The sequence below is a fragment of the Primulina tabacum genome, chromosome 4, assembly GCF_025594145.1.
Source record: "Primulina tabacum isolate GXHZ01 chromosome 4, ASM2559414v2, whole genome shotgun sequence".
Classification (NCBI taxonomy): Eukaryota; Viridiplantae; Streptophyta; class Magnoliopsida; order Lamiales; family Gesneriaceae; genus Primulina; species Primulina tabacum.
In genome coordinates this window covers 1170496-1231443 of record NC_134553.1, presented here as the reverse complement: position 1 = coordinate 1231443, position 60948 = coordinate 1170496, and the positions used below count along the sequence as shown (strand labels likewise).

General features: G+C 35.5%; 8 protein-coding genes, 1 long non-coding RNA gene and 1 pseudogene across 13 annotated transcripts; 4 read left to right on the top strand and 6 right to left on the bottom strand.

Moving 5' to 3' along the window:
* The first annotated feature begins 3105 nt into the window (after positions 1 to 3105).
* LOC142542201 (putative pectate lyase 8) lies at positions 3106 to 7814 on the top strand. Of its 2 annotated transcripts, none has more exons than XM_075648701.1 (7): positions 3106 to 3336; positions 3663 to 3719; positions 4634 to 4711; positions 5894 to 6536; positions 6614 to 6717; positions 6831 to 6969; positions 7054 to 7814. In XM_075648701.1, exons 1-7 carry the CDS (start codon positions 3227 to 3229, stop codon positions 7273 to 7275), a joined length of 1353 nt encoding a protein of 450 aa, XP_075504816.1. In that variant the 5' UTR covers positions 3106 to 3226; the 3' UTR covers positions 7276 to 7814. The 2 variants fall into 2 exon arrangements, with proteins under 2 accessions (XP_075504816.1, XP_075504817.1); XM_075648702.1 differs by having other exon boundaries at positions 3107 to 3336; positions 3666 to 3719.
* A 4072-nt stretch (positions 7815 to 11886) lies between these two features.
* On the top strand, positions 11887 to 16715 carry LOC142542200 (uncharacterized). Of its 2 annotated transcripts, XM_075648698.1 has the most exons (7): positions 11887 to 12029; positions 12714 to 12806; positions 12978 to 13112; positions 13227 to 13316; positions 13400 to 13549; positions 13874 to 15465; positions 15576 to 16715. In XM_075648698.1, the coding sequence occupies exons 1-7, from the start codon at positions 11967 to 11969 to the stop codon at positions 16474 to 16476; spliced, it is 3024 nt and encodes a 1007-aa protein (XP_075504813.1). In that variant the 5' UTR covers positions 11887 to 11966; the 3' UTR covers positions 16477 to 16715. The 2 variants fall into 2 exon arrangements, with proteins under 2 accessions (XP_075504813.1, XP_075504815.1); XM_075648700.1 differs by lacking the exon at positions 11887 to 12029 and having other exon boundaries at positions 12742 to 12765; positions 13017 to 13112.
* A 1815-nt stretch (positions 16716 to 18530) lies between these two features.
* On the bottom strand, positions 18531 to 20269 carry LOC142542199 (GATA transcription factor 1-like). The gene is made up of 2 exons (XM_075648697.1): positions 20004 to 20269; positions 18531 to 19223 (listed from the first exon to the last, which is right to left on the bottom strand). Exons 1-2 carry the CDS (start codon positions 20166 to 20168, stop codon positions 18699 to 18701), a joined length of 690 nt encoding a protein of 229 aa, XP_075504812.1. The 5' UTR covers positions 20169 to 20269; the 3' UTR covers positions 18531 to 18698.
* An 899-nt stretch (positions 20270 to 21168) lies between these two features.
* Positions 21169 to 30236, top strand: LOC142542198 (protein BLISTER-like). 2 transcript variants are annotated; one of them, XM_075648696.1, is made up of 14 exons: positions 21169 to 21359; positions 21576 to 21641; positions 22592 to 23300; positions 23465 to 23952; positions 24731 to 24850; positions 25650 to 25715; positions 26059 to 26169; positions 26547 to 26623; positions 26708 to 26775; positions 28099 to 28212; positions 28631 to 28797; positions 28917 to 28985; positions 29544 to 29699; positions 29809 to 30236. In XM_075648696.1, the coding sequence occupies exons 2-14, from the start codon at positions 21585 to 21587 to the stop codon at positions 29887 to 29889; spliced, it is 2283 nt and encodes a 760-aa protein (XP_075504811.1). In that variant the 5' UTR covers positions 21169 to 21359; positions 21576 to 21584; the 3' UTR covers positions 29890 to 30236. The 2 variants fall into 2 exon arrangements, with proteins under 2 accessions (XP_075504811.1, XP_075504810.1); XM_075648695.1 differs by having other exon boundaries at positions 21169 to 21641; positions 29809 to 29921; positions 30001 to 30236.
* Positions 30237 to 33676: 3440 nt separating this feature from the next.
* On the top strand, positions 33677 to 34928 carry LOC142541383 (uncharacterized). The gene is made up of 2 exons (XM_075647920.1): positions 33677 to 34115; positions 34560 to 34928. The coding sequence occupies exons 1-2, from the start codon at positions 33737 to 33739 to the stop codon at positions 34778 to 34780; spliced, it is 600 nt and encodes a 199-aa protein (XP_075504035.1). The 5' UTR covers positions 33677 to 33736; the 3' UTR covers positions 34781 to 34928.
* Positions 34929 to 40765: 5837 nt separating this feature from the next.
* On the bottom strand, positions 40766 to 42579 carry LOC142541382 (uncharacterized). The gene is made up of 4 exons (XR_012819325.1): positions 42329 to 42579; positions 42104 to 42186; positions 41763 to 41888; positions 40766 to 41570 (listed from the first exon to the last, which is right to left on the bottom strand). It is a non-coding gene; the product is annotated as an uncharacterized LOC142541382 (long non-coding RNA).
* A 323-nt stretch (positions 42580 to 42902) lies between these two features.
* On the bottom strand, positions 42903 to 44010 carry LOC142541381 (uncharacterized; annotated as a pseudogene).
* Positions 44011 to 44596: 586 nt separating this feature from the next.
* On the bottom strand, positions 44597 to 45702 carry LOC142541380 (uncharacterized). The gene is made up of 3 exons (XM_075647918.1): positions 45491 to 45702; positions 44999 to 45133; positions 44597 to 44904 (listed from the first exon to the last, which is right to left on the bottom strand). Exons 1-3 carry the CDS (start codon positions 45536 to 45538, stop codon positions 44824 to 44826), a joined length of 264 nt encoding a protein of 87 aa, XP_075504033.1. The 5' UTR covers positions 45539 to 45702; the 3' UTR covers positions 44597 to 44823.
* Positions 45703 to 46460: 758 nt separating this feature from the next.
* Positions 46461 to 48288, bottom strand: LOC142542196 (ammonium transporter 1 member 1-like). Its single transcript, XM_075648693.1, has one exon. It carries the CDS (start codon positions 48158 to 48160, stop codon positions 46664 to 46666), a length of 1497 nt encoding a protein of 498 aa, XP_075504808.1. The 5' UTR covers positions 48161 to 48288; the 3' UTR covers positions 46461 to 46663.
* A 575-nt stretch (positions 48289 to 48863) lies between these two features.
* Positions 48864 to 57148, bottom strand: LOC142542195 (DEAD-box ATP-dependent RNA helicase 13-like). Of its 2 annotated transcripts, none has more exons than XM_075648692.1 (15): positions 56918 to 57148; positions 56188 to 56499; positions 55621 to 55793; positions 55341 to 55535; positions 55068 to 55244; positions 54135 to 54514; positions 53683 to 53863; positions 52671 to 52793; positions 52475 to 52591; positions 51162 to 51266; positions 50615 to 50755; positions 50417 to 50482; positions 49557 to 49712; positions 49212 to 49293; positions 48864 to 49087 (listed from the first exon to the last, which is right to left on the bottom strand). In XM_075648692.1, exons 1-12 carry the CDS (start codon positions 57129 to 57131, stop codon positions 50423 to 50425), a joined length of 2178 nt encoding a protein of 725 aa, XP_075504807.1. In that variant the 5' UTR covers positions 57132 to 57148; the 3' UTR covers positions 48864 to 49087; positions 49212 to 49293; positions 49557 to 49712; positions 50417 to 50422. The 2 variants fall into 2 exon arrangements, with proteins under 2 accessions (XP_075504807.1, XP_075504806.1); XM_075648691.1 differs by having other exon boundaries at positions 50427 to 50482.
* Positions 57149 to 60948: the final 3800 nt, after the last annotated feature.

The following is a 60948-nucleotide window of genomic DNA, read 5'->3' as shown; positions in this document are numbered from 1 at the left end:
CTTCTCTTTTTCTTTTATTTCTTCTTCTTCTTTTTTAGAAAAACGGAAATAAAAAAGGTTAATGGGCGGGTTACCATAAACCCGCCAAAAATTCGAGTGATAAATATGCCCTACAAAATCTACCTTTCACTTTTAATTATGTAAAAAAAAAAATAATGTTAAATTGAGTGAAAAGTTAATTAATAAAATAAAAGCAATCTTGCAAACCATACCCCTCTAACTTCCCATACCAACATGTCCCATTGCTTGTAGGTCAAGCTAAATTACAAATTAAAGGGGATTGATAAATTTGTGGGATTGGGACCATCTCTCTCTCTCTCTACATATATATATATATATATATATATATATATATTAATAATTAATTTACATTGTAAGAACAAACTATAACTTTTGTAGAGATCCTCCAACATATTCACATCTTCCGCTTGCATACCTGACGTGTGTATCTTAGTGTCTATTTTATTGTAGATCATTTTATATATTAAAATTTCGGTGTTTGATGTTATTATCTCCTGGGGATGTCCAACGTATTTGTATCCTGAACTTTTTACCTTCTTGATGAAATTCACGTTTTATTTTTTTTAAAAAAATTAATGATCACAAAACAACTCACATTTTTTCTCTAATTTTTTTCCTCCCGTTTGTATATCACATGTAAATTTTTTAAGTTGTTTCTTGAATATATATTTTCAAAATTTGTGTGTTCGTCTTTCAAGCGGACACATTTTTTAACGTGATGCTATTCGCTAAATAAATAGATGGATACATGTTTTTTCTATAAAAAAAAATCGGGGAACGAGTATATAAACATTTTTCTTTCAAGAACACAATTTAGATTATTGTGTTTCTAACAACAATGATTCTCTCTTGTTAATCACCAGGTGACATGCACTTATACGATACTCTTCGTTTGAGTTGTGTTTTTAATAAGAACAACATAAAAATGTAAAATCTACGAATTAAAACATAAATTGAGGTTCCTAACCAATCAAATAAAAGTTTTCAAAGATTGTGTATATATATATATTAAAAATGTTGGGAACACTGTTCTTTTGTGTTTTACACGCGTGACGTGGTTATGATGGGAGCCACTCGGAGAACATAATAATGCCCCCAAATGTGCAACACTTTCTAGGCTAAAAATGCTGGGTAAATAATAATAGACAAAAATTTGTCTGAAATTGTCTCACGGATCGTATTTTGTGAGACAAATATCTTATTTGGATCATCCATGAAAAATATTAATTTTTATTTTAACAGTATTAATTTTTATTGTGAATATCGATAGGGTTAATCTGTCTCACAGATAAATATTTGTGAGACCGTCTCACAAGAGACCTACTCATAATAATATTCAAGAAAGAGAGGTCGGTAAATAAATAATGAAACTGTATTCTGAGCAGTAAAATTTTAATTTCTGGTTGCGTCGCAAAGTTACCCTAATGAAATTTTAGGGTATTTTTTTAAAAAAAAGTTATTTTAAAATTTTAATTAATTGGGAAAAAACGCATCGAATAACTCTATATTGGGCTCTTTACATGTGTATTCATCGTCCTAAATAATGCTGCTGGGAAAATGAATTCCAATAATGAAATTTCTCATAATTTTGGATTCGAAACTAAGCATAAGTAAATCATGTACGCGCATGCATGTAACATAGAAAGCCTCCAACTCGTACGTTTCATGATAATGGTCCATATACTAAATTATTTTACATATGTCTAAAAAAAATTAGACTGCAAGGCCCTCCTGATAATATCCGTAAATGATTTTTTTTTTTTTGTAATGGATAAACATTACCATATGTAAATTCGGGTACATGATACACATCTATACTTCAGCGCACATCTTTTTCTCGTTGATCTCATATGTAGCAATAATATTCGATCAATGGATGCAATATCAGGATACGAATAGATGTTATTAAACAAATAAAATCCAAATACTCGGCAGACGGAAGTAGGAAAACATGACTATATATATCTTAAACAAGACTCTTGAAAGTTCTTAATTGATGCAACGATTTAAGCTAATCCCATTCCCATTTTTACTAATCAAGCATGCACAAGTCCAGCCTGGGTTTCTCTCTTCAATGAACCCCGCCGAAACACCCGGACAAATCTTCCCAACCCAAATGGCCCAAAAAGATAAATTTATCTTTGGGTTTAAACATCACTCTCTGGGAAATGATGAAAAGTGAATCTTGATGTTTAAAATAAATTATATGATTTTATTTTTATGTTGGCAATCCAAACTTGACTTTCTAACGCGACTCGTACAAATTACATGATCCAACAATTGAGATCATTAATTGTTTAACGTACATTTAATCTACAAACCAAACTGTCCAAACACCATATAATTTCTGACATTAAACATTTTTTTTTCACTTTAACGTATGTTTTCACCACATGTCGAAATATCCCTCTAAATTATATATCCGAGTCCTAAATATAATCCAAAATCCCCCCAAAAAAAGTGGGTAGTATTATCCGATCAATTGCACTAATATTTTAATCACAAAAAATTCCATTCGATTGGTAATCCAAGTCCATTGATTCTGCCACTTGCTTGAATCATGTTTGGTACCGTACGGCGTTACAGTTGTTACTTTCTAAAATTCATTTCATTTACATGTTAGGATAGAATCAAGGTCCCAAATTTAGCCACACATATATGAGATCCATTAATTTTTTTAAAATTATATATGTGTGTGAATCTTGTCCATCCAAACCATGTGGAGGCAGTGCTCTCACATATTGCATCGAATCTACCATTTTTTTGTATGAGTATTAGTATTTTCAATTTTAACGTGATTGGTTAGATTCATATTATCAATAAGGTAATATTACAATTATGGGTTAATTTTGTATTAACTATAAAGATGTACATGAAACCAAATTTTGTGAACAGTGACATTTGGATTATTTTAAGTATTTTCATTTATAATATGGTTAAATATTAATCATTAGATAATAATATATATGTCGATTTTTATAAAATATAAGAGATTTTTATGATTTAATAATATTTAAAATAAAAATATTTTCGATGTAATATAGATTACATGTCACATGGTATTCACAGTCTATAAAACGAGCAAAGCCGTTACATTGGGAGTAGTGCTTCATGCTCTGCTTTGCTTGTCTCCATTTCTCTTCCGAATTCTTCGCTCCATTTTCGCATATTCGTGGGGGAGGAGGAAAGAAAGCCTGTGTCGTCAATGGCAATGGCGGATTCGAAGAAATGGATTTCTCTGTTAGGTCTGCTGCTGCTCGTGGTTCTAGTTGGAGTTGTGGCCACCGTTCAGAAAGATGGAACTCTTCATCTCAGGTTTTTCTTCTTCAGATTCTTAAATTTTTCGAAATGCTGCGTGTTTTTTTCATGTTCGGTGTCGTCTTGAAATATTGCGCATTTGGTTTTTGCTGGATTTCATCGAAAAAAGCTCTGCAGTTTTTGTGATTTACTCTGCATTTTGAAAAGCACCATGGTTTTCAGTTAAATGTCTCCCATTCTCAGATTATTTCGACTTTTTTGTTTTATTTGTCAGAATGTGGGTTCTGTACTTCTGCATTTTCTTCTCCCATTTGATTTTTTTGAGAATTACATGCATTTTCTGTTCAAAAATTACATTATTGTTAATTGATTTTCATGTTCAGCAGCGCTGTGAAGAAAGAGCAGCTGCCGAGCTCTTCAAACTCTACAGTGGAGGAAAGGTGAGAGGAAACTCTTTATTACCGAGTCAACTCGGTGTCACCTAATCTCACATTGCATTTAAATCGAATCTCAGCCGTCTACTTTCCCTCTTTCGTACACATCAAACCTCCTCCGTCGGATCCTCACTGTCTACCCAATCTCTTTGTTCGTGTTCAGTTACGAATGAATCTCAACCGTTTAGATCCATCCCTTATTCGTATCACATCTCAACCGTTTAATTTATTCTGTTTTACCCTATTCTCCTCGGATTCCTCTGCCGCTTGAACAGAAACGGAACCACCCACGACGCCCTTTTTTTTATCGTCCCGAAATTACCCTCGCTTTTTTATTAACCGTGATCACTTATTGCATGGTGAAGCTTTTTCCAAGGTTAAATTGGTATTTTCAGTCACACATTCCAATTTGCACCACCCAAAAAAGCAGTTATTATTAGTTGATTATTTTCTAACGATGTTGGATTCAGTATGTATTACTTTTGAAATCACATTCTACAGTTGATATTCGTCTCACATCATAATATATATATATATATATATATGTATGTATGTATATGTGTGTGTGTGAATTAGATGAAGAATGGTAATGTGAATGATGGTGTTGTGTGTCGGTGGCAGCTGAACAACCCACGTGAAATAATTACTACGGCATCTTCCTTCATTTATTGTTACTCTTAGTAATTTTGGTTAAATTTTACCTCAAATGGGTTATCTGAAAACGAGATGAGGTTACTTTGGTCTGGCTTTAATAGTAAATTCATGGTCAAAATCTGGGATTGCTGAATAGGATTTAAATTCTTGAAATTTGAAAGTCATGTGAATGTAATGCTGCATGTATACACAACAGAAGAATATAGAAAAAAATAAACTTACATGTGAATGTAATAAATATTGACTGGTTTTTGTTTGTTGTTCAGATTGATAAAAATTGATGAGGATGCGCTGAATGAACATGAGGTGGATGATCCAGAAGAGGTTGCAAGGATGGTTGAAATGTAGGTGATCTTTTATGACATTTTACCTTAAAATTCCCTGTTTTATAAAACTTGAAAATTGGCTTTTCCTAGCTCAAGGTGGTGCAGCTCGATTTTTTTCTCATGGATACGTAATACTTCCTATCAAAATCAAAAGCATGCAACTATTTTTTTTAGAGAATTTTAACGGCAAATTTCTAATCTCATTATTGTCCTTTGAGCATTAACTGTCGTTGCGTCGTGCCAAGAAATTAGAAGAGGGACGGCTTCGTATTTTGAGGATTAAAACTTTTATTTATTAACTGTCATTTCACTTGTGGTTCTCTTAATTGAATGCCACCGTGTTTTATTTCGAGCAGACCTACTTAACCGACGTGTGGTCTATGTTAATCACAAATAATGTTTTTTTTTTTTTTTGACAATTTCATCTGTTACTGTAACAAATGGGTCAATTGGTGTCTCTTTCCTAAATCCGTTTCTCACATGCTCATTTTTGGTCGTTCGTTCACGTTCTTGATTCGGTGGTTGTCTTGTTTTCAATGGGTTTTTATTTTTTATTTCCTCCACATGCAACCATTGTATGGTTAGATTCCTGTTTGCCTCTACTTTAATTCCTTTATTTGTTTAGTCATAAACATATCAATAATTATATAAAGTAATATATATCTTTGTTTGGGTGACTTTGGGTGGGCTATATTGTCCATGGCTGTTAACACTATGCTTTGAAATTTTTACTGCACTTTTATCACTTTACTTCTGCTGTCACATTCCGTAAAGGAGTCAATTGATTCTAGTCATGTGTACGTAACTGTGTGACAGTACATGTGCATGCCAATAAAGTGACAAGAAGCGTAAGAACACTTGGTTGTGACTATAAGTGGATTGATTACATTTGAATCATAATATATGTACATAATATCTATAAGTGATTTACATTATTCAACCTTAAATAATGCTCCAGTTGTATATTATGAAGCGTCACATAATCAACTATGTCCAATAATGAATGAGTTAGAAGCGAATCAGGAGATGAGGCTGGGTTGATCTTATATGTTTGAGAAATTAAGTCCGAATTATCAATAAAGACTCGACGTAATGTTGCGACCCGACCCATTTGTGGGATCTAACTTAGGACCTGTAATCTTGATGAAATAACCAGGGTGATGACTGTAATTTTGTGTTGATAAATCTTTGAATTGACAGGGCCACTAGAAACAGCACAGAGAGGAGAAAGCTTGGATTTTTCTCATGTGGAACTGGTAATCCTATTGATGACTGCTGGCGTTGCGACCCCAACTGGCAAAAAAACCGCAAGAGACTAGCCGACTGTGGGATTGGTTTTGGGCGCAATGCCATCGGCGGCCGTGATGGCAGATTCTACATTGTCACCGATTCTGGAGATGACGATCCAGTTAACCCCAGGCCTGGCACCCTACGCCACGCTGTTATCCAAAATCAGCCTCTCTGGATTGTGTTCAAACGTGACATGGTCATAACATTGAAGCAAGAACTCATCATGAACAGCTTCAAGACCATTGATGGCCGTGGCGTCAACGTCCACATCGCTAACGGGGCGTGCCTCACAATCCAATTCGTGACCAATGTCATAATCCATGGCCTTCATATCCATGACTGCAAACCAACGGGAAATGCCATGGTGAGAAGCTCACCTTCTCATTATGGTTGGAGGACTATGGCTGATGGAGATGCCATTTCAATCTTTGGTTCGAGTCATATCTGGGTCGATCACAACTCGCTCTCTAACTGTGCTGATGGCCTTGTGGATGCTGTCATGGGGTCTACTGCTATTACCATTTCTAACAACTATTTCACCCATCACAACGAGGTTTGCCTGTAACTATCAAATGCTTTTTTGTTACTACAAACATTACTGCAGTTTAAGTTATGATTCTTTAAATACAGGTTATGCTGTTGGGTCATAGTGATTCTTATGTTAGAGACAAACAAATGCAAGTGACTATTGCCTATAATCACTTTGGAGAAGGCCTCATTCAAAGAATGCCTAGGTAATTCATAGTCGAATTTAAGATTCAGACATATGTTTACTTATCCATTTGTACTAATCTTGATATTTTTTTTCAAAACACAATCTGATTACACCTGTATTTTGTAATCACAGGTGCAGACACGGATATTTCCACGTCGTGAATAATGACTATACTCATTGGGAGATGTATGCTATCGGTGGAAGTGCTAACCCAACAATCAACAGCCAGGGCAACAGATATCTTGCGCCAGTTAATCCTTTTGCCAAAGAGGTTAAAAAACTTCCGACTTTTTCAATGTCCCCAAACGATATACACCTCTATTCAAAACAAGGTTAACGTTCCGATTTTTATCAGGTGACTAAGAGGGTTGAAACAGCAGAAAGCCAATGGAAGGGTTGGAACTGGAGATCAGAAGGCGACCTCATGTTAAATGGAGCTTATTTTACTCCATCTGGAGCTGGAGCTTCAGCTAGCTACGCTAGAGCTTCAAGCTTGGGTGCTAAGTCTTCCTCCATGATTGGACCGATTACTTCTGGTGCAGGTGTCCTTAACTGCCGCCGCGGCCACCAGTGCTAATGCACAGTCTTACACTTGCCGCATAAATATTGAAAGGGAGTCTTTTATTCTTCGTTTTCACCACTTCTTTTCCACTCTTTTTACTGTCACAGTCCATTTTTACGGCTTCAAAAAACAACCATTCATCCGTTTTTCTGCAATTGTTTACTCCATCATTTGGAAGTGTTCATTTTTTACACATGTCCAACAAAACCATTACTGTGCAACCTCGGCCTGCTTTAGTCTAAAGAAGAAAAACCCAGTATTCTGGTAGTAAGCGCCGAAGCGTTGTTCGAGTATTCTTCAAGATTTCTCAGGTTCATCCATTTCCTAACGAGAACGATTTACCTTGCCTCTTCTCTTTACATATATATATAGATGTCTGCAATTAGTCTTGTTGTTCAGTTTACATAATTGTGTTGGCATTTGGTCTTTTATAGTTACGAAATGATATATAGCGTGTAATATTTTCTCGCTTCTTTTAGTTTCTTTGAGTCATACAAGCTCTATAGCGTGAATGTTATAATTACTAATTTATGAAAAACAAGAAACTTTTGTAACAGATGTCTTTCTTTCAGTTTGTCTTTGTCTATGAAAGCAATCTTGCTGTTTTTGTACGCTAATATTATACCAGGCATTGCCGTTCACAAAAATTACTTGGTTAAAATCATTGTCTCACAATTTGTAGTATTGATGCTAGCCACTCAATCAAAAGATGGAGATGGATGAAAGATTTGGGATAAGTAATGAGGAACTTTAACAAATTAAATTAGTAAAATATCCTCAAAGAATCAAAGCTCAAATGCCAATTTCATCTAGATATTCTAACCAGAAGTGAAGTTAACAGGTCTTGAATTATATAGATATACATAGTAGATACAAAATAATGTTATTTTGACTCAAATAACCACATGAAAAAAGAATACATTTAAAATAGAGTAAGTATGTTGTGAAATAGTCTTACGGACGGGTCGACTCGGTCCATATCTATTACGAAAAGTAATATTTTCGAGATTAAAAATAATATTTTTTATGAGTCAATTATAAATGAGATATGTCTCATAAAATTGACATGTGAGTGAGTCTAATAATAGTTTTTCTGTTTAAAATATAGGTGAGTGAGAAATCAGACAATATCTAAAATAATACTAGAGTTTTGCTTTACCCTGGTGAAAAGGTGTGATTATTACATCATGTTAGCACAATTATGTTATTAACTTTAATTATTGCTGTTAGAGAACACTACACAACTACCACAGAGCGATAGAACAGTTCAGACAACTAAGTTAATTAAAATTAAAATTTTAATTTTATACACAACTTAATTTTAATTTTATACACAACTTCTCACATTTATCACTTATTTTTTCTACACATCATTTTTCTGATGTTTATGAAAATTATTAGCAATATAGGCTGCAAAGCTAGTACAATTTTCTTATCGCAACTTACCTACGACGCATAATTGTCAACAGTTTAATTTAAAGACAATTAAATTGTTACATTTATCAAGTAGACAAATTAGTGTAAGGGAGTAGCACGGAAGTCAATAAAGTAAAATTTAGGTCCATCTATTATGTACTATTTGCGGTGTACCTTTAATAAACAGAATTGCCCCACAACATTTATATATGTTTGGTGCATTCATGGCAAATTTTAAGTTTATCTTTGAAAATAACAAACGGGACGTAAATAATATTAACGTAAATAGTAGATTTTTTGTGAGACGTTCTCACGGATCTTTATATATGAAATGGGTCAACTCTACCGATATTCACAATAAAAAGTAATACTCTTAGCATTAAAAGTAATAGTTTTTCATGGATGACCCAAATAAAATGTATGTCTCATAAAATACGATCCGTGCGATCGTGTCACACAAGTTTTTGTCTAATTAAAATGGTGTTTCACCTTACATTTAGCAAGTATGGATGAATGAGAAGCAACAAAGTAGTGCAGAGCAGACAATTAAATGATCCCTTCTGAAATTTGTACTTTAAATATAACATAAAGATATGTTTTATTTCCAGTAATTTTTTTTATCCAAATTTATCAGAGAAGATGAAAAATTATAGCACACATTGGAATTGGAATACTCATCACGTGGGCATATCAATAAAACACAAAGCTTTACAGGTGAATATTTTGGGTCCATAGCAGTTTTCATTTACTCACCAACTAGCCAGCCCACATGGATTGTGGCCATATCTTAATGGGACTTTCCTCTCTTTTCAGTAATTTTATACATATTAAGATTCAATCAAAGCCCTTGATTAGAGGGTTCGATATCGTTTGGTTCATGGTGTGAGATATATAGTATGGAGATAAGTAATATTTTGTAATAATAAAATAAATAGAAAATGATAGTTAATATAGTGTTGATTTAATTGATTTGATTGATTAAATTTGAGATAATATGATATTACCATTTTGTCATTATTGAAAATATTAATAGAATATTAATAATATTATTTATTAAGGGTAATATCGTAATTTTATATTATTGATTTGATTGATGTGAGATAAATTATTACGAATTTGATTGATGTGAAATAAATAATTAATAATTTGATTGATCGAAATAAGTAATACTTGTACAAAACAAGTGATATGATATGACTATTTATATCAGTACTTACAAGTATTTGAACCAAACGATACCTTAAAGTATTCTAGATCTCAGACAAGAATGATCAGTTGCAAAAGAAATTATACCAGGAAGATATTAATTCTATATATATACTGAAAAGGAATTAAGTTTATTTTGAAAGATAAAAATTCTCGTTTTTTAAGACTTTCGATCAATCATGAAAAATTATTGTATTAGTTTCTGAAATATTGCTCGGCTGTAAAATTTTAAAGTTAATGTCGTACGCAGTAAAATTATATTTGCGAAATTATTAGTACAAAAAACACAAACATAAAAGAACTATAGAGAATGGAAGTTGTACCAACTCATAGCAGCCAACACTTTTTCTGGTAAAGATGACTGAACTTTTGACATCAAAAGACCAACTTCCTGTATTTCTTACTTCATGAGCATAATAATATACCAATTTTTTAATTTCCAATCAACAATATATTAAGCATTATCCGAGATTTTTAAAAGACTTCACTATGAAATATAAATCGCGTAAATCTTGCGCTTCTAAGTTTCAATCTGAAAAATATATCCAGCCTCTGTAAAGTGCGATTTCACAGGTGCAAATGGTCTGGAACGGCGAGAAATCTTGTTTTTCTCTTCCTTTGGCATTTCAGCATACTCCTCTTGCCCTAGCTAAGCTAGCTTAACAACACAATAATCGTGAATGCCCTCTTCTTAACAACCCTTCTCAATTTATCCCCTTTCCCGACTCAGCTCTTCCACTTATTGTGAGATAAGGGCTTGGGCCTCCTTTTCGGGCTTCCGTCTCTCTTCCCAGGTTGGGCTTAACAACATTTCTCGCAGTAATAGAAATCTTACGATTCCAAAAAAAGCTCCCCTTAACACAAAAAATACATTTTATTTTATTCCGTCACATCATTTTCCTTGCTCTCAGAAGAAATAAAGGGCGGTTGAAAATGGTTGATGTGCTTGAATAAGACGGCCATCACAAGTGATGGATGATTAGAATTTTTTTAAATAATCAAACGTAAAATTTCAAAAAATTCTCTAATTTGCTAGCTTCCAATGTTCAACTTTATCGTGATTCTTGAGGTTTCATCCATAAAAGATCCAAGATTGGAGATTCTTCACGGAAAAAGTCTAGATTTCATTCAAAGAGTAGGAAGTATGTTTAATTCTTGACTCATTTCTTAGGAACATTAATTTGTACATCACCAAGGCACTCATTGTCCATATAGATCAGCATCGTCTATATATCTTTAAACACAAATCAAGGTGTACGGTATATGAAAAATGGAATATAAAAACCCATCAGATCTAATAAGATTACCCAGCAACTGATCCTTTGACAAAAAAATGGGTGGTTATAAGCAAGTCTGAATGTATTTTCACAATAAATAATCAAATTGAGAGTTTATAGATAATTGAACTCTCACAAGAAATATCCTCCGCATTACAGACATAAGTATGGATTAGAACAGGAAGAGCATAACCAAGCATATCTAAGCTAGCAATTAAGCTCAAACCAGTAAGGCTTAGGAGAAAAACTATGTGAGCTAGAGTTTTTTTTTTTTTAAATTTCATTCATGTCTGACTTGAGGCTGATCCTGGATTTAATTCTTTTGATGCTGATGTATATTTACATTCGAGTATGAGGGAACGAAATGGAATAGAGTTTCCGAGGATCTCACGGAATTTTTCAAGCTTTTTCACGTTGTCCGTCACAAAAGTCACCGGCTGCGACATCACAACGGCCCTCTGTGTCGCCGCCGCCATTTTCCGGCGTATATTGCGCTCGAAAGTAATAAAATTAGGTCGGGACTAAAGACAGAGAGAAATTATTTCAACATTAATGTCTTATAATTCAATTTATGTATGAATTATAATATTTTGCCTTTTTGTAAAACTATTTAATGATATAATGTTTTATATTAAAATAATAAATAGTAGTTTTAAAAATTATATTCATATATTAGTTTTTGGTTGCTTGAGAACAAAACGCGATCAAAATTCGCTTGGCGGGAAAATAGATTTACCATTACAAATAGACAATTTTACATAAAACATCGCTTTATAATCCGAAAACCTAGCAAATTTTGGGCAAAAAATGAAGAACTCAAGCTCAGGTGGACATCTGCTGAAGCTACTCGAAACCATTAAATCTTCCGAGGCAAGCTTTTTTATGACTGAATTGCAATGCATGTTTTCATATTTTGATTTTTCCTTCTGCTATTTTTCAAGGATTTGTAGTTACTTTTTGTGGGCTTTGGAGGTTTAGCTTCATAATATAGGGATTTATCTGTCAGATTTAGGTAATCCGATCAATGTAGGTGTAATAGGATAACGGTGTACATTTTGAACCTAAATTGCCACCTTGTTCTTTCTGTTCTACTCTTCCGTCATTACGAATGTGGAAAATGAGGTGAGGCATTGTTAAAGACTAATTTACTGAATCCATCTTCAAAATGCAATTTCGTGGAGATTCAATTCCGTGCTTTGAAGCCAGCAGCAAAAGAAAGAAGATGGAACATTGAGAATCAATTAAGCAAACTGAGTCATATACTGACTAATGAATCAAGAATACATTTTCATCTACAAGTTCGAACTGTACGACTGTAACTAACCAACCTTCAGAGAGATAAAGAGGGAACTACGTTTGAATGGGCACTTGTTTTTTGAGCCTATTATTTAACAGACAACCGACACTCTGTTTTATTACTGCCTTTTTAGAAAGTATAATCACAGACACTCTGTTTTTATTACTACTTTTGAATGAACACTTGTTTTAATTTAAGTTTTTTCCCCTGTTTCTGATGTTTTTAATTGGATTATCATGTGGAATTTAATTTTTCAGGTTGTTGAGAATCGAATTCAACTGCTTAAGGAGTTGGAGGAAGTAGATTTAAGTGAGAATACGGCAGTGAATTCTGTTGTTGAGTATTTAATAGTATCCTAAACACTGACAAAATTATTTTATTCTGCACCATTTTGTTGTATGCATAAATTGTTTTGATGTCATGATTTAACACATATAGTTTTGTTTAGTACCATGGATTTTCAAAATGTTGTGGACGTCCGAAAACACCCTTTGCTCTCACTTTTTACCTTAACTGTTTAGCTATTTTGGGAAGACTTCACTTGTTTGGATGTATCTCAGTGCACATTGAACAAAACGGTTTTACATGTGGCTGCTAAATGCTTAGAGCTGGATATATCCGGATGCCTAGTACAATTTCTTGTCCTAGGGATAAAAGTAAGCTTTTTGTCTCCAATTGCTAATATTTGGACTGGCAGATATTTTTCATTGCATGCAACTTAATTTTTTTGATCTGAACTCATTAAAGACATGGGAATATACCATTCTTAGGCCAACGCGTGGTGCAGAAAGCATCTTAAAATGACACTAATGTCGACCGAGGATTCTCCAGAAGAAGACCACTCTGGCCTCTTTTTTCAGGTAAACTCTAGAATTTTCTGCACAAGTGTCAAATTTCCAATCACGTGTTTGTGTTTTTATGACGTCTGTCAACTCTTCTTCAGTTGCTTTTGGATTTGCTCAGCTACTCTGCTGCTAGTTATTCAGCGTTGGCTAGATATCCTGTTTCCATTAGTAAGGACTTGACACTCAGCATTGATAATTTCATTTCAGAACAGTTATTTCTAACCAAGGATTTGGCATCTGAAATTAAGGTATTGTCCACTTGCAGTGTTCAGTCACTACACTAGATTTCCAATGCTCGTATTTGGGACTTAGCTAACATCAATGGAGCTTCATGAACATCATTTTTTTCACTCATTCTCTCTTTTTTCTTTTTTAATTTATGTACTTTGTTCATGTTTATTCGACATTTTCCTTAAGTTGTTGGTTCTTCTAGACAACTTACTTCCCGTTAATGCATATACTGCTATCCTTTTCCGTTTTTCTTTGGGTCTGAAATAGGCTAGTTGGTTAGTTGAAGAATTTTCTGAAGCTTAACGCTCATTAGATATTTGACTCCCATGATTTCTATTCAGAGAATTCACACTTTAGGGACGGAATTACTGAAGGCAGCATTGGTGGCCATTGATGGGGTGACTCGATTATGCAGGGTATATTGTGATGGTGTAAACTGGGATACATGCCTTGCAAAAACAGAGGATAATAATGTAAGAGATTGCAAAGAGGCTGAAAATGGAGATCATATAATCCAAATAACGAGTTGCACGGTTGAAAAACTATGTGAACTTGGCGTTGTTGCAGCTAATGATGGTGGCAGTCTTGTGAGCCTGTTAAATATGTCGTGGAAAGGGGTAGTTACACTCCTTCAGTTTGGCAAGGGTGCTTTAGCTGTCAAGGTGAATGTAACTAGCGTTATCATGACCTTAATTTCACTTGCCAGGGAGTCGTTTAGATGTGCTGCTCAGACTCTGTCATTTTTGGAGAAGGAAAAAGACTCCGAAGCTGAAGCCAAAAGGATATTCCGTCTGGTCAAGTTTTACTTGATCAATGCTGTAAGAATTAGCTCACACTACCCATTGCAAGCCTTTCTTGCTTACAAAGAGATCGCACTTTGTGTTGTCTTGATATTAACCATCAGAATCTCACTCAGCCAGGTAAAAAATTTAAAATCTGCAAGTGAAATATTATCAGAAATTGTGGAGCCAACATCATTTCACTTGATCAACTCTCTATTAAATTCAACTCAACTGAAACAAGAAGACAAGTTTGAAATCTTGGACTGGCTATTTAGTTGTAGCAGTAATGTGAGTTCGGTGGCTGATGTTGTAAGCAGTGATAACGGTCACATTTCAGTAGATGAAATATTTTCAGTGAGTTGTGATGCTATGAACAAGGATAAAATGCTTTCTCTTGGTCGGGTGTTCTTATTTCTTAATCTCGTGAAAGCTGATCTAGAGGAAGATGTCCGGCTTGGTCTCTCCAGAAAGCTAGGATGGCTTTTGGACATACTTGTAGTTGAAGATGTTTATTCTTTAATTCTTGTTATGCGAATTCCTGTTGTTTGTGGTTCTAGTGAAAAGCATGAACTGGCTTACCGGCCTGTGTTTTGTGCTGTTGTTCATGATCTGAAGACTTTCCTGATCATGGCAATCGATTCTAGTGCGACATGGAGTGAAATAGAATCATTCCTGATCGAAAATCTTTTCCACCCTCACTTTTTATGTTGGGAAATTGTTGTTGAACTTTGGTGTTTTGTCTTACGTCATTCCGGGCCTGATATGATGAATGACATTCTTGACAAGCTTTGCTCACTAATATGGATGACGTCTCAAGAATCAGTACTATTTTCTGAGAGTGCTCTTCGAAAAACTGCAAGATTAATTTGTGTTCTTGCAGCTGATGGGCCTCAACTGATGGTTGATCGAGTTTACAGTTCAATATTTGAGAGCAACCGAACTCAGTATTCATCTAGTGTGCATACAGCACTACTCATGGAAGGGTTCCCGTTAAATTCCCTTTCAGTAAAAAATAGAAGTACAGCCAAACAAAGAATTGTAACTCAGTATTTTGACCTCTTGGAGAGCTTTGAAGGCCATTCTCCAGGACAGTGTGATTTTGGAGTTTACGGCGGTCCTGTTTTTGCTCTTTGTGCTGCATTGCAATCTCTGTAAGTATATAGACTACTACGATTATTCATTTTCCTAAATTATCAAAGATTTACTTGACAAAGGATTAAACAAAGTCTGATGTTATTAAAGCCCATTTATGCATCTTTAGACAGGTCAGCCTATCTGATACTGAAATGAAGACTTTGAAGTTCCTTGTCGCTATTATTCGCAAGTACAAAACTTCCACAGATGATACAAGTAGGGAGAATTATGTCCGGCTCATTGGTGAATTGCTAGGGATTATTTCTAGCATGAAGGATCTATACTCGTTCGATGAAATGGACGGAGTCATTTCAGAGCTTCAGAATCTTTTTATCTCAAAGCCAGCACTATCAGATAGACAACTTTTTCTATGCAAACCAAATCTAGCTTGTTTCATGGCCGGTCTTGGTCATATGGAATTTTCAGATGGTGAAGACTGTGCCAGAAATTTAGCCACTTGGGAGCTTTTCCACATGATATTGAGGGAACGTCATTGGGCGTTTGTTCATCTTGCAATCGCGGCATTTGGGTATTTTGCTGCTCGTACTTCTTGCAATCAATTATGGAGATTCCTGCCACAAGATGCTGCATTGTCATTTGATGTGGAGTCTGGAAATGAAGCAGATGAGGAAAGATTCATGTCCAAATTAAAAGAATTCCTGGAGAAGGAAATGGCATGTCAGATGATACATCCAAGCCCTGATCAATTAGCTATGTTTGTCGAAGAAGGTCGAATGCTGAAACAGATTGTCCAAAAAAATCTGCAAAAACTTGATTCAGCGGTTATTTCGTGTGACATGATGGAACTTGATAAAGAGAGACAACCCAATAAGAAAAGAAAATTTCCTGATGGAATTTACAGAGGAGTAGAAATGCTGCAGACTGGTTTAAAGGTTATGGTTGACGGTATTTCTCAATGCAAACGTGACGGAGAGGAACCAATTGAAGCTCATGAGTTGATTTTGAAACAATTTTCTCGACTTGAAGATGCGATCGCACATTTGCTCAGCTTATCTGGCAGTGAATGAGTGAGCTAATGTACAACACTGTCCATACTAATCGACAATGGCTTCGAAGATGTGGCATCTTCGACTCTCAAGCAAGGTACATAGAAATGGCATACTTGCATGTGAATGCAGGCAAAGGTTCAATGACTTGTTGTCGAGCTGCGTCTTGCATCTATTATTGATAAATTGTGAGCCGATATTATTACTGTTTTGGGTTATTTCAACAAATATCGAGTAAATCTAACAATTTCTATACTAAGATTACTGTTCCTTCTCCCTCGTTTTTTTTCCCTACTTGTAAGTTATAAGTATGAACCAGTAGTCGCTATTATTCGGTACACATTAAGTTAGATCCCAGACTAACACACATCAATCCATGAAATTTCAAAATTGACTCGATTGATACATGTTCTATTAAAATTGATCGAATTACTAGTGAAAAATAATTTTTACCTCCATGTATGTACTGATGCCAAAAATTGACATTTTATATTTATTTATGAGAGTATTATATTTCATTTCTTCGGCCAATATTAGTAATTGATAGTAATATTAGTTTATTTGGAAAATTAAAACTAAGAATCTAAACTAAATTTAAACCTAATAAAATATATCTAATAAGTCAAAAGACAACTTTTTCTCATGTTACCATTTTATGTGTTTGATAAAGAATAATTCGTTTCCAAATCAATCTTATCGAATAATTTATTTATATATTTGGTTCTCTCAGCATTTGATATTAATATATTGGATCATGAACGTATACCTATTGACAGGCCGGACCTGAGGGGAGGCCCAAGAGGCCCCCTCCTCAGGCCCACGAGTCTAATGGGCTCCAAAAAAATAATAAATTATATATTAATTTTAAATTTTGTAAAAAAACAATTTTAAAATTTTAAGTTGTAGCTAATTTAATTATATAAGAATTTTGAAAATTTTGATGGTCCAAAATTTTTTTTGGACACCCTTCGAATCATAAACTATATAAAAATTAAAAAATAAGTTGAAAAGATGATATATACAATATACTGAATATAATAGTGTTATGATGACAATGCCATGTAACCAGAGCCAATGAATTTTCAATTTTTTATCTTGATTTTTTTATTCATAATATTTTGAATTTCAATTTTATTGGTGAATCTTGATATGAAACATTCGAAGAAGTCATTAAAAATGTGTAATAATATTTCTAGAAATTTATTTCAAACTCATGACAAGGGATGTAGCTAACTTATAACTTTGTTTTAGCATTCGTATGATATTAACAACTATATCTATTAATTATTTGAGAATTTTTTCATGAAAAATTGTTTATGAAATTTTTAAACTTTCGCTGCACATTGAGTGCGAGAAAACGGTACTAAACAGTTACATGAGATGGTAAAAAAAGAATGCGGCATTTGATATTTATTTAGAAAGTAGTAGGGAGTCGAATAGATAAAGGAAGTGCGTGTGGAAAGTCACAGAAGATGATGTTCGAGGCATGATAAAGAGGGTGGAGATGAACACATTTTGTTTCGATGGGTTCCAAAACTATTTAGTTCAATGAACCAATTTGTTTTTTGAGAATCTACAAACATAATGAATTTGGATGTAGATGGTTTTTTCGATTTTGATTTTTTTTCATTTGGAGTGCATGCTGATGTGGAATCGGACATGACATCGACATTTTTTTGTGTCATTTCACGTCAACATCATTCCTACGATGAAAAAATAACTTGAACGTATATATTACTTATAAAATACAAGTATATCGTTTAGAGATGATAGCAAGATTTATGTATAAAATACAAGTATATCGTATATATTATGTATAAAATACAAGTTTACAAGTATATATCCCGATATCTCCTAAAACATATATCTATTTAACTTACACATCGTATAATTTGAATAGCCATTCAAAAAGTAGGGGGTCGTAGTTTCACGCTATAATCAAAAGATGATAGCAAGATCTTATTATTCGGAAAAATTATAGGTACGTACCAGTTTAAACTACTATTTCTATCATTATAATGCAATTTTTAATCAGCAATTATGAAAAAAATTAAAATTAGACCAAATCCTTGTACTTAAACTTAAAAATTGGGGGGTATGACAAAATTAATTAAGAGAAACTCTAAATTCAAATCAACACGACATAAACTCTAATCCATGTACTTAAATCAAAAGAAACAAATCCTAAAACCCTAATCTAACTATACTAAAAAAATGTAACTAAAACTACCCAAAACTCCCCATCAATCACCATGCTTCTTCATCCTCATCTGCATCACCTTCTTATGAGAATTCGAATGCAAATGACTTGAAAACGTAGGGCTACAAGCAGGTCGATACTCGGGGTGCAATCGACCGGACTTGTACCGTACCCCACAGGCATTGCACAATGTCTTTGCCCCCTTAGGACCAGCCCGCCACTGTGGCGTCTTGTCGACTAGGCAGTGCTGGCACCTCCTTACCAAAGGCACCGGCTCCTGCACGATTCGGGGGCTTGAGTTGTTCGACAACAGGCAACGGTGGCTTGGCAGATCGTCATAGCCCGCCGTTCTTCTTCGCCTTTTGTTGCTCCGGGTGCCCTTTGGATGGTTAATGGGCACGCTGAGATTGTTATAGCCGTCACCATTGGTTTTGACGGAGTCGAGCACGGATATAAGGTTTAGGTGGTTCAGCATGAACTCCGAGTCGTCCGATAACACCCCGAAGCAACTCTCCAGCGTCGGAAAGGCGTCTTTGTCCATCAACCATTCCAAATCCTCCATAGGATCCTGGAAAACTCGTACGCCATAACTTAATAAAAGAGAAGTTCAGCTAATAATGATTTGTGCATGCATGCTACTTAATTTGATGACACAATTAAAATTGAAACCACCAACAAATTGATACCTTCTGAGGAAATTAAAAGAATCCTGTCCCAAAATTTAAAACAATATCCAACTCGAGCAGCACTTGACAAAACAAAATTCTTAAAAAAAATATTTACTCATATTTTGTGATTACTATTATTTTTGCTTTTCAATTGAGATCTATTTGTTCAAGGAAATTTTCTTTTAACTAGAGGATTTTAAAATGAAAAAAATATATAGTTATTAATCAGTTTGAATATATCTCTCAATTGCTGACAAGGAACAGCCAATTTATGTGGTGACGGCACAATGCACCAATCATTCTAGATAATTTTGATGACGTGTACAACTACTTGCTATTCCCAACAATACCCCGCATAAATAAAATTATAAATCCAAAGACTTCACTCCCCCTCTAGGTTTCCCAAGGCCAGATTCGTCAACCTATTTAAACAAAACAAAACAGCAACGTGCGCCGGCAATCGTGACTCCAAATTTTCGTGCAACCGAGTCAAAGCGGTTCTCCGCCTCACCAAACAACCACCGCCGGGAAACTGCAGGGATGTGATCGGAAGCGGAGTAATTTCTCAGGTTTCATGCCTCAATCACAGCTTCCGAATGAAAAAAGTTTGCAGTTTTATTTATTTTCGACTTAAAACGACAAAACCCGATATAGGTGAGACAGACAGGGCAGGAACTTACAGGAAACGCATCGTTCTGAGTTCCAGGTTCAAACGCCTTCGATTTGGCGCTCGAGGGTTCTGAAACGCCATATGTGAAGGTAGAGCTGTCATCTTCCTCAGTGAAATTAAAGAAAAAGTTATCGTCAATCGGAAAAGACTCCTCGAATCCGTCCAAAAGCCCCATGTCTTCTTTTGCTTTGTTTCAATTCAATATAATGAAAAATCAATGGAGAAAATACGTTGTTAAAAATATAATTATATTTATAGAAGGAGACGAGTAGTTTCCTATTCATTTATTATTCGCAATCTACTGATTTATTATGCAACCATATATACTATTTTTTTTTTAATTAAATTCAATTCAAATCAGAGAAATAGATATAACGCGTCTATATATATATATATATATATTGCATATAATCATAAATGATCGTATGAATCCGGAGATGGATTCTTTGTGAAAACCAAGAAAAAACATGTAACATATTATGAGATTTTTTTTTAAAAAAAATTATTGTTCAAATTTCAAATTGCATGCAGCTTACCAATACTTGCTTAGCAAATAGCAAGTAAATCCAGGGTCAACAACAAATTTAAAGGTCAATCCAAATACCTTCAAAATATGTTCTTGGCAATTGGCATGCATTGTAGGATTCAAATACGTGAGAAATGCAATATCGTGTACTCTGATAGTTAAGTACAAATGCGTTTTACTTACAGCCACGACACAAGATGAAAACCATCGCACCGAGTAAATTAATTCAAAGCTGGTATTTTGAAAAGTCAGCTTCCAGTTATTGATTGCAAATCAAAACCTCATTATGTCGTGGTTCAATAGCCACCGTAATTCCGTAAATCTTCTGCTCCGGCCTCTCCCCATACATTTTCAGCAAAATTCTCAGTTTCTGCACCGAGGTTGTGCCCAAATACATCGAATAAAGACCAGGGAGGATGAGCATCTCCTAATTCCCCAAGTCTTGGCCTTCTTCCTGCCATATTTCTCCCGTTCACGAATTGGATCCGACATCGAACTAGAGGAAGAACAAAAGCAAGAAAAACCAAACCGTCGCCCCCCACGAAAACCAGAAAGACGCTGGTTTTCAATATAATATTTGTATGTATTTTTAGTATTTTTTAAAAATGAAATTTGATCAATGATTTCACCTAAAATCCGGATACGCGACTTTTAGACATGCCGAATGCGATTTTGAATATCCAACTGACGAGATATTCACAGGCCAAAGGGGAAGGGAGAGAGAGAGATCGAGGGAAGGAGGGGAGGATTTTGTCGAACAAATACTAAACAAAAACAGAGAGAAATATTTGATTTCCCCTGGTTCTCCCTTTCTCCGATTAGATCGGACCTCTCTCTCCTGTAATTTTGCTGAAAAATTTCTACTACTTTTCTTTCTTAATTTTTTTTTATTTTTCCGTTGCAATCCGAGCGTTTGATTCTTCAGGAGCGTTGCTTTTCTTTGTCATTTCATTGAATTTGTGTTTGCGCATAGATGCAAATTTCTGCCAGTGTCTGTTCAATTCATGCCGTGATCTGATAAAAGATTATTAAGGGCTGAGATTTTGGCCGTGATAGGGATTTTCAATGGCGTCGGCTCAGGTGTCGAGGAAGCAAGGGCATTTAGAAGCTGGAAAAAAGAAGGTTTGCACTTTCTGTCCTGTTCGCTTATTCAAATTGCAGCTTTTTTCAGTGGTTATTGCCTTAAAAATTTGCTATTTTCTTGCAATGATAACTATTTTATGTTGCAGTTTTTGTTTGGGCTTGATGCTTGATTATCGTATTGCGTTTTTAGCATATGCTACGATCTTTGTATTTAGTGAAACTAATAATTTTTTAATCTTGATGTACTTTTTGTATTCACATTTGTGAGTTCCTGCCGAGTCACTTGTAATCGGATAACCATTGAAGCTCTCTCCACCTTTTTCTGTTGAGAGGCTCGATTATACGTGTGAAATGCGGGCTGGGCTTTATTCCACAAACTGAAACCATGGAAGTGGCAACTCAAATTCTCTATTGCGAAATGAAGCCTTGTTCATGATTAAAAGGTTTAGGATCCACGTGTAGAAATTATACTGCGTAGTGTGAACTCTATGCTAGAACAGAACACTCCACGTTGTCTGGAGATATATTCGTGGGGAGGTGGTCAAAGAATGGAGTTTCCTTCTATTTTTAGAGTAGGAATATATTGTCTCGGCATTTTATATAAAATATAAATGCCAAATTCATCTTTATCTACTCCTGTTTTTAAGACTCGATGAGTTCATCACCGTACCATGTTTTGGAGCTTATCCTTCTTTCTAAGATGTGCCAATACTGGGTTTAATCCTCTTGCTAGGTGCCCGAGCGTGAGAAAATGATGGATGATGGATGAAGTTCTCAATATCATCTACTAAAAACTGAATTTTTCTTAGTCGATGTATTTGAGATTGGACACACCTCCTTTTCAGTGACAATTTTTGCATCGTCAAAATCTCGAGATGTGATTTTAGGTGTCAAATTTACGTGTTCTAAATGTGCTTCAGCATGACATAAGGAGCGCATATTTTCTTCTTTGTTAATATTTCGTTTGAGTTTTTGTGATTATGCTGCAGTTCGAAGAGTTTCGGCGAAAGAAAGCAGCAGAGAAGGCTAAGAAAGCTGAATCCACGCCACAACAAGTTTCAGATGGTCTTCAACTTGAAAAGCAAGCATCAGAGGAAGAAGTTTTTGCAGATTCTAGTGGAGTTGGTATTTCTTATGATAATCTCGCTGAAGGTCATTTTGAGCCTTCAGTTGTTATTGCTAATAACAGGGTTCAGGAAACTGAAACTGACTTTAATAGCGATTTTAGTTCTTCCATTGATACAAATACTAAACTTTCTTTATTGGCCAATAACGTCGATGGCAACTTATCTATTCCAAAGCATTCACACTTAATTGGTGACGAGTACAAGGGTGATGCCTATTATGTGGGTTCGGATAAGCATGAAAGGGCTAACCATGAATTCCTAAATGAAATGAATGGTGGTGTATCATCTACTCAAGTTGCTCCCACTATTGGAAATGACGACGTTTTGACTCATCGCCCATCATCTAACCAGGAAATTTACCATGCTTCCAGTCACTTTAATGACAATGGGATAGATAATTACCCATCAATTTACGATAATACCCCTGGAAAGGATTTTTTACTTGGTAATTCTGGTACATCTGTTTTTACCCCGAATTTTTTGCCTAAGAATTCTATTAGAGCTCTTCTGCAAGACAAGTTGGAGAATGGTGGCTACCTGGGTAATGGCCAAATAGCTACACCTTACCAAAGTAAGATTCTGGGGCTTTTTTAAAAAATAAATAAATATAATAAACTAATTTATGTCCTTTTTTGGGGCATTTCCTTCCTCTCTCCTTTTTTTCCAGAAATTTCTAATTGTGTTTGTTGCATGGTTCTTTCGTATATTTTCCTTTGTCATGCTGTGGGGTCACAGACTCTGTTCGTTCTTCCACAAATATGGTCAGACCTGTGTTTGGAGTTGGACAAAAAATCCCTGAGTTTCCTGACACGGAGGAGAAGAAGAAATTTAGTGGTTCCACTGCTCATATAGGAGGCTCAGACCGTTCAACTCCATGGAGTTCTAACGATATATATGCTGATTATTCTGATACCCAATTATGGTTGAACCGTGCACCACAATCTCCAACTGCATCTGGGAGGAGATCACGTCCTTCTTTCCTTGATTCCATTCAGATTTCAAAAGGTCCTGCATCACCCCCTCCCCTCTTTGGAGCAACAAAAGTTGATTCATCTAATTCCAAGGTCTACCCAATGGATAGTTTGACTGAATTAGATTCTCCAAAATCTGTGAACTCTGTTATTGCATCTAGCAAAGAGGTTGCCAAGTTCAATCATTTCACTGAGAACAAGCATGATTTTCTTTCACGGAAGCAAAATGAAGATTTTGCTGCTCTGGAACAGGTTTCTTTAAACACATTTGTGTATTGATTGTTGCTGTATTGATTTTTTTTATGCTTCTTGATATTGTTATATCTTTTTTGCATATTGTTTTTCTACAATGGGTCAATTCAATCACTTATATATGCTTTTCCCGTAGATAGTTGTCGAATTAACATAATCATTATACAATCTTTAGTTTTAAATTTGTTGTGGTTAGACATATGGATCCCTCATGCCATTCTACCGCATTCTAGAATCCCATTTATTTCTTTTCGTTTTGGTTTATTGTGTTTCTTATTTCTTTATGCATTTGATGTTTTTTCTTATTCTGTGATCCATCATCCTTTGCCTCCAGGGGTGGTAGGGGTTGGTTGGGTTTGTGCTGAAAGTGAAGCGCTGACATTGTGATGGATGATTAGGAGCTACAATATCTTTGGCATGTCAGTGAATAGTCATTTACTGTCATAAGGATAAGATATTTCTTTGCATAGATGAATTGAATATTTCATTCGCATTCCCTTTTGGAGAATCTTTTAGAAATGATCATAGAATTAACCTAGTTTATTGTGCTGATGTATTGGACAAGCTGCAGTTCTAAGTTGGTGAGGGATGAAATAAGAGTTGAAGTCTCTTTTGACGCATGCTTATAGGAAATGTTGTAGGGGCTATAAACTAATTTGTAAGATCCATGAAATTGATTATTTTGTTGATTTAAGGATGGATTGCTTCTACATTGTTTTCTTGGAACTGATTTATTGTTTGTATTTTGGAGTCAGTTCTGTTTTTCATTTCTTTGCAGCATATAGAGGATTTAACACAAGAGAAATTCTCATTGCAACGTGCTATGGAAACTTCGCGTGCTCTTGCAGAGTCTTTGGCTTCTGAAAATTCAACTTTGACTGATAGCTTTAATCAGCAGGTGTGTACTCGCAATGCTTGTTTCTGAAAAGCTTATGTTTTAACTGCTTGGTGGATATCATGTTAAAACTGAAATTTAGATGATTAGACATAATTCTATGCCTGTTTTGCATTTGTGTTTTTTTCCTTTTTTCTTTTGGTCAAATTAAATTTAATGGACAAGTTTCAACCATTTGGCTGATGATTTTTGTCAATCATGGTAGAAATTTGGTGGCCTCTGGACTTTATATTTTGGGTTCCTATTTTGATTATAAGTACATTATACCATTTACTAGCTGAATGTGCAGGACTTCCATTGCAGGGTCCCCATATGCGTGTATGAGAATATATGAGCCGTTTTTTGGAGATACCCAGATCAATTTGATAATAATTTTAACTCATTTGTTATTTTGATGAATGCTGAACCTTGACAGGTGGAACATTTTTTATTGTTAGCTCTCTTGTGTTTGAGCAAAAACTTATGCCTACTCATTGTTCCCTGTCTTCTTTAAATAGACATGCAGTGCTCACTGGTATTGCTGAACTTCTGGCATTATCTGGACTCTTGGAGAATCCAAATTTATAAGATTCCATGTTTTATGATACAACATCATCTATGAGCTTGAGTTTTATAAAAACACCGTTGAGACATTTGGTTATTTTCATTATCTTTTTGTTGTGTTCTTAATTTTGTTTATCAAATTCTGAGTTGACCGACTCCGGTGCCACCAGTTACTAACTAATGCTTGGATTGCAGTCTTTCTTTCTTTTGATAGCACAAGGTGTTTATTCTGATGTGACTCTTTTCCTCTTCTCTTCAGGGAAGCCTTGTCAACCAACTGAAGTTTGACTTGGAAAAGTTACAAGAAGAAATCAAAGCTCAACTGGTTAGTGTTGACAGAATAGACTTTGCTTTGATCAAATTTTTGTATCTTAGTTGACTGCACATATAAGTGTTTATTTTTGCTGGTGTTATATGGTTGTCTTCCAGTGTAGGATGTCTCCATTGTTGGTTTCTCATTATGCTGGCTTGCATCTTGATTATGCATAATGTATATAGTTGTTGACGTCTATCTTTCATGTTCTATTATGTTATTCATTGTGAGGAATGCTCATTTTAACAACTGTTATCCTTTTTATAGTTCACAATTTCTGCTCTTTTCAACTCACCATAATCAATTTGTTTGCAGTCCGCCTCTAACTTGACTCATGAATGTAATGAATTTGTAGGTGGAACTGGAAGCTGTGAAAATCGAATATGCTAATGCTCAATTGGAATGCCATGCAGCTGATGAACGCGCAAAGCTATTGGCTTCTGAAGTTATTGGGTTGGAAGAGAAGGTAATTTGTTGCATAATATTTTTAGCTATGAACAGCTTTGTTAAATTGAGCGGTAGAGTAATGCTCACAGTACCATTGTTAAATCTTATTTTTATGGGAGTGTCTAGACTCTAGAGGGTGCCATATATTCATGCTTTATTCAGTTTACATTTTATTTTTCGAGGAGATAGGATATCTATCTCGTTATTGTCTGTGAGACATTTTTCTGCCATAATTCCATTTCTTATAGTTTGACTTCCTGCGGGAAGAATAGTGACTACAGTCATATAGATGTAAAGAGTGAAATAGTCATCCCATTTAACGTCACGCCAAACTTTGCTTGGAGTTTTATCCTCGTTTCTTCAAATTATATTTCTGTGGTATGACTGTGCATCTAGGCATTACGGTTGAGGTCTAATGAGCTAAAATTGGAGAGGCTTTTGGAAAATTCCCAGGCCGAAGTTTCTTCTTACAGGTATTGTGATTCCTCTTATTGTTAATCACATTCACATTACTAGAAGGAAAGACTTCATAGTTAATGCCCCTTTGATCTCCACAGGAAGAAAATGTCAAGCCTTGAAAAAGATCGGCAAGATCTGCAGTCAACTGTTGATGCTTTACAAGAAGGTATGCGGCTTATGTGCTCTATTGATGTTTCTTTATTCAGAGCAATATATTTAGGTAGTTGAAATGGAGAGAAGCATAATCATGAAATTGTTGAAACTGTCAACACTCTATTCTCTGAACCTTGTCTGATGTTGATCTCCAGATAGTGACTGATTCCAATCATGTTGATTGTGTTGACTAACTTAGAATTTTTGGTTTTGCTAAAAAAAAAAAAAATTGAATTTGCAAAGGAGCCCTAGAAAAAGCTCGCTTTATCTTAATTATATTAAATTAAGCTCAAAGTTAACTCCGCTGTGACAACATTTTAGCGGCGGAGGTGCTGACTATTCAATTAATCTTCTCTGCCATCTACTTCTTCACAAAAAATCCCATATTCTTCTGCTACTTTCTGTTCTATACAAGACCAGGGAAGATAGGTAAAATGAGTGATTACTGTCAAAAAGAGAGCTAAAGTTTGAATTAAAGAGAGAGGAATGAGTTTTGTCTGCTTTGTTTCATTTTGTGACTCAGTTGCAGCACAAGTGCCTAGTGGTTCTCTAAGGTGAAGGGAGTCCTGCTAAAAGAGAATTCCTGTACTGTTTTTCACCGTTATGACTATTATCATCACTGAATTTGGGTCACTCAAATTCTCCAGTTTTTAGCATTAGCCTTAAGACAAAGGTGGTTTTGATTCTGTTGAAGATTTTTGTATTTGAATTGGGTCACTCCAGTTGTCAAATCTCAAGTCAATTAGGAGTCTGTATCATTCTTGATTTTGTGTCCTTTATCTTTTATTTTTCAGGAATTCTTAGGGTTAGAACATAATGTACTCCAGTTGACTAAACATTCATGTATGAAATTACCAGAAAAGTAAAATAATTTCCTTTTTATCTGTTCAAACGTATTAACTGTCTTTTGGCTGTTGTCTCTCACTCTCTCTCTAGACAGATAGTTTAAAGTTCTCCTTTTTAGGATCAAAAGGATGAAAATAACTCAAGTGTCTCCGAATTATTTGATATCCAGTATATCTTTTGGCATGTGAACGTTGCATTATATTTTGAGTTACGTTGTTGTTTGACATCGATCAATCATTTCCCATTTTCTTGTAAGTCTTACGGTAGTAAATAATTATTTCTTAACATAGTAGCTTGGCCTATTTGTTTTATAATTCATGTCTCATCTCTAAGAACCTGTGGTGGCTATCTCTGTCATCATATGATTAAGAAGAATCTGTCCATACATACTCTAATATGTGTATAACCTATATTTGATTTTTTTTTTATTTTCATTCTGAATTCATTGTGATGTGCTACATGGTAATGATATAATTATCCCCTCATGCAGAGAAAAAGCTGTTACAGGTCAAATTACGAAAAGCTTCTGCAAGTGGGAGATCTGTTGACATCAGGGAGACATCAACTAATAAGAAAGAAATGTCAACTTCAACAGAGGATCTTGGTATTGATTTCCAATATTTTTCTTCTTTTACTGCTCAAATTTGATGTGAGAGTACTGATATTCTTTAGAGTTGTATGCTTAGGACTGAAATTTTCTACCAATTTACCCCTGGAAAACCTTATGATGGATTCAATGCCTCTCATCATTACTTATTTACATAAAGAAGAACTTGTTAATATATTTAGATATGTTTGTTCTTTGCATAAACCTAAACGGTTTGTCCTTGTTGCCTCTTGAACAGCAACTTCTAGGTCTTTTGTGACCTTGATATTTCATTCTTGGGGTTTTCAGTATCATGTTTCAATCGGATAGACCACTATTTCCCGTTTTCTACTGTATTCCTGCCGTTTGGAATCATATGGTTATATGATTGATTTGTCAATTATGATTAAAAGATGTCTGTTGATATATATTCTAGGTAGTGTCACAGAAGGTTCGAATTTGGACTCCTATGGGACTGAATTGCTCAGAAATGATGATGATCTTAATCATGAAAACATAATGCTCCACCTTGAAGGTCTACCTTTGACTATTCCTTCTGATCAGGCGAGAATGATTCAAAATATTAACACGTTAATCGCGGAGGTAAATTCTGTTGGCATTTTGAAACTTTTGTTTTTGTGGATTTGCGTTGGTTAGTTGAAGTATCACTGCAGTTACCATTCCAAGAACCCAAAAGTAACTAGAAGATTTTCCCACTGCAGTTGGCTTTGGAGAAAGATCAATTGATGCAAGCCTTGTCGGCAGAATCATCTCAGAGGTCAAAGCTTTCGGTAATTTTTATTCAATACTGTTTTTGCCATTGAAATTGTTGTTGTAGTAGACCTACTGCTCTAAGGAATTTAATGTTGGTGGTGACTGGTGACATCTCAATCATGAAACCTACATTTTATCTTATTGATGATATGGAGTGATGTCTCTTTGTAAGCCATTGTGTATAACCTGCATAAAAAAGTATTTTGCATGTTGCCCGTGTTTACTATAAAGTTAGGTAGATCATGGGATCTTACACAAAGACTCAGGACCCGTAAGCAATCAGGAAATTTTGTGCACTATAATAGTAGTCTCTTATGAAGGAACACAATAAGATTAAGGCCATCAAAAAAGAGAAGTGCTATCCTCTGTTTTAATAATTCACTTCCCAAAATTAGTCCGTTCTCCTTTCTGTGTTAACGTTCTGTTTGATTAGGAGATTTTAGATATGGTCGGAACAATGTGTGAAAAAGTTGCATGTTTTATCTCATAAATACACATTTTAAATTATGTTTTGTGCTGTGAGAGACATGAAGAGTTTGATTTTTATAGTCATTTTTATCTACTGCTGTCTGAAGGAAATAAACAAGGAATTTACCCGAAAGCTTGAATCTCAAACACAAAGATTAGAACTCTTGATGTCTCAAAGTATGGCAAATGAAAATATCCAACCAAGACAACCAGATCTTCATTCTGAGCATGAAAACACCGCATATGCTGATGAAGGAGATGAGGTAATGCATATACACACGATGATTTTCAACCAAGAACTGAATTATAATATTATATACTGGAAAATTCTCTTTTTGTGCCAATGACTTGTGATTGTTTTGTTTCGAGTAGGTGGTAGAAAGAGTATTGGGATGGATATTGAGGCTATTTCCTGGAGGGCCATCGAAGCAGCGAACGAGCAAGCGTCTATGATTTGCAATACAGTTTTCAGAGTGCGGCTCATGGTGTGTAGAAACTGTCTTCTCCTCCCTTTTGCGGTTTATGTACTAGGAGTGACCACATGTCCATTGTTTTTTTTTCCAGAAAGGGGGAAATCTCAACGGGGCCTCCCAAGATGATGTTGAGAGGTTTCTTTTCAAAGTTTGCAATTATTTTGTAGGCCCGTTCTATGTTTTTTGGGGGTATTTAGAATCAGAAATTTTTTTTGTATTAAAGGGTGTTTTTTGTAGCATTTGCGATACTTCTGCGGGGTATTATGTATTCTTAGAACTTATTTTGACTACATTAATCTTTACATCTTATAACACATGTTTTAACTTTTTTTTTAATATTATAGAACAGTACGTAAGAGTTGTAAAGACTCCATAGACTTTTGATATGAATGTGAGAGAATGAATTTTACTAATTCGTCCGCTTGTTCCATATTAATTTCTTCAATTTATTTCGTAAATTTTCATATGCTATTATGAATTAATATTCTCTTGATTGGGTATTTTGCTTAGTAGTTAGTTTTCTTGTCAAAAACTATATTAAGAGAAAATCTCCCTCATTAATTATTTCAGACGCAACATTACAAAGCATTTTCTTCATGTGAAAGCAGAAATAACATGGATATTACGAAGGGTAAATAGCCATCAATAATAGCATTGTGGACCCACAATGGTAGTTCTTTTTCTCGAGGACATAAAAAATAAGCAGACACTTCCGTCATTGACAACAACAGGGCAGTCAGTAGCAGCAGATCTCCTAAAAGTTATCCGCTATAAATAGTTGCTAAAAGAAAATTTCTACATGACTTGATCTAAGGTAGGGTAATAGACTGCTCCAGCTATTTGATTGAACCTATGGATTTTTACTAATCTAACTACATAATTGTACATTCAGGGGCCGATGATGAGATAGAACAAGAAATGTGATCACTATAGAAAATCGAGGAGGTGGATAAACATTGTGACGTTAACTGGAGAAGAAACATGAAGCTAAATCTGAGCAAGTCTGGATTTTCAAGTAGTTCTACTGCAGGTTTTACACTTCTGAAGTCTGATTCTTGGAGAGAACTACAGATATCATCAATGGAGAAGGGGATGCTGCAAAATTAGAGTAGGTTAATTAATCATGAGCTTTATTGTTAATATGTATTTTTTTTAGTATAAAGTGAGGGTGAAAGAAAGAACCTGTGTCTATATATTATAAGATAAGATCATCTACCATTGGGCTCAGTCAAATATTTTGTTCTTTCAGTTAAAAATTTGTTCATTCAGTTGAGCATTTTCTGGAATTACAACAATAAATTTCTATAAAATTAATATACTCTCCATTTCTTGAAATATACTCTACAGTTCCCACATTGAATGTGACTCGAAAGCATATTTTAATTCTAGTCAGTGTACTATGGTTATAAAATAGGCTAGGCCCGTCAAATTACACATAAAATTAGTTGAGTCCATCAGTTTGATTGGCTATGTTAGCTCGTTTTTGACATCTCCAAGTTGTACATGGACTAACTGGTTCAGTGGAAAAATAAATTGAAGGTTTGTGTTGAACACTAATTTGACTAGACATATAAATTGATTGCTACAATATTAATTTTTTTGTTATTTGTTAAACCAAGCTGAAATGAAATGGTAGCACAAAAAGACACTATTATTTGATATTATGGTAACCGCAAAAGGCCAAGCTCATGTGAGAGGATGCTCCTGAAAACACGCTGTTCTCTTTCTCAATCGGTCACAGTATTTTTCTCGCGCGATTTATTATATATATATATATATATATATATATATATATACACACACACACACACACACAGTAGCGGGCATAGTTGGTTTTGTTCTGGCTGGAATACGATGCAGAAATTTATATTAGACGATTTTACGGGTCGATTTTGTGAGATGAATTTATTATTCGACCCAACTTATGAAAAATCGATCCATAATATTTATAGTATAAATTTTTTATATTATAAATATTAATTTTATGAATCGAATCGAGTGGTCTTACTTGTATAGATTTGTCAGACCGTCTCTTATAAAACATACTCGGAATACACATTTTTATTTTCTAAATGTCAAATCACATTGTAATTTTTTGTTAGATAAAATTGTTAAATTATTTTGAATGGAAAAAAAATTGTATATTGTTTAAGAAAATGTTTTTAAAATCAGACCAAATCGGTCGGTTCGATGGTAAATCAGCCATAAATCCGATCTGAAACAAACCTATAAATCCGATGTGATCTTAGTGAAATGAATGAGCCGGGTAAGACGTATCAAATCAACAATAATTTAGTGTATAAGAATTTGAGTTAAGATAATGACTTCGGTAACACCTGCAAACAAGAAAGAAACTCGTGAATGGGCGCGGAGGAGTGTCCGACGTAGCCACTCCGATGCTTAAGTCAGCAGGTTGAAGATGAACACAAGCAATATATGTGAGGATATATGTGAGTGCTTGAGAGTTCAAAGATTTCAGAATCCGTAAATGAGATGCATACCTGCTATTTATAGTAGAAAATCCTATCATTACCTAGTTTTCAGTGCCACCTACTAAGTATGACAAGTCCGCTGCCCATACTATAGCTTTCGATGACTTCTAGAACACTCCAAATTCATGTTGCTCTGACAGATTAGACAGCCCGTATCAATCATACTCGAGTGCGTGCAATTCTCGAGGTAGACCGGGTGGAAGTTCCCGGATACTTGTATGAGAGCCCGGGATATTGATTACCCGCGTGGAGAAGAAGTGTCCGGCTAGTGAGGAGAGTTCCCGGTATACTGGCTTCGATCTGAGCAATCCAATTGATATTCTGGGTTATCCATGACCCGTATTCTCATGGAATATCACCAAAACCATTTTTATACATAATTTTATGATCACGGCCGATGTGGCTAGAGGTATACCAAGGGATATGTATGTGAGAGCATTCGGTTCGATAATCAGTTCAACCGATCCAATCGATTAAATTATTTTTTTTAAAGTAAACATGTTTGATAACCTGTTTACCAAAAAATTGGTTTAGAAAGAAGTCAAAATTTTGAAATATGGGTCACACGCTCCATTGATTGTTGAGCACACAATAAATGACGATTGAGTAGATGAAGGAGAGCACTTTTACTAATAATAACAGAACAAGTGAAGCGTTGCTTGGAGGCTTTACATTAGAAATTAAGGTATGGGTTGAAGTCAAAAATAAAATAATAATAGTAATATAGAGATAAATAATTTAATATGATAAAAAAATATAGTTAATATAGTATTTGTTTGATCGATAAATTATAATTTGTTTGATTTGATTGATTAAATTTGAAATAATATGCTAAGATAAATAATTAGTAGATTATTTATAAATAAATAATATGATCAAATAAACATGAGATTGAATAAGATAAAATTATCAATTGATTAATAATGTACAACTTCAAAGAAACAATTAAAAGACACCCAATTTGTTGTAAAAATTCATTATTTCCGCTTTTTTCCCCAAAATTTCTAAATCTCACGCTTCAAGTGCTTATTGGATACATCTTGGCATTACAAATAATTAATATTCCAACGTCACAAATATAAAGACTACATATTTTTTCCATTTTTCACAAATATATAGTCAAGTATTCATATTTAATATGAAAAAGTTTTAACAAGTTTTACTGTTAATTAATGAAAATTTTTAGTTTAACTCAATACATGTCATGCATACTAAAGTAATTAATGCCAAATATTTGTGACCTGACAACTCAATATATAGATTACCTGTCTTTAAACTCAACACAATAATTGAACTTGAGGAAATCTTCCAACAAAGAGAAAGCAAAATCAAGAAATGGGTAGTTCTCAAGCCAAGTGCAAGAGAACTCCAAGTGAAGAAAACGAGGTGAAAAGTTTGAAGAACAAAATCAGGCTTCTCCGAGGTGGGATCAACGAAATCATGGCCATAAGAGAGATTGAGAGCCGAGTTTACGAGGAACAATTGATTGCTTTTGCGGCCAAGCAAGACAAGTGGAAGAGGGAAAAGAGAAGATTGAAAGAAGAGATGAAGAAATTGAGAAAAGAAGAGAGTTCGCCCAAGTATTGCATGAAAAACGTGGATTTCAATATTGAGTGGGAAATATTGAAGAGAGATGAGACTTTGGAGAAATGGAAAGAACTTTATTTTACTATAAAAGTTGAGCTTGATGAGCTTATTCAAAGGACACATGGAGGTAAAATTACAAAATCAACCACATTTACTTTGCATATATTCCCCTTGCTTTAGTGTAGTTTTATGTTTCTTGCATAAATTTTTCATTGAGAATCATCTTGCAATCAGTTAAGTTGAAGTTGGAATCATGTGAGTCATTGGAATCGAAATGCTTTTGCTGTGAATTTGCTGTTGTTTTTGGTTCTTGATTGTTAAACAACTTGATTATATATATTACCAAAGAAGAAGTGATCCATATCAAATCTTTAAACTAAACAAAGCAATTTGTGATATAAGCTATAATTTTTTTAATGTATAAAGTCCATTTGATGTGAAAGTTTGAAAATATTTATAGACAGATATTATGTTCTTCTCCAAATTATTTTCGAGTTTCTTGTTTTTTGGCTAAGAGAGCACGATTAATTCGAGAATCCGTTGTGCCAAATATATTCTTTTGTGTGTGTAGGGGAAAGGCTTTGTTGGGATAGAGAAGAAGAGATAGTAGAGGAGCATAAGAAAGAATTGAAAGCCATGGAAGAAAGAATTGAATATCTTGAAGCAAAGTTAGCATCCATGGAAGATCAAGGAATCAAAAAGCAAAGAGAGGTGGACATACTAAGACAAAGCTTGAGAATTATGAGCCACGGGAAGAAATTAAACAACAAAATCGGCCAAACAGGTGACTAAGGCATATCATTTGTTGTCAACATATTTTTGTTGTTAAATGTAATAAATTACGAGCCACGGGAAGAAATTATACAACAAAATCATGCTTGCGTCAAGCATGAAGCATAAACAAAGCATCTGTCCTGTACATATACAATATTGGTTTATATGCATTGGCCTACCTTATCTTTTGAGCATCAATTTACTGGTACCTGACAAGTTCAAGCAAATATAATTGTAAACAGCTTACAGAAACCATCAACTTAATTATTTCGAAAATCGTGAATGCTTCAGTTTCAGACAAACCATAATGAACAAGACAAGGCCATGTAAAAGGAACAACCATCTCACGATGGTGTGGGGGGTGATGGTATTGCTTTAATTATAGCAGTCGTTCGGGACTATTTTTGTAATCAAACCTAACTTCAGGGACTTCGACATAATTAATGAACTTTATAGCCCCATAGCATAATAAAGTATCCTAGATCACATCCCACAATATTACATGCCCCCTTCCCCTCATGTGCAGCTGAATACCTTTCATGTCATGAACTACCCGCGAAGCAGTATACTCAGCTAGCAGACTGACAATCACTTCATATTCGTTCTCGTTTTGCAAAAACAGATAGTTCAAACTGCTAGTGCCCTCGTAAACAAACAACTGCAAACTGGTCCAACCAGTGTGGAATAATATAATATATATACTTGTACTCTTTTTGCTGATGCCGTAATATGTGCATTCTATGCAAATCGATAACTTTTTGTCTGTCACGGGTTCTGACCCACCAATAATCTGATAGTTAGATCTCACATTCTGGCATTGTAACAAGAAAGTAGTATGTTAATCTACATGCAAAAAATATGCAACAGTTTGATATGGTAATTGTAATTGATACCCTCGGGATAGCCCGGGTTGTGCCCGAGTCATGGACGATTATTGTGCCCGGGGCATAGACGACCTAGGATACTGGATGGATGGCCAGAATCAGGACAAGTCGGCAGGAAGGGTTCATCAGGAGCCGGGCGGGTGAATGCCCGGGACGTCTCCTCCCCGGGCCACCGGACGCCCGGGCTCTCGTTCAAGCTCCCGGGAACTTTCTACCCGGGCCACCTCGATATGAGCACCGCACTCGAGTATACTAGCAGAATAGGATGTGGGCGACTGTCCCATCTCTGACACCAGGCCGATGGGTTGACAAAATCAGATGGGCTGGATGTGACCAGTATGAGATTTGACATGTCAGAATATAGGGTGTGCTCAGCCGTCCTACTATAATTAGTAGGTAGCACGGAGAACGAGGTCATCATTACTTCTCCTACTATAAATACCAGATTCTCTCTTTACATTTACATTCATTCATTCACACCAATATCACAACCATCACTTGGTTACATTGGTTCTTGATCATTCACTGACTTAAGCATCGGAGTAGTGGCCACGCCGGACACCCCTCCAGCGTCCATTCACGTGGTTACTTTCTTGAGTGCAGGAAATCCTCTCCGCCCGGGAAAGAAGCTTTTAGTTCAGATATCTACATTGCTCTTATTTCCTTCATCATTTTGATAGCAGATCCGGTGGAGCACCCGACCCTGCTCACTCATTTCACCAGGATCGCATCATTGGCGCCGTCTGTGGGAAATTGAGCTCAAGACGTAGATATGATTTCCATTCAAAAATAAGCCCAACTCTGCTTAGCAAACATACAAGTCCGACCAGCTCGGCACTCAGATCTTATATGTGGATTTCATATGGGCTCAAAGCTCAGCAGCTATCCCGGATTGGCATGAAGAGCATTTGCTATGCACTCATTAGCATACAGCTATATTAGTCACCTAATTTAGCTCAACCAGAGAAGTTTCACTCTACCGAAAATGAATTCGGATTCAGTATTTCCAGGTTAGTGATTTGGTTTTTAATAAAACTAATATAGAGGGAGAAGCAAAATCTTGTAAGCCCGGGAGGTATGAGGCTCCGGCACATTATCTTAAGCCCGGGAGGTATGAGGCCTCGGCACATTCTTGAAAGCCCGGGAGTTATGAGGCCCCGACATCCTATTTAAAGTCCGGGAGACACGAGGCCCCGGCACCATATCTTAAGCCCGGGAGGTATGAGGCCCCGGCACATTCTCTTAAGCCCGGGAGGTATGAGGCCCCGGCACATTCTCTTAAGTCTGGGAGACACGAGGCCCCGGCACCATATCTTAAGCCCGGGAGGTATGAGGCCCCGACACATTCTTGAAACTCCAGGGATCCGTACCCTGGCTCGGGGCTCCGTACCTCGACCATTTATGAAGGCCAGGGCTCCAGACCCTGGTTATCTATTAAGCCCAGGGTTCTCAAACCTGGCTCGGGGCTTCGCACCTCGACCACTCCCAAGTCCCCGGACATGCTCCCTGGCCCAAGGCTCCGCATCTTGGTTATTCATAAGCCCAGGGTTCTCAAACCTGGCTCGGGGCTCCGCACCTTGACCACTCCCAAGTCCCGGGACATGTTCCCCGGCCCAAGGCTCCGTACCTTGGTTATTCATAAGCCCAGGGTTCTCAAACCTGGCTCGGGGCTCCGCACCTCGACCACTCCCAAGTCCCGGAACATGCTCCCCGGCCCAAGGCTCCGCACCTTAGTTATTCATAAGCCCAGGGTTCTCAAACCTGGCTCGGGGCTCCGCACCTCGACCACTCCCAAGTCCCGGGACATGCTCCCCGGCCCGAGGCTCCGCACCTTGGTTATTCATAGGCCCAGGGTTCTCAAACCTGGCTCGGGGCTCCGCACCTCGACCATTCCCAAGTCCCGGGACATTCTCCCTGGCCCAAGGCTCCGCACCTTGGTTATTCATAAGCCTAAGGTTCTCAAACCTGGCTTGGGGCTCCGCACCTCGACCATTCCTAAGTCCGGGAGATATGAGGCACCAGCATCTTATGCAAAGCCCGGGAGACATTAGGCCCCGGCATCTTATGCAAAGACTGCGAGGCGCGAGGCCCCGGCATCTCATCTCAAGTCTATAAGACACGAGACTCCGGCATTTCATCCAATCTCTGGGATACATGAAGCCCCCGATGCTTTTACAGACAAACTATATATTTCCCATGATCGGGCACACAAGACTAATCGGGACAACGAGTATGACTCTAGCACGACTATTTAAGGAGGGAGTAATGATACCCTCAGGATAGCCCGAGTTGTGCCCGAGTTATGGACGATTCTTGTGCCCGGGGCATGGACGACCCAGGATACTGGATGGATGGCCAGAATCATGACAAGTCGGCAGGAAGGGTTCATCAGGAGCCGGGCGGGTGAATGCCTGGGACGTCTCCTCCCCGGGCCACCGGACGCCCGGGCTCTCGTTCAAGCTCCCGGGAACTTTCTACCCGGGCCACCTCGATATGAGCACCGCACTCGAGTATACTAGCAGAATAGGATGTGGGCGACTGTCCCATCTCTGATACCAGTCCGATGGGTTGACAAAATCAGATGGGCTGGATGTGACCAGTATGAGATTTGACATATCAGAATATAGGGTGTGCTCAGCCGTCCTACTATAATTAGTAGGTAGCACGGAGAACGAGGTCATCATTACTTCTCCTACTATAAATATCAGGTTCTCTCTTTACATTTACATTCATTCATTCACACCAATATCACAACCATCACTTGGTTACATTGGTTCTTGGCTTGAATCATTCACTGACTTAAGCATCGGAGTGGCCACGTCGGACACCCCTCCGGCGCCCATTCACGTGGTTACCTTCTTGAGTGCAGGAAATCCTCTCCGCCCGGGAAAAAAACTTCTGGTTCAAATATCTACATTGGTCTTATTTTCTTCATCATTTTTATAGCAGATCCGGTTATGGATGGCAATGGGACGGGGCGGGGGCTGGTTTGCCATTCCCATCCCCGTCCCCTAATTATATCCCCGCTCCCATCCCCGTACCCATCCCCGGATCTACCTAATCGGGGAATCCCTATCCCCGAACCCGTGGGGATAAAATCCCCGTCCCCGTCCCCGTCCCCGTCCCCGAACCTGTTTGAAATACCCGAATATATTACTGTATTTATATATATATATATATATATATATTAGTATTATATATTTTTTATATAATATATATATACATATATATATTAATGTATTTATCTATACTATCTATAAATATATGAGTTTGAATTGTGAATTTACTTAGTTACCTTTTTACTCACCATTATGTTTTACTTAATTACCCTTTCACTCACCATTACTTAATTAATGTTTTATTTATTTATTTATTTATCTATACTATCTATAAATATGTTAGTTTGAATTGTGAATTTACTTAGTTACCATTTCTACTTTTATATTAAATTTATTAGAAATCCTTATAATTTTTTAACAAAGATAATTTTTTTAATAAATATAAATTATAGCGATAATTTATTTTCATTCATTAGAAATTAATTTTTTAAATATGATATTTTTTAACTTTGTATTACTTATTATTTTATTTATATATGTGTTTTACTACACATATTTATTTGATTGATATTATTTAAAAAATGTATTTACCCTGAAATATTAATCATCAATATTAATTTACAAATGATCCATTCTGATATAAAATTAACTATCTATAATATGTATTCTAAAAAAACTAGAGAAAGTTAAACAAAATCCGCAAGGGGTTAAAAGTTAGCAGATCTATATATCTATAAATATATGAGTTTGATTTGTGAATTTTCTTAGTTACACTTTTACACACCATTACTTAATTAATGTTTCATTTATTTATTTTGGTGAATTTTTAATTTTCTGATTTAAGAGTTGAGATGGAAAATGAGAATAACTTTATCTCATTATTTTAGTTGAATTGACGAAAAATATTACAAATACATTAGTATGATACTTTTTTATATTTTTAATTTAATAAATTGTTATATTAATTAATGTCTCAATATATATCTCAAGCTTACACTTTTCCACAAGTGTTATAAAAACTATGCGAGAAAATGTCATTTTTCTTATGGGTTTTTTCCAATTAAAATGGATATTGAGAGCATGCAGATTCTATATGCTCTTTTGCAAATTTTTCTAATATTTTATTTGCAATATGATTCGATTATTTTGAGTTATTTAAACTTTATTCATAGAAAAAGAAATTAATGAGAAATTAAAAAGAATGAAAATTACTTTATATTTTTGTATTAAATTTATGAGATAATCCTTATAATTTTTTAATTAAGATAAATTTTGTAATAAATATGAATTATAGTGCTAATTTATTATCATTTGTTAGAAATTAAATTTTTTATATGTGATATTTTTAAACTGAATGTTACGTATATGTGTTTTACTATACATATTTATTTGATTGATATTATTTTAAATTTTTATTTAACATGAAATTATTAATCATCAATATTAGTTTTCAAATGATCTATTATGATATAAATTAACTTTGTATAATATATATTTTAAAAAAGGAGAAAGTTAAACAAAATTAACTAGGAGTTAAAAGTTAGCAAAAAGAAAATTGATATTTAACTTAATAACAAGTTTAGGGGTTTTATTTTAACATCATTATGATAATTTAGTTAATTAAGAAAATTTTATTTGACAACCTCTATATGCACTTCATTTAAAAATATTGTGATTTTGATTTTAGTAATATTTATTATTCTATTAATTTTATTTTTATTGTTTTCCATTGTAAATAATATTTAGATGAAATATATCTTTGTTAATTTGATAGAGCTATCATTATGTTATAATCACACGAATTGAAAAATGTTATATAAATAAATGAATATTTTCGATTTATCGTCATCATGTATTTTTATTTATTGTGTTTTGATATATTTAGATTAATAAATACTTATAAACAAAATGTTATTCAAATGATTTTAAAAATTATCTAAATTTTTATTTTTCATTATTAGTCACCTACGTGCATCGCACGTGATCATTCCTAATATATATATATATATAAAACAAAAAAGATGCAACATTAGCACCACAGTTGAAAGAACCAATCTGCAAGGCTTTACAAGTGGTAAGAAAATTTCTGTACAATCTGGTAGTTTACCAAGCCATACCAAAAGTTTTAAGTTGCTGAAAAAAAAAGTGGCTCACCAATATTTTTTTGCAAACTAAAAGCAATGACGGAAATATCAAAGGGGAAACGTGAGTTTAGAGCGTTTGGACGTGGGATCTCCCGCTCCCATGTCCAATCCATACCAAAAGCTCCAAGTCAAGGGGCAAAGTCCAACGATAATTCTGTAAATCCCTCCTAAAGAAATCCCAAATTTACATTTTGATGCATCCCATAAAAGATGTAGTTGCAGCTATTAAGCTTTACTGAGCACTATATATGCAGTATGAACATCAATTGTTACCAAAAAGGTTCAAACAATTATTTACACCAAAAGAAAACTTGGGAATATATAGGGAAACCTGTAGATTTGGTCTGGGTAAGTATATTAACAAATGCTGGAGTTTGAATACTAACAGCTTCATCCTTGAATGTCGGTAGATGTATGACTACACTCCTTAAAACCATGTGCTAAAAATAAGGTTTACCAACCCTCAGAGGGCGTTCTTCTAAGTTTAACAAACCTCAGGAGCTAGCATTATAACGATTCAAACTTCAGGAGTGTTTATGTAACTAGATAAAAATATCAGGGTGTTACAATTTATCTTTGAATATAATCTTGATCAAGTAAAGTTGACATCGTTTGTGGAGAAGAATGAGCAAGTACATACAAATTCACTGAAAAGAACATCAGGTGTTGCTTCGCCGATAACATCGCCTCTGTGTCCTTCCTCCAAAAGGTCAACAATTTCCTGTAACATTGTATCATACAATTTATTCCTCATTTTCTTTTGTTAAAAAAACCCAGAAAACTTCGAGACGGGGAAATTGAAGGGTTTCCAACAATCTTTACAAAATTTTTATGTCTTGGCGCAACTACAATTGTATATTTCTTGACGTTTCAAAGCAAACTTCGAATATCATCTTCAGAGTCCATTACTCACCATTGCATTTCCAGGAGGTCCAGCTGCCAAATATACAGGTTGAGCTACATGGCAGTAGCCCATCAAACGTGGAACTGTTGGGATTATGTCCCAGTGGTTTACCACTCGCCAACTATCCTTCACTTTCTGCCATCAGTGAAACAAATTAATTCAAAAATAGTCAAGCAACTCAAAGGCTGAGGCTTGAACTTCAAGGAAATGATGGATAAAAAACATGTATTACTGCAGAGCCAGCTGCCATTTTACTAAGATTCTTAAACAATTTCAGAATGGAAGGCTAGCTACATATCATACTTCAATCATGTAAACCCTGGCTGAAGTTGGTTGAAAAGCACAATTACCTCGTTGTATATTTCAGCAAATCTTTTATTTCCAACTCTAGGAGACCCAAAAATTATACATGGTCACGGAAATAGCCCCACACCTAATCCATAGATGAGCGTCAATAACACATTCGGTGTTCCAAAACTTAAATAATCAAGAATTACAAATGCCAACTTCTGAAAGCCTTAAAAAAGAGGGCTGGGAGATATATAATCTATTGAGTGGAAGGAAGAGAAACTAACTTGGATAATTGACTTGACGACAATTCAAGAGCCAAAAGAGTAGCCAATGCACCCCCCAAGCTATGTTCAGTCATAGATATATGCCACTTTGGGAGCATCTCCAAAGGATCACCTCTAAGATATAGCACATGTAAGATGATAACCATTCAGAACAAGAGCAACATATAAGAGGACAAGTTTTTTCATGTACTTCAAATTCAAAAAGCGCAGTCCTTAATTATGCTTTTTGCAAGTTGCATAGGAACTATAATACAATTATTCGACAGAAATTCAGTTGAGGCTCCAAATCAGAAAACGGGATATATCGGTAGTCAATAGCCTGTTTAATAAGGGAGATCAGTCTAGTTCTAACTGAATCATAAGCATTCAAGAAGCCACTATGAACCTGCAGATTTATGAAGCAATTGGGAATAATTGCATGTCAATATCTGTGGGTCCAAATAATTGCATGTCAATATCTGTGGGTCCAATAAATGCAGTTGCCAAACTGAAGCTCACAACCTGAATAGTACCTGAACTTCTTGCTTAAAATCTCCACCTATTCTTTCAGGATTTAGCCTGTAGAAGCAAACAGTAACTTTAAGCAAACATCCGAATATAATGCTAAAGGCATCATCACCATCAGAAATTTCTCGGGCAAGTACTTCACATTTATTTATAACAGGTTCATGTTTATGGATTGAAGAGGAACATTTGACACATCAAATACGTGATGGAAAGAAAACAAATCAGAATTTTGGTTAAATCAATGCATTTCCCCACAGGAATAGCATCAAATCAGTCAGCAGATCCTTCCAGCGCGTCTGGATGGGAAAAATGTCAGCACATTGACAAGGAAAACAGACAAACTTGTTGCACTGATCAGCAAAATTCCAAAACCTACTTGTTCTGTTCCCCTGAAGCTATAACCAATCTTTTTGTTCTGGGATCTCGCCAAATTGCTACCTGCTTTACTTAAAAAGTACATGATCACTAAAAAGCCTAATTTCAAATCATATCACCATGTAACCAAATACAATGCATTTATAAATTTGTCAGTGGGGAAATATACTTAAAAAAAGAGGTCTATGGTGATGTGTTGGATGTCAAAGCAGAGAGGTGTGGTGGCAAAATCGTTGAAATAAAGGCAAAGACAATTGAATAAAGTTTTTTTCTCCACAGAGCAAAGCATTGAAGAGATGTGGCAGTAAAAGTCACAAAGGATATCATTACTCAAAATTGATCTACCTCATAAAAAAGAGTATGACAAAAGGTGCATAAAGAGCATACTCAAACCAACCTGAGTGTCTGTAGAAGCATAATCCAAGAAACAAATTTTTTCAAATTCAGATTTAATAAACGTCTGATGCCCCGACGCATTGGCTAGCATTGCCCTGGCCTCCATGGCACTCTCTGCTGTTGAGAAAAGTTCCCTCATCTCTTCAGCTTCTTTTCTGTCCAGTACCAATCCATTTGGTTGACTTGCTAACGATTCTTGTCATTCACTGGCATATCTTCTTTGACATCAAACTTTCCTGTAAAATCAGCTCCTTGGCTTAATTTAAAAACTGCAGCATTTATAACCATCAATGCCCCCAAAATGGAGTCTGTTTGCCGCAATAAATCTCGTGTCACCTTCTTAATATCTGGTAAAGTCATCAGAGCATTGTTACTGGGAACCAATCCAGTCATAGTACCGGTACTAACTGTTTGGTTTTGTATCTTTTTCTTAAAACGAAAGATTTTTATCTATATAAACATTTCATTCATCTAGATAGTACAACATCATAAACTTGAATTATGCAAAAGGTCAACAAAAACACAATTTAAACAACTATTCCTTCCTTCTTAGCTGAAAAATATGCCACGTTATTGGCATCCCGTTAGCTTGGTCGTCACAAGCATCTCCAATACTAAGTAGAATCAGTGCTTCCGGAGCTCTGAAGATCCATGGTTGATGCATGCGAGTATCGGCTGATAGTGGACTGCGTTTGATTTTATATTTTTTTCCCATGTTGTATATCGATGACATTGTCCAATCGTTAGAACAAATTGACTTACGTGAGATTTGAAAATATAAAGTTATACATAAATATTCATTTCTTTATTCATAATAAATGATTTATATTTAGTTATTTACCATGCAATCCACATTTGGTTTGAGTTGTGTTTTCTTTTAGTTGTTATACTCGTGGTTCATGACACAAGACTCTTTTGATCATGAAAAGTTGTAGAAACAACAAATTGTTATATTCCACAAGCCATAAGACTTAACACAGCAAAAAAAAATGTGAAAATGAAATTTGTATTACAATTTCTTTTCATTTATTTAAATAAAATGGATAGATTCTCATGAAAAAAAATTATCATTAAAAATTCAAAAAAAATAAAAAAAATAGTATTTCTGAGCATAACGATGCTGAATATTTTATTACATCTCAACAAGGATGCTGATAAAAAAAATCCAAAAACATAAGGAGGAAATCGTAACGTTATTGGCACGAGATGAGTTGTTTTCACTTCTTGTCACCCATCCCGAGTGTGTTTTTCACACCATCAATGGCACCTTGAGCCATGTGAGCCATCTGTTCTCCAGTCTGAATTACAATACACAAAACAACATTATCTTATATTTGTATAAAAATCATATATAAAAAAAAAAATTTAATTGATGTAACATGGATGGAGGACCTGTTGAAGGAAGGTAGCATTCTCCTCTTTGCTACGTTGGGCCTGTTGTTGGGTTTGACCAGCAGCATCGCAGGCCTTATCATGGGCCTTGCTTGCCGTATTCTTAGCAGACTCCACCCACTCCTCTGTCTTCGCCTGCCCAATATAAAATATATACACACCAGTAAAAAAAAAGAAACAAGAAGCATGTTCTTAGATGATATATGGTTCTTTTAATTAACAGTATAATTTTCAACTGTGATTAGGTTATTATTCTCCAAATTTCTTATTTTTACTATTTTCTATCTTAAATATTCGGTCTCATCGCTACTTTTTGGAATCATCGCCTTCGTTCCAATAAATTTGTACATCTATAATATTATCATGGAAAAATCGTAAAGACTCGAATATCTAATATAATAAAATACTATGGTGTATTTTATTATGCTTTTTTTTTTAGATACATATATTAAATATAGGGCATTTATGCATTTGTATTGAAATTGATGTTACCCGAGCCTGGCCATGTGCTTGTCCTGCATTGAACTGACCACTCGACATTTTGAACCTTTACAAGTATTTAGAAAATCAAAATTTATTTTAGGATCGAAATCTTGGATGATTTTTGTTGTATATGACGTGATTAGTTTGTTCTAAAAGGTTTTTATAGAGTTAATCGGCTCGTGCGAGAGCGACAAGTGTCTATTTGAGGTTGTTAACCTTTATATTATATGACCTAGTAAATGTAAACCATGTCCAAGTTCTTGCGCAAAAAAGGGGTATCCATATGAATCACATTATCTGTGCTTTGTTTTCGCTATTTAGTTATTATTTTTTCTACTGTAAAAATGATATATAATTTATCAAACGGTAATAAAATATATTGTTCGATAGATATTTTCTCTACATACACAATCAAATTGACTCATTCTTCCCTTCGGATTGTATTTATATATTTTTTTCTCTATATTTTCAAACAATAATTATCTTATTTCATGTTTTATAATCAACAATGACATTTTTTTTTGTACCAACTTCTTTATTCGAAAGAAACGTAAATAGTTTCGAAATTGCCTTTAGATAGAAATAACATTAAACTAAAATAAAAAAATAATAAGCTAGACGATATATATTGATATAATGATGATCAACAAACATAATAGAGGGAAATTATACAAATTAGTGAACCGTAACCGGTAGAGCAAGACTTTTGGAATTGAGCTTCAAAATATTAGTTTCCTGTACTACGGTCAAGCCCGGTACCTTCAAAAGTTTCAACGCCTACCCGTAATTGATTGATGGGATCATCAACTTTCTAAGAAAATTTGCTACCGTGACGTGGGCATTCATAAGTGTGACATCAGGAATTATTTCACTTCGTTTTGTTCATTCAACCGCCACGTGACTTTTTAACTTTTTTGAAGAGGATCCGATGGGATCACAAGCACACATTTTCAAAGCAGTCTTTAATTCCAACGACCCAATAGCATACATCATCATCGTATACATAAAAAAAAAAAAAAAGCATACATCATCGTATGACCAAACTAGTCAGTCAAATAAAGTAGGAATTTTGAAGCAAAAAATAAATAAAAAAATGTAACGTTTCAAATCTTGGAAAAACAATATCTAGCCTAGCCTAACTTCTTTTTCACAATACACCTGAGTTTAGGACAAATGTTTTCTTTATTTTTCGTTGGTTATAGTTGGCTCGATTCTCTTCATTTGCATCCCATGTTTATTATGCACATCATCATCCTCGTACACATAAGCTAATCCACCATGTCGGGTCAGATCCATACCCGCCAACTCATCCTCCTTCGAGATTCGAAGAAGCTTAAACTTATGTAGGATATAGAACAATGGGCCCATCGTTGCACTGACCCACCCGATTATCACCAAAATCTGAGTGATATGGGCAAACAAAAGCTTCCAACCCCCACCCATGAACAACCCGTATGGCCGATCCGGTTTACCCGGGTACACCTCATTCACATATTTCTGGGTGGCAAACAGAGCCGTGAAGATAATCCCCCAAGCGCCGCAGCCTCCATGCAGCTGTGCCGCCTCCAATGGGTCGTCGTATTTCACCTTCTCAGCCAGCTTGTTACACCCCATCAACACCCACGCCGCCACGAAGCCGCATATCACCGCCGCCCAGGGATCCACCACAGAGCAACCAGCGGTAATTGCAGCGAATCCGCCCAGCAGCCCGTTGCATACATCTGTGACGTTCCAGTGCCCGGAGAGAAGACGTTTGCCGAACAAGGTGGTAAGCGCGGCGGTGCAGCCAGCTAGAGTGGTGGTCACCGCCGTCCGCCCGACCGCAGACCACTGCCCGTAGTAGCTTCCACTCGTGTACGCGCTCAGGATCTTGGTGAACGAACCAGGGTTAAAGCCGTACCACCCGAACCATAACAAGAACGTACCCAGCACAACCAAAGTGGCGCTGTGCCCACGTAGAGCCACGGCCCGACCCGTATGATCAAACCGTCCGATTCTAGGTCCTTCGATCAATGCTCCATATAGACCCGCAATGCCTCCAACCATATGAACGACGCCAGACCCGGCGAAATCAATCACTCCGGTTCCGAGAAATAGGTTTCCCGTGTTACCGGCACTGGCCCATCCGTCGGTAGACCAAAACCAGTGGGAGACAACCGGATAAACGAATCCCGTGAGAAATGAAGAGTAGATCAGATAAGCCACGAACTGGGTCCTCTCGGCTATGGATCCGCTGGTGATTCCAGCCGCGGCGATGGCGAAAGCCCATTGGTAGAGGAAGTAACTGTAATCGAATAGAGATGACGGCATCTCCTTCAAGCCGAAGAAATGGCGGCCGATGAATCCGTTAGAGGGCGTGCCGAAAGCAAAGGCAAATCCGAACACGTAATAGAAGATACCACCGGCGGCGGCGTCGAGGACGTTTGTGAGCATTATGTTCATGGTGTTCTTGGCTCGGACGGAACCGGCGCAGAGCATGGCGAATCCGAGCTGCATGGAGAAGACGAGATAGGCAGAGAAGAGGAGGTATGTGGAATCCACGGCGTAGGAGGTGTCGATAAATTTGTCTGAAACTGCCGAGAATTGGCCGCAGATGTATTCAGCTGCGGCGGCGGCGCTGGTAACGTTGGCACCGAATAGCGGCGCCAGTTGATCGGCTGAGCAGCTCAGGGATGCCATGGTTGGGCGTGGCAGCTAGGAGAAGACAATGGGGCAGCAAACTAGAGAGAAGATTTAGTACAGAGATGAAGAGGCTGTTAGATCCAGATTTATACAGGAGGAAGAAGAGACTCTCAAGGGCGCGTGAAGTTTGACTTTTCTTTTATTTTCTTCGTGGTTGAAAATTACCAGCCATTTTCAATTATTATCAATCAAATCTAATTTTTGGTGATTTTATTTTAATATTTTTTTTTCCTTTTTTATAAAATAAAATAAATATTTGACTACAGAACTTTCAGGTCAAAATGGTCATTTCATAAATGAACGGGCTTTAAATTTGGACTCCTTTTAATTTTTCTCGGGGCGGGTAACCCGGAAACGGGCAGTTTGTTTAGTTTAATTTAATTTAATAATAATAATTTGTGATACTGTAGATTTCCCTTGGTGGTTAGATTCTTATGGTGATTCTAGTACGTTCATATAAGATTCATACAAAATAACAAAGCAACATAATTGAGTTACAGATACGATGTACCCAAATAACCATTCAATCAATCATCCAATGATGGAAGCCAAGGGTTGATTTTTCAAAATATAAATTTCAATCCAACACAAAATTGGATAGTAGGTTAAATTTAAGGTACATGATTTTCTCAATGGCCAGGCTAAGATATACTAGATACATACCAATATAAAAGCTTTCCTCTTTCAAAACAAACAAAAATCAATTCATCTCTTCTACTTTGTATTAATTATTAAACAACAGTAAAAAATGATTCTCACATTAAAAAATCTAATTTACCTGGAGCATGGTTACATTATCATATTATATCATCCGAACAAGAAAGACCAAACCAAAAACAGCAATGACACAAAATTGTTTGTTTTGGTTATGCTAACTTCCCTGCTTTAGCTTTCTCCTCTGCTTTCGTCTTTGCTCGTGCATACCTGGTTAGCACAGAAATGCCAAGGTTGAGTTCAAGGGAAAAGTCATGATCATAATAAAGGAACAAAAGAATGAAATGGACCATGCTGGTGGATACAAAATTGCAAGAAGAAAAGATGGAAATACGTTTTTTCATCTCTTTCCTCTTTTTTCTCAAGCTGTCCATACTCTTGTGCTTTTCTGCTATCTCTTTAAGATCCAAGCTCGCCTGAGAACATCAATGTAGAGACCGGGATTTGAGTAGAAATATCGACATAATATAATTAAAAAAAGTCACTTGATTTTTAGCTCTCATTGTAAGAATCGCCATCAGTGACGTACATACACAAGGAGCAACAATGAAATTTCAGATAAAATTATTTGCGCATGTATTAGAACTATGAGACACAAGTCCTTAAATTAGTATATCAGTTTCTTCAAACTCCAATGTGAATTCTACAGGATAGTACTATACACATGGAAGTATAATACCTCTTTGCTTGCGCTCCTCAATGCCTGAAGTGGCTCCACACAATCCTGACCTATGACCACCAACTGCCTCTTATTCTGCACAATATTACTTGGACCACAAATTTTCCGTCTCGCTAATTCTTCGAATTGATGTTGAAGAAGTGGCGAGACACCAGCCTGGAAACAGTTGACATCAGTTTGTGGAACATTGACAAGTTTCAAGCAAGTGAGCATTATCATGCTTTCTTCATCAAATGCTGCTAATCAATATAATCAAAAGTTCGATGATAAACCTGACATGAGGATGCGCATCTTAATTATAGGTGGTTGTATTACCATATAATTTCTTTTAAGGAAAGAAATTTGTTTTAAGAATTTTCTCCATAAAGCATTGTTCAAGAATTGGCATCATCATAATTGCCAAAACTCACACTTGTTCAATTAAAACTTGGCACTGTCAATTAATCTCTCAAACAATTTACTCGCTTCCAATACTTAAAAGACATTTCCAATGACATGTATACAACGTTGCAGAATGTTTGGACGAACCGATGAACAACATAAATATAGAAAAATTCATTTTTTCCCATAAGTCAAATGGTGCCTATACCTCGTACTTTGTACGAGTCACTCTACTAAAGTCCATTTTTCCCTGTTCCCTTATTTTTGGTTGGATTATACAATGAACAAAAAGGAATTTGTCCTCAACAGCGTCCATATAATTAATATCGACAAGTAAAACAAAAGAAGAAAAAAAAATACATCACACAAACCATTTTTCAAATCAAGGGCTTTCCTTCACGGTTTGTAAGTCAATCCAAGTGTGATGAAATGTGTCCACATGTATTTATACCACAAAAATCAACTGTGTTTCAGAGTACATGTACTTACACCCGCTTTGGAAATGTTTTAGGTTGCAATGGTCTCGAAAGCAGAGAGTTGAGCTCCTGCAGTTTAACATAAGAAATGGCTAGGTCACAAAAAAATATACCACGGAATTCTGCTCTGTTTCATCTTTAAGATGTAACATGGGAAAAATTCCAATTGAACAAGGGATAACGTCTTTTTTAATCACATACTTGCTGCAACTTCTTAAGCTGATTTGATGTGGCTTTCTTTTGTCTGTATTTCTTCATTCTTTCATCCTCACTGTCATTATCCTCCAAAACCAGTTCAATTGATTCAGCATTTCGCTCCAACCAACTTTTCTCTGCCTTCTCCTGCAGGATAAAACTTTTGAACAATCAAGCAATTCATTATCCCCATAAATGGTGACAGTTTAAAGCTGATCACACAGTTCTAGAGGATGACCCATGATATCACAGTAGTTATCTAACAATTTCAGAAAATTCTGGATGTTGGAATGGGTGGATAAGGGGGCAAATCCTGTACGTTTTTTAGACAGCACGCATGAAACTAAACGTTAATATGGGCAGGAATAATCAAGTAGACGAACATTTAAATATATAAAGAAAGCAAACATTTACATGTAGATTGTGTAAATAATATCCAGGATAAGAAAAGCCACTGGCTTTGTTCAGAATCAAAATATAAAAAAATGCCAACTATTTTAGCAACTCCAATGTTCAGTGACCCCTAGTTAAATACAAAGAAATTCCACATTACCTGGGAATCCTTCCGCACAATTTTGTCTATTTTCTGTGCAAGAGATGACCGCTTCATAATTTCTGGCACATATGACACTTCAACAGGAAAACGCTGGAAACTTTCCTGGACAACATCCATTCCAAATAAAGTTCCATGTAAATCAAACTCACAGATACTGCGTTTTAAAACAACATTTGGCATAGCCCTATAATAAACATCTATGTTGCATGGATACGGGTACGAGTATCGTATCAAATACGAAACGGATACGGCGACACGTCAAATTTTGAAAATTTTAGACACGATACGGCTAGGATACGACAATCATTAAAATATATAAAAATATTATATATATTTATATTTATATAAATTTAGTATTGAAAAGTAAAAATTATTGAAATGGAATGAAAGAGACGGACAAATGTATTTAGGGATTTAAAAGCCCATCCAAATTTATTTTAAATTATTTTTCTTTAGTCCCTAGAAATTTTAATTTTTTTAATTAACCCCTAAAACTTTTAAATATTTGCAATTTTGCCCAAATGTATCCGAAAAACGTATCCATGCCGTATCCATGGCATGTTCTCGCCGTGTCCAAAACGTATCCGGCTGGTCAACCCTAAACAAAGTCAACGATACGAATTTTGAGGTATCCGACACGCGTATCCGCGTGTCATATCCGTGTCGTATCCGTGTCGTATCCGATACTTCAAAAAAAAAAATTTAAGGTATCCGTGCTACATAGATAAACATCAACACGAAGGCCAACACGAGTCAGGTAAATAAATAAACTGAGACGTACAACAATTAAAAATGTACGTCAGTACAAAGTACGCCACCGTGCAAAAGTGCAGACTACCTAACATAGTCTATCCACAACAAATTAGTACAAAGCCTATTACAAATTTCAAGATGCTGCTCTCGTAGATAAGCACAACAGAAGGAAGACAGTGCATGCATTGACAAAGTCACAAACAACAGCAACTAAGATAAAGTATCATAGATACTAAGCCCGGTACCATGTTATTCAGCAAAAGCTCGGATAGCATGACCACATAGCAGTGAGAGGCAGATATCTTATCAAAGGTTGGGGTCAGGCATCAACCCACAAAAGATAGATGGACTACTTCTATGCAAATGTAGAAGTCCAATCACAAGTTCATGTACAAAACCCCTTATTTCATTGGAAAACCAGGTTCTGAAGTCATAACACATGCACTGCCCATCCAAATTTTTAACTGCATTCTTTCAGGTTTAATTTTAAGTCGTAAGTAATACTCAGCTTACCTTACAGTTATTCTTATGCTTGAGAACTATAAATAACCGATTACCTTTGAAAATGATTTGCACAGAGCTGCGAATTTTGATGCATCACTCGGTGAGATTAGAACAATGCTGCAACCATCAGTAAAAGCTCTAGCTGTTCTTCCACATCTATGGACGTATACCTATTAGAGAAATATGATTCTGCTCAATAATTGCGTCGATTTAAAGCAAAATTAGAAATAATGTTTGTTGCAAATTTACTTCAGCTGAAAGTGGAAGCTGATAATGAATAACAGTTCGAACACCAGGAATATCAAGTCCTCGTGCCGCAGCATCAGTAGCAACAAGTATGCTATGTTCATTTGCACGGAAACGATCAACTGCCTGAATTGGGCACAAGTCATGAAAAATCAAAATGTAAGCGACAGAAGGAAAAATGACAAATTGTTAAAAAAATTTGAAAATAAAAATATGGTTCTGACAAGATAGCTGAGACAACCAATAGAGGCAGAAAATAACATCAAGATTTTTTCACCTGTCCTCCTTTTTGGACGTGCTTAATGTCTATATATTAAATACCATTTTATAAATAATGCAAATATTTTTTACTTTACAGAATCTTGTCAACCAGGCATTTTAAAGAGGTCTAAGGCATTCTTATTAACTGCTCTGAGTAGTGTAGACATGGATTAAATGCATTATTTGTATTCTGAATTTCAACATAATATACGGGTCTTTAACACCTAGCGAAGTCAACATAATTTGCTATTTTTCTTCATTTTATAAGTTGTTTTTATTTTCAATGGTACTATTACATGGAAGCGGCCCACTTAGCCAATAAGTAAATATAAGGCCATCATCTATCAGTGTTACAAAATGTCTTAGTCTATCTAGTTTCAGGGAACTGAGTGATAGGGAGGGGGTGTATTATACAGTTAGCCGACCAACCAAACAATGTGGTTCAGTTCAGATTAAAGAAGCAAATTGTTCCATAACAGCCAATGTTAATATAAAACACTTCCATTTCTTAAATTGACTGCTGACTTTGAAACAACTTTATATTACTCATGGAACACAGTGATTGACCTAAGAGTGGGAAAGTTTACAACCAACAAACTAGCAAAAGGAGATGGACAATGTTGACAATAAGGACGTGATGTTATAGATAATACAAAACCAGTAAGATTAAGAGAAAAATTCGTCTCACAAGTTCACAACTACCGGAAGATGAACAAAGACAGACAGCGGTCAAGTAGTTGAACAAGTAACCAACCTTTAATCGTGCTCGCTGCTGCATCTCTGAATGAAGGGTCCAAACATTGACGCCGAGGATGCGCAAGAGTGAAGAAATGCGACGTAATGCCGATATTGAAGTGCAGAAGACAATTGTGCGACCTAATCCATGAATACTCAAAATGTAATACAAGTAGGCATCCTTTTCTTCTTCCCTGCATCTGTAACTCACAGATAAGCCATTTCCAGCAAGATGGGCAAAAACAACCAAATACCAGGAATGGACCAAGAAACTCAAGCGCGCAGGTAAAAGAAGAAGCCTGGTAAAAACAACAAACTTGCATCCTAATAACAAATGGGATATTTACCCTGACATGGGAATTGCAATCTAACTACACGATTCCAACTAAGGAAAGCAATATATTAATATTCAAAAAAAAGGCAGGACTAAGTTACAAATACAATAAAATCCAACAGAGGAGGAAAACATACTCAACTACGGATTCCATGAGCTTATCTGCCAAAATGGAGGCATTTGTAAGATCTACTATTGCAGTGTTTGCCCTCATTCCTGCTCTCTCTGAAAGGGTTTCCATTGAATTAAGGTCTTCTTTTTTTGAAATCAAAGATCCACGTTTTAATTTCTTCCGAAAATCAGCAGATAGAGCAAGAGTTGCAGAAAACACAAAGGTTTGCCTTTTCTTTCTTTGGAGGCTCGAAAACGTCATGCAGCTCTGGGTATTCTGAGAGTGATTCTCAGTTGATTCTCTGTTCGTGGGAAGCATATCAACAATGGATTGTAACTCGCGAAAATGGCCACTTTCAATCATGCGGTCAGCCTCATCTAAAACAAAAAATGACAAGGAGTGCAGCTGCAAAAATAAAAATGCGAGTCACTGCTATTCTTGTTAAGGAGGAATTGGAAATATGATTCTGACACAAGTTCAAAATTTTTTATCACAGAAATATAAGAAGCTGTCCTTGTTGACTTTATATGCCAACGTTTATGAATTCCTTCAGATTACAATGGCTTTCATAGTTTGGTTAACTTCCTTACCATGCTTTTGTAACTCAAAGTTTCAATTTATACAAACATGCCACAAAAAGTTTTACAAATGCAGATGTTAAAATAATATAGAAGTGGATATCACAAGCCAATTGTCTTATGCATCACTTGTGGTCACAAAAGACAACAAATGAAATGACTAAGAAAGAAGGAACTCTTTCTCATTTCCAGACAGAAAATGTTTCACTATATCACGGACAGATTATAAGAATACCATCTTTCAACTGTAAGTCAGATACAATCAAACAAATTGTGGACTGAAAATAAGCAATTAGATTCAAGACAATGACGGTTGATCATAAGTCATGACACAATCAAACAAACTCCTACACAGTGAACTAAAAAATCATCAATCTAACCTCCACAAGATGAATCTCTCCCCCGGACATAAGCTCCCACAGTCTCCCAGGAGTTCCAACAACAATTTCAGGCCTTGCTTTTAGAAGTCTTTCTTGCTTCTCTGTTGACATTCCACCAACAATAGGAACAACCCTAAATATAGTTCCCTTTGCTACTTCCTTGAGATGATCAGTGACCTTGGGAATAGGACATCATGTAAATTGCTGAACAACAGATTTATACAAGATTTTTCCAGAATTCATAAAGATAACCAAACAAGCAATCACAAGTACCTGAAGAGCAAGCTCTCTCGTGGGGGTAACAATCAGAGCACGCATAACACTGCGTGGAGCAATTCTCTCATTGGCTTCTCCTTTTTCCTCCAAGAGCCTTTCCACTTTTTCTTGTTCTTCAAGAAGCCGCTGCAAAATTGGCAAACCAAAGGCAAGTGTCTTCCCGGAGCCTGTTTCTGCAGCCCCAATTACATCCTGTCAAGTGAACTGACCTCTGTTAATGATACAACATTTGTTGACACCTTCCAATGAAATGCCAAAATTCGATGAGATTTCGCACCTTGCCTTGATGAGCAGCAACAGGAATACAAGCTTTCTGTATTGGTGTAGGCTCCTTGAATTTGAGCTTGTATATTCCTTTCATTAATAAGGGATGAAGTCTCAATTCATTCCATGAGGAATATTCATCTTCATCAACTGAATCCTCTTCAAAACTATCCTTTCTATCACTAGCTGAGTTCAAATTTGCATGTTGCGGGTTGAAATCCATAAGATATCACAAAACCACAATTTCATCATAATATTACAAGAATTATGGCGTCTGAATTTTTTTTAATAAAGGAGCAAATAAGGAAACTAAAATCCTTGAGATAAAAAACAATGCAGTGCTTGTTAACCTCAGAGTACTTTAAAAGGTAGATGGTTCAGAAGACATGAACCCAAGTTCAAAAAAGGTTTGAAATTGAAATACTTGGTAGATTTCATCAACCTAAGTCATCTTAGGATCAGATAGCACCAATAAACTGTTGGACCATCAACGTCGTATGCAATGGTATAAAAAACACACGACATCATAATTTCAGTAAATAAAAAGTACAGGCAATCGAGTACAGAAGTAAACACCAACCAGCTGTTTTTTCCACAGCTTCATCTTCTCTGTCATTCTTCCGATCCTCAATTTTCATTTTCTTCACATTCTTCTTCGTTTTTCCCAGTTTTCCTTGTCTTTTACCATCCTCCTCTTTGACTCCATCATTTTTGCATTCAGGTTCACCAACAGTCTCGCCATCAAACATAGTATCATAATTTCTTTCACTGTTTTCTCTTTGATTTCTTTTCCTTTTATCACTTACCCGTTTCTTCACATTTCCCACTTCGATCTTTGGAATTTCCAACCACCCATAATCCGATTCATCAATCTCCTCAAGAGCAAGAAATCCTGCACTCATTATCAATAGTTATTAACATCGAGTTTACATCATTATACCATGATAATGGTTATCACTCCCTCGTTGCACAAAGAGCTGAATTTTCAGAAGTTTGTTTTATTTTCACAAACTAATTCGAGGGCTTTCGTAATTTTCATCCTATAAAAACTGCACAAGATTTAATCTTTGGCGTATTTGAGAAAAATGAACCACCAAACACTGAAAATACCTCAAAAATCTAGAAAGATAGGAGGAAAAAATCATATATATTAGTTTACATTTTCCAACCAGCATCCTCAAATAAAAAGAATCGATACACCAGCGATGCAATTTACTAAACCAAGGAAACAGTTTTTCATAACACTGAACTTGAGACTAACGTACAAAAAATTATCAAATCTAAGAAAAAGAGTGAAAGCAATGAAATACCTCCCTCAAGCTCGTTGGAACCGATGAAGAGAGAGAAAGGATCGTCACTGGCATAATTACTCTCTGGAAGCGAGGAATTCCACGGAAGTATGTTCAAACGTTCCAATTTGTTATCCGAATCCATTAGACGTCTTTTCTTCGGGCTCCGCTTGGCTTTCTTTTTGTCGGGAGATTCGGACGCCATTGTAGAACTGCGAAAGCAGGAACAGGACATAGATTTAACGATGTGTTCGAGATTTCAACGAAGTATGATTTATGGGCTATGTATTCTGTTGGACTTTGAGGCAGGGCCCAATCTATTAGATAGTTTTAGCCCATCACTTTTAGGACCGAGTTACATTAAAGACACATGAAAATCTTGTGTAATAATATGTTTATACTTGTAATGGGAAGTAATCGAGACATGATCAAGAAAACAAAGAAAATGTTGATGAAATATTTTGATAGAAAGATATTAGCATTGTTAGTGTTCAATGATTAAAATCTATAAGATCTCATAAATAATTGTCCTATCTCAATCTCAATATGTTGATACTGTCTTGAGAAATTTTAATATTGCTTATGATTTTCTCTAGTAAAAATGCATATGGACGTGAACGTCTATTTGGGTAAAAATAATGGAGAACTCGTGTCTCAATTGGAATATTACAGAATTAATAGAAGTCTTATGTACATCATTAATTGTACTCGATCGGACATCAATTGTGTGATAAATAAGTTGAATCGATTTATAAGAAATCCGGTGATTATTATTAGAAGAGTTTGATAAGGTTGCTTAGATATTTAAGAGATATCTTATAATATGACTTTGCAACTTTCTAGAAGATATTCTTGTAAGAAATATGATACATGTTAAAAGAAGTAGCGTGTACAAATTGAAATTGGCGACGGCCAAGAAAATTTAGATGCGTACACGATTCTTCTTCTGAATCTCGGCTCCCGATACACTCATCGATGGTATGAGAAAACGCCTATAAATAGAGCGATTGAGGTCCCTAAGCATACACACCTCATAAGAAAAAATACACCATCTAAAGAGAGCGTGCAGTGCTTATAAGGCTTCAACCGAGAGGAAAAGCTGAGAAATCAAAATTTTCAATGGCCGGAGGTAACACTCGATTTAAGCTTCCGCATATTATATATCATGTTTATATATACGTAGAAACATGATTTTTAAGAAAAAATTCTAACATTTGGTATCAGAGCAACTTTCCTCTGCCTTGAAAATTTTGGGAATTTTTCATAAACTTTCAGAAATCAATTTCTGAAAGTTTACGTAAAATGAAAGTTTGGATATAGTTAAGAATCTTACCTGTAAATTTGTTCTCGGTTGCACCTTAAACTTCTTCCTTGAAATCTTAAAAATTGGAGATTTGATTTTCTGAAATCTTCGGAGGAGATGAATAAGAAGTTGCTGCATGTTGACGGAAAAAAAAATTATCGATTGATTCAAATAATGCACTCTGTATTATATTATGAAGTCATTAATGTTTTCTGATAAGCCACGTGAAGTTGGTGAGAGAAGACCGAATTAAGTTTTTCAATTTTTTTTTAAAAAATTATTAATTAATGCGGGACCCACAATTAATTACGTGGGACCCACACGATTTTGAAATTTGAATGAACTTGTCGTCTCAATTATTATTATTATTATTATTATTATTATTTTAAATAATAATAATAATAATAATAATTGATGTGATATATATATATTGGTATCAATACATTTTGATTGAGTTTTTTCGTAGAAGAATTCATTTGTTTATTATTATTTTTAAAATAATACTAATAAATAAATAAAGAATAATGTGTTATGTAGTTATATGTATAATTTGGTATACATATAGCATTTGATTAAATAATTGTACACATTAAAATAATTCCAAATTCAACGTAATTTCTAATACATGTTTAGAAATTATTTTTGCATGTTAGATATAATGTCAAATATTGTGTATAAGAGTTTGATGTATACATGCTGACATGCAAATTTAATATTATGTTTGCATTTATTCTTGAAATTTAAAATGCAAATATTATTAAAAAAAAATAATTGATACATCAATATTCACATTGTGTTCATATTAAATTATATTAAGTTATTTATAATTTAAAATGAACATATCAAGTAAGATGTGAATATATTATTATAAAAAATTTCAGATGTTCACAAATGAACAAATAACCCTCACTTTATCACTACTCTGATAAAATAGAAAAACTGATGAGGAGCCCACATTATCACATAAATGTGATCCTCACTTTATCACTACTCTGATTGAAGAGAAAAACTGATGGGGAACGTATTTGTTCATATTAAGTAAAAATGTGAATATAAAAGTTATTTAATGAAAAATTTTGGCTTATAAAGATTCACATAAATGTGGATAATTAAGTTGAATAATAATTATAAGGTGACGTAAGAAAACATGATCTGAGGGAGTTCTTCATATGTCGGTTTAAACTGCCTTGACTAGGCACTGGTCTCCCTGAGGAACGTTGTTCTGACTAGGAGTTAGGTATTTAAAGGGCCTTAGCCCTACCTATCTTTCCTGGGAGCACTCTTGGAAAGTGTTGATTGCGAAATAATTATTATATAAAGCATTAAATAAAGCCAAAATTTTTGTCCGGTGAACCGTATAATTTTAAATAATTGAGGAATAGCCACATCATCCTTAATTATAGAAAATTATGCATTAAATGGATTTGGATCACATAATGGACATCAATTGTAATTAATTATATAAAATAATAAAATTTACCCCACATGGATTTTTATTATATTTATATAACTAATTAGATTAAAATATCAAATTATATTTTTCTTAATTTACCCACAGGAGTTAAGGAAAATACATTTTTGATAGTTTTATCATAAAGTTATAAAAAAAAATCTTATTGAATTAAAATTTTAGCCCACAGGTAAATTTTATGTCACTAGATTTTTTAAAACATGAATTACATTGGTAAAACATGATATTGTCTCAAAATTTTAAGCATATGATATTTTGTGCAGTTATGCAACCTGCGAGTTTTTTTGATATGAAATGTGACATTCCCGAACTAAAAGGCGATAACTATAAATTATGGAAAGAAAGAATTCTTCTTCAATTAGGGTGGATGGATATTGATTATGCTATAAGGAAAGACGAACCATCTGCTATTACTGAAAACAACATTCCGGATGATGTTGATCTTTATGAAAAATGGGAGCGATCTAATCGACTCTGCGTAATGTTCATAAAGACCAAAATCTCTGCTGGTATGCGTGGTTCTGTCGATCAGCATAATAATGTCAGAGAATTACTGAAGACTATTGATGAACAATTTCAGTCTTCAGATAAGGCACTTGCAAGCACCCTAATTATGGAATTCTCTTCATTAAGGCTCACCAGTGTGAGAGGTGTGCGAGAGCACATCATGAAAATGCGGGACATAGCGGCTCGGCTCAAGACACTTGAAGTGGAAATGTCTGAGACTTTTCTTGTGTATTACATTTTATGCACTCTTCCACAACAATATGGACTCTTCAAAATTTCCTACAATACACATAAGGATAAATGGTCAACTAATGAATTAATGACCATGTGTGTTCAAGAGGAAGGAAGGTTGTTGATGGAAACAAATGATAATGTCTTTATGACCACACAAGGAAAGTATAAAAAGCAAGCCAAAGTCAAGGGTAAAGGGAAAGGAATAATTCCACCCCAACCTGACATCAAGAAAGAATCCAAGTGTTTCTTCTGTAAAAAGACGGGACACATTAAGAAGGATTGCAATAAATTTAAGGACTGGCTTGAAATGAAAGGTATTCCTACTTCATTTGTCTGTTATGAATCTAATATGGTTGATATGATTTATAATACATGGTGGATTGATTCTGGTTCTACAATACATGTTACAAATACCTTACAGGGTATGCAAAACCTAAGGAAGCCAATAGAAAATGAGCGGAGCATCTATTCAGGAAACAAGATGTCTTCGCATGTGGAGGCTATTGGGACTTGCTGCCTTATATTGGATAGTGGTTT

Coding starts and splice junctions, on each gene's coding strand:
- LOC142542201 (XM_075648701.1), top strand. CDS start 3,227: ATGGCAATGGCGGATTCGAAGAAATGGATTTCTCTGTTAGGTCTGCTG. Junction 3,720..4,633: donor AACTCTACAGTGGAGGAAAG/GTGAGAGGAAAC, acceptor TTTGTTGTTCAG/ATTGATAAAAATTGATGAGG. Junction 4,712..5,893: donor GTTGCAAGGATGGTTGAAAT/GTAGGTGATCTT, acceptor TTGAATTGACAG/GGCCACTAGAAACAGCACAG.
- LOC142542200 (XM_075648698.1), top strand. CDS start 11,967: ATGAAGAACTCAAGCTCAGGTGGACATCTGCTGAAGCTACTCGAAACC. Junction 13,317..13,399: donor ACTCTGGCCTCTTTTTTCAG/GTAAACTCTAGA, acceptor ACTCTTCTTCAG/TTGCTTTTGGATTTGCTCAG. Junction 15,466..15,575: donor TGTGCTGCATTGCAATCTCT/GTAAGTATATAG, acceptor ATGCATCTTTAG/ACAGGTCAGCCTATCTGATA.
- LOC142542199 (XM_075648697.1), bottom strand. CDS start 20,168: ATGGGGCTTTTGGACGGATTCGAGGAGTCTTTTCCGATTGACGATAAC. Junction 19,224..20,003: donor CTCAGAACGATGCGTTTCCT/GTAAGTTCCTGC, acceptor CGAGTTTTCCAG/GATCCTATGGAGGATTTGGA.
- LOC142542198 (XM_075648696.1), top strand. CDS start 21,585: ATGGCGTCGGCTCAGGTGTCGAGGAAGCAAGGGCATTTAGAAGCTGGA. Junction 21,642..22,591: donor TAGAAGCTGGAAAAAAGAAG/GTTTGCACTTTC, acceptor ATTATGCTGCAG/TTCGAAGAGTTTCGGCGAAA. Junction 28,213..28,630: donor AACTTCAACAGAGGATCTTG/GTATTGATTTCC, acceptor TATATATTCTAG/GTAGTGTCACAGAAGGTTCG.
- LOC142541383 (XM_075647920.1), top strand. CDS start 33,737: ATGGGTAGTTCTCAAGCCAAGTGCAAGAGAACTCCAAGTGAAGAAAAC. Junction 34,116..34,559: donor TATTCAAAGGACACATGGAG/GTAAAATTACAA, acceptor TTGTGTGTGTAG/GGGAAAGGCTTTGTTGGGAT.
- LOC142541380 (XM_075647918.1), bottom strand. CDS start 45,538: ATGTCGAGTGGTCAGTTCAATGCAGGACAAGCACATGGCCAGGCTCGG. Junction 45,134..45,490: donor AAGCACATGGCCAGGCTCGG/GTAACATCAATT, acceptor TATATTGGGCAG/GCGAAGACAGAGGAGTGGGT. Junction 44,905..44,998: donor ATGCTACCTTCCTTCAACAG/GTCCTCCATCCA, acceptor ATTGTAATTCAG/ACTGGAGAACAGATGGCTCA.
- LOC142542196 (XM_075648693.1), bottom strand. CDS start 48,160: ATGGCATCCCTGAGCTGCTCAGCCGATCAACTGGCGCCGCTATTCGGT.
- LOC142542195 (XM_075648691.1), bottom strand. CDS start 57,131: ATGTCCTGTTCCTGCTTTCGCAGTTCTACAATGGCGTCCGAATCTCCC. Junction 53,864..54,134: donor CTCATGGAATCCGTAGTTGA/GTATGTTTTCCT, acceptor TGTGAGTTACAG/ATGCAGGGAAGAAGAAAAGG. Junction 52,592..52,670: donor AGCTTCCACTTTCAGCTGAA/GTAAATTTGCAA, acceptor TTTCTCTAATAG/GTATACGTCCATAGATGTGG.